The sequence below is a fragment of the Vulpes lagopus genome, chromosome 15 (assembly GCF_018345385.1).
Source record: "Vulpes lagopus strain Blue_001 chromosome 15, ASM1834538v1, whole genome shotgun sequence".
In the NCBI taxonomy this organism is placed as follows: domain Eukaryota; kingdom Metazoa; phylum Chordata; class Mammalia; order Carnivora; family Canidae; genus Vulpes; species Vulpes lagopus.
The window spans coordinates 22,606,826-22,678,742 of record NC_054838.1 but is presented as its reverse complement, the minus strand read 5'-3'; the positions used below and the strand labels follow the sequence as shown (position 1 = coordinate 22,678,742).

The window sequence follows — 71,917 nt, the reverse complement described above, 5'->3', positions numbered from 1 at the left end:
ACTTGGCCACAGAAAATTATTGCAAGTTACATCTATAAAGGCAATGGAAACAAATGCAAAAATGAAGTCTTGGGACTTGATCAGGATAAAAAGCTTCTGCACAGCAAAAACAGTCTACAAAACTAAAAGACAACCTACAGAATGGGAGAAGATAGTTGCAAATGACATGTCAGATAAGGGGCTAGTCTCCAAGATTTATGAAGAACTTATTAAACTCAACACTCAAACAATCCAATCATGAAATGGGCAGAAGACATGAACAGAAATTTCACAGAGGAAGACATAGACATGGCCAACAAGCACATGAGAAAATGCTCCGCATCACTTGCCATCAGGGAAATACAAATAAAAAACCACAATGAGATACCACCTCACATGAGTGAGAATGGTAAAAATTAACAAGACAGGAAGCATTTTGAAGAGGATGTGGAGAATAGGGAACTCTCTTGTACTGTTGTCGGGAATGCAAACTGGTGCAGCCAGTCTGGGAAACAGTGCAGAAGTTCAAGTAGTTAAAAATAGAGCTACCCTATGACCTGGCAATTGTGCTACTGGGTATTTACCCCAAAGATAGTGATGTAGTGAAATGCTTGGACACCTGTACCTCAATGTTCATAGCAGCAATGTTCACAATAGCCAAAATGTGGAAGGATCCTCGATGTCCTTTGACAGATGGATAAAGATGTAGTGTATATACACACAATGAAATATTACTCAGCCATCAGAAAGGACGAATACCCACCATTTGTTTTGACATGGATGGAACTGGAGGGTATTATGCTGAGTGAAATGAGTCAATCGGAGAAGGACAATCATAAAGTTTCACTCACATGGGGAGTATAATAAAGGGATTATAAGGGAAAGGAGGGAGACCGAGTGGGGGAAAAAGACAAACCATGAGAGACTCATAACTATGGGAAACAATGGGTTAGGGAAGGGGAGGTGGAGGGGGATAGGATAACTGGGTGATGGGCACTGAGGAGGCATTTGATGGGATGAGTACTGGGTGTTATATGTTGGCAAATTGACCTTCAACAAAAAATTTAGAAATTTTGACTAAATTCTCAGGAAATGCCTTAAATTGAGGCGTTATAAATGAAAATGAAAACTCAATATACACAAAGGACTTAAATAGCACTCCTATGTGGAATGTAAGAAACAAAACAGGATCATAGGGGAGGGTAGGAAAGAAACCAAACAAAAGGATATCAGAGAGAAAAACCATAAAAGTCTTAAATACAGGAAACAAACAGTGTTGTTGGGGGGGGGGAGGTGGGTAGGGGGATGGGGTAATTGTGTGAAGGGCATAAGGAGAGTACTTGATGTGATGAGCACTGGGTGTTATATGCAACTGATGAATTAATACATTCTAATTTAGACTAATAATTCACTATGTTAACTTGAATATAATTAAAAACTAGAAATAGTGGAAAATATTAGTGTGGAATAGGACCTACATTCCTTTAATGCCCTTTGAAAGACATGAGTAGAGATGAAAATTGTGATTATTAATACTAGTAATATTTACCTGGACTATGTTATTTAAATATATACTGCTCCTGACTGAGCCATATGGGTGATAGCTCAAACAGGTGGTCTCATGAGACTTATTGGGAGTCCAAATACAGGTAGGAGTGAGCCTCAAGAATTTCAGCTTGCTACTCGCTCACTGGTTAACTGCTATGCATCCTGACATGGGGGGTTCATTTTGGGAAATAAATGCTCATGCAATGAACTTTCATGTGGCATGAAACTTCAGAGCCTGCTCATCTCATGTTTACATGGTTAGATAGTCCTACAAACAGAAGTCTGACTTTCACAAGTAAAGCTAGTTGATCAAATAGTTAAGAAAATCCAGCTTTTTGTTCAGCCATCCTCTTTACTTGGGGTGTTTCACCTTGTGTGTGAATAACTCATTTGTTCACATCCTGGGGAGGGGCACTCATTGTTTTGGCTTTACAGCCCATCCATACTCCTTTTTCTGTCAGGACTCAGTTGTTAATTTAACAAACATTTACTGAGCATTTATTGAGAAGTGTGCTCAGTTCTGAATAGAGGGAAAATAAAGGTCCAGTCCCAGGCTTCATGAAGCTTTCATTCAAGAGGTAGAAACAGATATTTTCCAAGTAAAAACACATTTGAGATAATCAGACTGATAAGTACATCAGGACAATTAGAAAGGTGATTGGATACAATATAAGTGGATACTGTATATGAAGAACGAACCCTTTAGAAAAAACAGCTCAACGAGAAATATTCTTCTGTAGGAAAAGGTAGTTGGAGAACATTTTAGGCTAAGGGAATAGTCTGTACAAAATTTCAGTGTCAGAGGCATTGAGAATTTTCCAATATGGCTCCTGGGTTGCAAAGATCTACTTTGGGGACTCTTTCTTTTAACAACGTTGAAAATTTACTTAACCTTTCTAAGCCTCAGTATCCTTATCTTCATTGTAGAAGGATATATTTTAGTAGTGTTATGTAAGTTAGACAAAACACCTAGGTCTCTATCAAGTAACAGATGTTTAGTAAGTGATCTTTGATGGTCATAATCCCCATTAGAAAGAAAAAAATGGCAAGGAAAGAACCTATTTTACTACCACAAAAAGTTCACCTTTAGCCTGAAATATCCTTGACCAATGCCATTTCAGGAGGCAAGAAACCATACTTCTAATTTTCATCTGAGAATGTTCTTGTTTTAGGATTTCTTTAACAGGTTCAAAAACAAGATAGGAGATGGAAAATTCTCCAGCAGATTGCAAACCAAGTGCTCAACCCAAGGGTTTGGGTATTGCTCTGCCAGCTCCTAAGGTGGAGAGGTTTGCTGCCCATCAAAAAACCTGCTCAAAATGGCTTTGGGTACCTCACTAGGGGAAAAAAGTCACTACTAAGCAAGCATAAGCTTGTTGAATTTTCAGGTAAAATGACTACCAATAGAAGGACATTAAAGCAAATCCTGAAGGAATGCCAGTAGCATGCCTGAAAAGACTAAGGGACAGCAATGGAATTTCTGCTTCAGAAGTGTCTGGTATGGTTAATGTTGCCAAATGGACACAAATTGAAGCCTTATATCAGACTGATAAAAAGCTCTGGGACAAAGTGAGGTGGGGATCTGGAGATGGCTGGTTTCTGAAGGCAAGAGAGGCCAGGAGTAGTCACTTCTCACCTAAACCTATCCATGGTCCTACCATTAACCCTCTTGAAACACCATCTGCCTGTGGCTGTTTGTCCACTTGAGCTGAGGATATGGGAAAGGAGAAGGAAGGGGCTAGTTTATGGATATAGAAGGGGGGGCCTTCTATAGACCAAGGAGTTGATTACTTTGAGAATTGAATTGGGCAGAGTCCATATTTAGTCCTCTCTGAGGGGCTTCATAAGGCTCTATACTAAAAGACCAGAGACTGAGTCCCTAGCTTAAAGAGCACAAGTTTTATTATTTTTATTTTTCTTGACCCATAAAGGAGGTCATGGATTATTTATCTCTTCCCAGTCATACAAGGATTAATCTATTTGAGTCGGAATTCTGAGTATCAGTTTTGAATATTATTTCATGAAATAACATCAAGAATTCTGATTTGACTGGATTCAAGGAGACTGGGAAACTTGAAGTTTAAGGCCTAAGACACAAGAGATATTCAGATATCCCTTTAAGTGTAGTAGATACTGACATGCCACCCAGACTTTCCTTGTGAAGGACTTATTGCCCCAACTGCGATCAAACCGCATTTTGCTGCTGGCTATTCCAGGGATTATCTCAGCCTCAGAAACTCCAAGGCCACATCCCTTTTAGGGCAGCACAGTGACTGAGGGGATGAAACACTGAACTTAATGTGGCCCAATTTAGGCTAAAACTGAAAGGCCATTTTAGAAACAGCTCCTAGAGGAGTTGGTCAAGGCTACCATTGGATCTGCATTCTAGCTTGATTTTTCTTTCTCTGCAAACTTTTCACTCCCTTCCATGGGGGCACTCTTTAAATATCCTTTACAACCCTAGTGTTTGGTACAGGAGAGATTCAAGAAAGTACACACTAAGGGTAAGATGTTAGAGCTGTAACACGTGCTACCTGTCTGTAAATGAAAACCCCATCTCTATTGTAGGACAAGCACAGTTAACTGTTAGCAGTCTGATCATTAAGATTTTAGTGATGGTGTATTGGGATAATGTATTGGTGAATAGTAATACATTTATTGGCATGGTGTAGCAGGCACTTGTCAAAGTTAGTCTAATAACATGTGTTCCATATCAGCCTAGATTGAAGACCACAAGAGAACTACTCCATCTGTATGAAAAATCAAGATGGTCAGAAGGCTAAGGGCAGTTTACCCAATCAACACTCAATCCTTTGCCTGGTGTGGAGACATAGGATATACTGATTGACTACCTCCCCCTCCTGGGAGGGAAAAACTCAGCAGAGTCTTGGGAATGGTGCATGGTGAGGATTCCTCCAGTTGTCTCCCCTAAGGAACCTACACCATTTATTCAGATTATTGCCACTGGATAAAGGATAGCCATTAGAGAACGTTGGACATGAGTCCTAGGTAACCTTGATACCTAGAAACCCAAAGATGCATTGTAGCCCCTCTTGTCAGAGGGGAGGCATAGGAGAGCCAGATAATAAGTGGAGTCCTGAAAAAAAAAATAAGTGGATTCCTGGGCAGTATATCTAGCTTTAGTGGGTCCTCTGGTTTTGGGATGCCTCTTATGATCATTCAACTTACCTGAATGTATAGTCAGAAGGGATATACATATCTATCCAGGAGCTTGGCCTCGGAATCAAGAGGTAGAGTGGAGAAGGCTCAACAGAAGCCTTTGGAATCTACCCTTTTCTCTGGATCAGATAGTAAGTGACAATACTGTATACTTGAAGGGATGAAGTTAGTGACTATAAAATGACCTGAAGGATGCACGGGTGGTAGTTCCCATCACATCCTCATGTAGTGCATCACTTTGGCACCCGAAATAGCTAGATCCTGGAGAATAAGCCTGCAGACTCAAATATTAGCCCCAATTTAACCATGTCCTCTGCTAGAGCATATTACCACCCTCAGGTACATGGCACACAGCCCCTGATTTGGTGACTGCTTTTCTACAGCACTGGGAAAGGGGCTCAGATACAGTTTGTTTTCATCCACCTGAAATCAACAGTGGGCACATTTATAGTTTTGCCTGAAGGCCAACTTTCACTGTGTCACAATATAGTTCAGTCCTAAATCTGTGCTCTTCAGTGTTCTGTGATGGTGAATGGGATCAATAATCTATGCTGTTCAGTTTAGTATCCACTAGCCACACATGGCTTTTGAGTACTTGAAGTGTAGCTTGTCAGAGGCTTTAGATGACACACACTTTAGAGCATCGGAGATACTAAGAACATACTTAAGTTTGACTCCTAGATCTACTTGGTATTTCAAGCCAAAGATGGATGGCTCCTGCACAATCATGTCACTCAAAAGTAACCTTGAAAAGTGGAGAGGGTTAAGTCCTCCCATTGGGTAAAGCTACAGCCAATGCTCCTGGTTACCCATTTTATGTAAAGAGACGTCATTGTGAGGTTTAAATACATACAAATATACTAACAGGCAGTGGCAAATGGCTTGACTACTGGTCAGAGGCCTGGAAAGAAGAACTGAAGACAGGTTGGTATAGAATAGAGATAGGTGGATGGGCATATGGGAGTAGATCAAAGAGTTTTATAAAGCCCACTAACATCCATCAGAAAAGATAAAAAAAGACTGCTAGTCAAGTAGATACTATATGAAGGTCCTGCAATATTTAGCAGTTCTGAAATTGGCATCTCGTTTTATATCACTATAGGCCAAAAGAACAATGTTTCCAGAAAGGTTAAGATAGCTGCCACTTACATGAGACCTAAGGCCATATGAAGTCCATGACATTGCTGTTGTGTCTCCAAAGTTTGAGTCACAGAAGTCTATAGTAGGCCCAGCTAGAAAACAGGAGTGTAAAACTCTATAGATTTGAAGAAAAACCATAAATTAATATACAACTGCTAGGTTAACCAGAAAGACCATGATTGGCAGAATAAGCATTTCAAAGTTCGACATTCACTCATGATAAACTCCCAACAAAGTGGGTTGGGGCCGGTGGACATGCCTCTACATAATAAAGGCCATATATGAAGAACACAGCTAGCATCTTATTCAATAGTGAAAAACCGCTTGTCCTCTATGATCAGGAATGAGACAAGGAGGTCCACTTTTATCATTTAATCCACTTTGTATGCTCTCCAACAAGGACCAAGTGGGTGGGTAGGAAAATGGGATAATTCTGTTTTCTTAGTGGTAAGTTTATCTATACTTTCTCAAAGATGATAGGCAGCTTAATTTCATGCCTTTTCCACAATCACTCCATATATATATTATCCCAGTACTGGGTTTGTTCTTTGATTTCCAGTCGTTGATCTTCCTTGGACCCTGTAAATTCAAACTTAAATGAAGTTGCCAAGTTCAAGCATCCATAATGGAAAGAGTCTTCCTAACTTATCTCAGTCAAGAGGCTTCATCCAACAGAAGCCTCCACAATAGGGACACACTGCCCCTGAAGTAGTTCATTCCAAGCCTGGCAAGATTTAGCCAGCATCTCTAGTAATGTCTAGTAACCCTCTAAAGAAGGTTCCCATAGCATCTGTCACAGATAAAGGTGTGAGAAATGGTAGATTGGTACTGAATGATAAACACTGCCTGGGCACAAATGAGCAAACTACTGGTAGAGGTAAGTAGGGGTCTTATGGGAAACTCTGGGATTTAAAAACTTGAGGTTGGGACATACCTCAAAGCTGCAATTATATAATTCTAGGTTGGAAAACTGCACTGATCCATAATTAACTAGAAAACAGGATATCCTGGGTTTGTCCTCAGTAATCATCATGAAATAGATACTCAGTGACGTATTACAAGTGGTTTGGTTAACTTTGTGAGGGTTGAAGCTGAAGTATAAGAAATTATCCTTACCTTCCAAGGTAAGAAGAATCTGGAGGAAAAGAAAAGCATTTCCTGGGGTCAGGAACCCCCCTTCAGATGTAAGTATGGGCAGCCATACTTTCCTAGAGCTTTGAGTCCCACATGGGGAGTAGTAGCCTAGAAACTTCAATACAGGTGTCTTAAGGCATTGGCAGATGGCATTTTTGCTGACAGCTTAGTTTTCCTTGTTACTTCTAAGCCAGGATCACATTTTATGTTTAACCATTAAGAAGTTTTAGATGCATTCATCTTTTGATGGACACTGAGGCTCCTTCCACAGTTTGGCTATTGTGGACATTGTTGTTAAAAACATCGGGGTGCAGGGGTCCCAGCGTTTCATTGCATCTGTATCTTAGGATAAAGAAGATGTGGTTTATGTATACAATGGAATATTACTCAGCCATTAGAAACGACAAATACCCACCATTTGCTTCAACGTGGATGGAACTGGAGGGTATCATGCTGAGTGAAATAAGTCAATCAGAGAAGGACAAACATTATATGGTCTCATTCATTTGGGGAATATAAAAAATAGTGAAAGGAAATAAAGGGAAAAGGAGAAAAAATGAGTGGGAAATATCAGAAAGGGAGACAGAACATGAGAGACTCCTAACTCTGGGAAATGAACTAGGGGTGGTGGAAGGGGAGGAGGGCGGGCGGTGGGGGTGACTGGGTGACGGGCACTGAGGGGGGCACTTGACGGGATGAGCACTGGGTGTTATTCTGTATGTTGGCAAATTGAACACCAATAAAAAATAAATTTATCATTAAAAAAGTTTTAGATGATCTAAAAGTCCATGGTAGGACATTGGAGACTAGTAAGTTTATAGAGCTATGCACAAGTAGGTAGCATTATGTTAGTTGGTCCAAGTTATTTCCTGATTTGAGAAATTTTTAGGAACTAAAGGAATCAAACATTAGCCTGGATATGTAAAAAGTAACAATGGATGTTTAAGAAGTAGTTCTATAGGTCATGTTAGAAACAGGAGTAATTATTACCCAGCTGGGCTCCTCCCAAACGAACTAGCATGGAATTACAATTGATATTAAGCTCAACAGTTGAGAAAAATTCAGAGCTTTGGACAGGAGAGGAGGAGGAAATCCCTGTTCCCTGCCTTTCCTGCTTTCTTCCATGAGAATTTGTCTTATTTCCCAGAAATGAACATTTTTGGTTCTTGGACTTATTCCTTCCCAGGAAGAAAAAAATTTTGTGTATTAATAAAGCTGATGTTCCGTTCTGATCTGGTTCCTCATGCCTGTTCAATTGTTAATGACAATTTCAGGAATGGGAAGTTGTTTTGTGTTTTGGGAGGGCTGATAACATCTATTCCCAACTGTTTAGAGAAACAAGTTACTTACTCTGTGCAGCCCTCATGAAGACTGCTCAACTGTTTTCATTTCCTGTTCCTTTCAGGTTATGGAGCACAGTGAGCTTGGAGTAGCAAAGAGGAGACTATGCTTTGCTCCACTCTCAAGTGGCAGGAATCGCAGGATCCTAGGGTAGTCCTTATCAAGGGCCATCACAGCCTGTCTCAGAGGACTTCATTTGAGTTACACTGGATCCCAATCAACTTGCCAAAGGAAGGTAGCTGCAGGTGAGGACAGTCTAACTAGCCCCAGTAATGGGATTGTGGGGCTAGTTAGGGATTGTTGGTAGGCATTAGTGATTGTTGAGAGGTATTTGTGAGCTGTTTTATTTAAGGATGGAGTGGTTCTCTGATTTCCTACAAGATACAATTATGAATCTTTGTTTTGGAGTTTGAAGGTGATGACATGGGTAGACCCTCAAACATTCAGGAAGAATTTTTCATGTACCTCAAGGAAAAGTACTTGGGATTTTGTTGTTAAGTGAGAACCCATAAACATATGTGAAGTCTGAGGAGCAGGAGGCCAAAATTTAGGTGCATAAAATTCCTTAACTATTTCATTTCTCCTGACCCAACTTACTGTATCAATTTTATCTAATTAGATCAGTTCTATAAGGTGGCTGGGTTTTCCTACTAAGTGGACTGTAGAGTCACTACTACATTGTTGCTGTTATGATCTGAGTTGCTTCCTGAGGGAAGAAGTTCTTGGGAATATAGGCTTTTAAGATTTCACCACTGCAAACTCTGGACTGCAAGCATAGCCCTTTCCTCAAGGGATAGAGCAGCTATAGCTCAGCCTTTCCTGGGCCTTCCCTGCTAGTCCAAACTCTGTGCTGCCCAGATATCACATCAAATATGGATCATTCTTGACCTTCTAAATCTAGGTTCTCTCTCATTTCTGGTCTTTTGGTGAGACTCTCCTGCACTGGTTTTCACTTAGTCAAGATGTTGAAATATATTTTGCTAATATAATGTTCCAGCTATTGGTCATACAAAGGGGGGCATGTTCTCAATGTAAGTCTAGCAGAAGAAAGGGCCTCAAACATGGTTCAAACAGATTCCTCTGAAGGATAGCTCATAGCTAAGTGACATAGGATATAACTACGCTAAAAAATCTTCTAGACTAAAATTGGAAGTGTAAAGATATGGAGAACACAGCTTAGTATTTCCCAGGAAATAGAAACTTGGTGTGGTTCAACTGTTGAAGTGCTGGGGTTCAAGTGCATATTTCTTTCTCCTATAGGTAAACAATTAAGACCTGGGAGCCAAGTCAATATTTTAGTGCCTGCTATCAAATTAGCTAACTCTAAGCTCTTTATATTGGTTTACTCCCTTAGTTTTCATGACCACCTTGTGGTTTAAGTACTATTATCCTGATTTTCTAGGCACTGAGGAGCAAAGGTTAGTTTGTTTCAAAGGACATACAAATAAGTAGTAGAGCCATGAAACAAGTCCAGGTAGTCGAATATCAGAATCCAGGGTTTTGACAAATATACCCTATCGTCTCACCATTGAAGTATTTGTTTGACTTAAACTGGAGTACAGGACCAAGATCCAAAGCCATTCACTACTTGTCCACTTCTCAATCCAAGGGGATAGTTTGATTGGCTGAGCAGATATTAGCCTACTTCATAGAAGTCACTGGTCTTTCACCTACAGGCTACAGATGGCATAGATTAGAGACAACTACTTAGAACAATGCAGGTAATATTTGGCTTTTGTGATCTCTATGAAGCCAATGGATCAATAAACATCCCTTGTGAAAGGGCCAGTGGGAGATGAAGAGTTACAGGGGTTTCTTCCAATGCTGCTCCCTTCATGGGGAGTGTATTGGTCAGACTTCATGGACATGGATATTAAGTCCCACAAAATGGTCATCTTTTCATTGATCTAACAGGCAAGCAGGAATGGGATTCCTAGAGTATACCAGAGTTTTTGGATTCAGAAAATTAGAGACCGTTAAGCAAATTTCCAATTTCAGCAACCAAATCCAAAGTTCTAAAGGAACCTGGATAAGTCTGGAAATTATCTTTGTGGGTAAGGGTAAGAAGCCTTTTTGAACATTAGCCACCAGTGAGGAAGGTGACTGCTTACAAGAGGCACTGTCAGTAGGATGGATGTTTGTGGCTTATTATTTGACAATCAATTGAATACACATTAAATCATTGTGGGGGGAGATTACAAGTGTGGCCATGGACCAGCAGCTAGGAGGAAAAAAATCACGTACTACCTTTGTATTAACTATGTTCCAATTCACGACCCCACACTTCATGGCTGTTGATGCCACCAGCTCTATAGAAGCTTAGAGTAAGGCAGGCAATCATGTCTTATAGGAAAAAGGAGAATAGCTTGCATCATTTTTTTCTCTCCTATTCTAGTTAAATATAGTCAAAATTAATTGAAGGTGGTAGGAATAGGTTCACAGATCTGTGCAACTGCAATCATTAGTAAGGACAGGAAATTCAGGTATCCCTTTGCAGAAAGGCCTTTAGTGTAGCTTCGTAAGAGATTCTGGGCTTTCCTGTTCCCAAAAGGGATGCTTCCTATCCCCATCTACAAGTGAAATCTTGGTACACAGGCAATATATGCAAACCCTGGAGAAGGCTTTCATGGGGGCTTGAGATGGTCTGTGACAGAACACAACAATGAGGGCTTAAAATGCAGTCACCACAGCATGATCTTTTCTGAGAATGACCAATATCCCTGCTTTGACGGGGACTGCTTTCACAAAACCAAACAGCACAAGTGTAAGTCTGCTCTAAAGCATTCTAAATTGAACTCCACTCAGGAACCATCAGGGAAGAACTATAAACAAAGCTCCCAGGTGATCTTAATAGTCTTCAGCTGAAGACATCACTTAGGTACATAAATCTAGTAAGCCACCACTGAACCATCAACCTTCAGTTATTAAGGGACAAGCGTCCTATAATAAAACTAAAGTAATACTGTTAGCAAAACAGGAAATAGGGAGAACTCCATTGGGATGTAATATTAGGTCTTAAGTGCCAGCTGCTAAGACACAGGTTAGGTTGAGCAGCAACTCCTCCCATAGCAGTGCTGCATTTCCTCAAGGGAATCCCTGAGGCTACTCATAGTTATGATACACTACAAGGGGTACCTTCTCTTGGATCCAGCAGGTCTCAACTGTCCCCTGCCCTCATTTTCCCCGATGCAGACAACTTCAAAATTTATTCCAGGTTTTTACCACCTTCTCTCGCCCTAGAGGTCAGCTGCCACTTTCTATTACTCTAATTGGCATTTTTAGGAGGTGGTTGGTTTGCTGTATGACCTCTTTATCTAGATTTAAGGTTCTGTAAGAATTACTAAGAAACAGATCTTAAGATATCCCTATCATGAGGCACAAGACCTGAAGAGTTTTCATTTTACACTGGATCAACATAAGCACTCCAGAGGATGCAGCCACAGGTGAGGCTATCCAACTCTGCTGAGTTGTCTTGTAAGTGATGAAGAGCATCTGGGTTTCTGAGTTAAGGACACAGCTCATTCATACAGGAGTAACTGCTTATACACTTCAAGAAAAAAAAAAAGCCCTTAAATCCCCTTTAAGGGGTAGACAAAGGAGTCCACCTATAGGAAAGAGCACTTAGATTTCATCCCTTAATAGGTGCTCAAAGCATTTCATAGCATCATCTGCTTGTATCAGGATTCATTCCTTGAATATAGAAACATGATCATGAGAGAATAAGGAAAGTTTTGAGGATCAGCATCACAATCCCATCTACTGGTCCAACTCCATCCCATACAGAATTCCTACACATTCCAGGGATCTTGTCACTTAGATCAGTAGGTTACTCAAGTGGAGCAAGGTCTAAACAGAAAACCCTATGAGAAAGTGGGTTCTTAGCAGGGGTTCTTGAAAGAAAGCATCTTTAGGTTCAACATGAGGAAGTAGGAAAGGGAACTCTTGGGTCTAGGATCCCACAAAAAAGTTGAAGATTTGGGTATCCCCCAGTAAAAGCCATTACCTTAGAGCTTGCCTCTCAAGATCCAGCAAGACAAAATGAATCCAAACCTAAATGAACAAAGTATTTCTCAGATTTCAAGCTACCTGATTGAGAGGAAGGGAAGAATAAGAAGTGTTCAACTAAAAGCCCTGGGGTCTTGAAGAAAGGCTTTGTAAAAGATGAATCTCAGACAAAGCAAATATCCTATAAAGCAATCTAGATACTAGGAATCATGCCTCGAAGATTTGAATGAGTTGGAGGCAGAAAGTAGCTATAAAGTAAGCCTACTGAAGGCACCAGGAGGACAATGGGCTACAGACCTAGCTTCTGACATGGATTGAGTTCCAATAGGAAAGATAACAGCCTGTAACCCTATCAAGGATGGGTGCTGTTATCTTTAAGAAGAGATTATACCAAAGTTAGAACCAAGCTTGGGCCAACTAAAGAAAGTCCTTCCTGCAACTTTATATCATAAAAGACACCAAATCCACAAGCTAGAAATACCCTTCCTAATAAAAGAGTTAATTTACTCATCCCAACCAGTAGCTAGCACCATCTTGGAGAGTTCTTTGGGAGCTCTTCCCAGTCCTAGGTTTTCCAAAAAGCCCATAACGAAGTAAAGAAAGCCTAGGTAGGAAGAATGAGCTCCACCTGGACTAAGAGATAGTTTCTACTAGTTGGTCAGCTCAAAGCCTTTCTCTCAGCTCAGTACCAAGTTTTTCTCTTTTGTTAGTGAAAGGAAACAAAGTGGAGTTTACTGCCTAAGTCTCAACTAAATTTTGTGATATAGTGAGATAAAGGTAACTAAATCTAGGTGAAGAGGGAGAGGGTGTAAAGAGAGACAAGAATAGGTTTGATAGCTGCTCCTACTACACAACGCCAACCCTTGCTTTAGTCAGCAACATAATGCCCTAGTCCAGCACGAAGTCTCACTTAAATAGAAGGTGAGGGGACATGATTGGTCAGAGTTGGAAGCTGGATATGACTGGTCAGGCTGGAGCCAATGAGCTTTCTGGGCCTTTTAAACCATAAGTTAAGGGATCCCTGGGTGGCGCAGCGGTTTGGCGCCTGCCTTTGGCCCAGGGCGCGATCCTGGAGACCCGGGATCGAGTCCCACGTCGGGCTCCCGGTGCATGGAGCCTGCTTGTGTCTCTGCCTCTCTGTGTGTGTGTGTGACTATCATAAATTAAAAAAAAAACAAAAAAAACCCCCTATAAACCATAAGTTAAGTGGCAGCCCAGGAGTGCGGCTGATTTTCTTAAATTGGAGACCCCTGAGTGTGGACACCTCTATGATAATTAACTCTCCAGCATTTATTATCAGGATTCACAAGGGGAAAAAAGTTGCAACTGTCAGAAGTGGGCTATAATCTGAAGTTTGATAGTAAATAAAATAAACTCAGTACATAGTGATAGGACTCCATTCCCCATTCCTTTTTTTTAAAGGAAATATTCAATATTTTATTTTTTAATAAATTTATTTCTTATTGGTGTTCAATTTGCCAACCTATATAATAACACCCAGTACTCATCCCTTCAAGTGCCCATGTCAGTGCCCGTCAGCCAGTCACTCCCACCCCCCGCCCACCTCCCCTTCCACCACCCCTAGTTTGTTTCCCAGAGTTAGGAGTCTCTTATGTTCTGTCTCCCTTTCTGATATTTCCCACTCATTTTTTTCTCCTTTCTCCTTTATTCCCTTTCACTATTTTTTTATATTCCCCAAATAAATGAGACCATATAATGTTTGTCCTTTTCTGATTGACTTATTTCACTCAGCATAATACCCTCCAGTTCCATCCACGTCGAAGCAAATGGTGGGTATTTGTCGTTTCTAATGGCTGAGTAATATTCCATTGTATACATAGACCACATCTTCTTTATCCATTCATCTTTTGATGGACACCGAGGCTCCTTCCACAGTTTGGCTATTGTGGACATTGCTGCTAGAAACATTGGGGTGCAGGTATCCCGGCGTTTCATTGCATCTGTATCTTTGGGGTAAATCCCCAGCAGTGCAATTGCTGGGTCGTATGGCAGATCTATTTTTAACTCTTTGAGGAACCTCCACACCGTTTTCCAGAGTGGCTGCACCAGTTCACATTCCCACCAACAGTACAGGAGGGTTCCCCTTTCTCCACATCCTCTCCAACATTTGTGGTTTCCTGCCTTGTTAATTTTCCCCATTCTCACTGGTGTGAAGTGGTATCTCATTGTGTTTTTTTTAAATAAATGTATTTTTTATTGGTGTTCAATTTGTCAACATACAGAATAACACCCAATGCTCATCCCATCAAGTGCCCACCGCAGTGCCCGCCACCCAGTCACCCCCACCCCCCGCCCACCTCCCCTTCCACCACCCCTAGTTCGTTTCCCAGAGTTAGGAGTCTCTCATGTTCTGTCTCCCTTTCTGATATTTCCCACTCATTTTTTCTCCTTTCCCCTTTATTCCCTTTCACTATTTTTTATATTACCCAAATGAATGAGACCATATAATGTTTGTCCTTTTCTGATTGACTTATTTCACTCAGCATAATACCCTCCAGTTCCATCCACGTCGAAGCAAATGGTGGGTATTTGTCGTTTCTAATGGCTGAGTAATATTCCATTATATACATTGTGGTTTTGATTTGTATTTCCCTGATGGCAAGTGATGTGGAGCATTTCCTCCTGTGCTTGCTTGCCATGTCTATGTCTTCCTCTGTGAGATTTTAAATAATATTTCCACCTCCAGCTTCTTTCATTTCATTCTTTCTTTCATCCTTGAAAGACTATTTCCCTTCAATTATGTTACTAGGATTAACACAAAAGTAATATTTCTTTAAGTTATTTAACAAATATTTAACTATTACATGCTAGGAATTTCACTGGGGAAAAAGAGGGAAAACCAGAAAGACACAGTACCTGCCTATATAGAGTACTATTCTAGAGTAGAAGCTTAAGAAGTGTCTTTGCTGGGGTTCTTCTGGAAGGAGAGCCTGAGTCATAGCTTATTTACTAATGCTTTACTAAGGGTCATAATTTCAGAGACACAGGAGAGAGGAAAAGGGGAAATGATTTAGACAACATAGGCAAGTCAGTATAATAGTGTTTTACCAAGCTGGTCACCATTTTATAATAAGTGTGACTGAATGTTACCATCATGGCACCATCTTATCATTTTAGAAAACCAATTGAGAGTTGGGAGAGGAGGAGGAGAATTTATCTGCTAACTTCCATATCTTGTTAAAAAATAAAGGTTGGTTGCATTAGGAGTTAACTGGTCCTGCTTCTGGGTTGTCCCTGTATAAAGCACCAAGTAGATTCAACATGATCTTATGACTCGGTGTCAAAAAGAAAAACTAGAGGTGGGAAGTGAGAAATTAGCAGTTTGGGCATGAGGTGAAGGACTGTCTGGTAGTGCCCAAATGAACTTTTTCAGGCTTCATGCAGAGAAGCTGCCACAGCAGTGGTGGAATGAAACAAAGTTCCAGGGGACAGATGAAGATGAGAGGACCCAAAGTGGTATATATAAAGAGTTAGATATATTGCACTCCTTACACCATACATATCTACTCATGCCCCATTATATCTAGCTCCTTTACCACAAAACAGCCGTAATAGAAATTCTGAGAACAATTGGAGAAATTTGAAAATGAAGTGATCACTATGGTTATGTAGGAGAATGTCCTTATGTCTAGGAGATGCATATTAAAGTAAAGGTACACTGTCCTTATATGTGTATCAGGTGTATGTATAACACATGGTTTGTATATATAAATATATATACATACATATATACACTCATACATCTATCCATATGTGCATTTAAAACAAATATGGCAAAATGTTAATCATTTAATCTAGATGGTGGGTTTACAGATATTCATTGTACTGTTTCAATGTTAATGCATATTTAAAAGTTTTTATGGAGTTGAAAAAATTGTCCTACCACTCAGTCAACTTTGTTTTCATGATTTTTGTCTGAGAATGGATGACACTATCTTTAGAAAAATATGCCATTGAAGTCAATTTGTGAGGAAATCTGGTACTCAGTTTTCCACTGTTATCCTATCCCTGAAGTCATGTCCTTTATGTAGGATTCCAAACATACAATTCATCACTAGATTCTGGGGCTCTATGCTTAGCATTTGATTTGGAAAGGCTCAGGTTAATAGGGTCAAGGGAAAGTATACTATAAGAAGTATCAACCCTCTGTATTAGTTACCTATTGCTGTATAACAAATTACCCCACTTAAATTTAAGACTTTAAATTTACCCTGAATTAAGATCAGGATCCTCAAGAGATATCAGCTCCCTATATTCACTGCAGCAGTATTCACAATAGTAAAGATATAGAAACAACCCAAGTGTCCATCAACAGATGAATATACATAGAATGGAATATTATTCTACCTTAAAAAGAAGGAAATACTACCATTTTTGATACCATGGATCAACCTAGAGAACACTATGTTAAGTCAACTAAGAGAGGCACAGAAGGATAAATACTGTATGATTCCACTTACATGAGGTATCTAAAATAGGCAAATTCCTAGAAGCAGAGAATAGAATGTTGGTAGCCAGGGGCTAGGAGGAGGAGATATGGAAAGCTGGTACTGGCTGATATAAAGTTTCAGTTACACATGATGAAAAAGTTCTAGAAATCTGCTGTGCAATATAGTACTTATAGTTAACAACAAAGTACACTCCCTTTAAAGTATGTTAAGAAAACAGTTCTCATGTTAAGTATTCTTATCACACACACAGCATACAGGGAAATTTATCCATTTCTGCAGGTGATGGATATGTTCTTGCCACATGCACACAAACCTCACACATCTAGGAAATATATCCATTTCTGGAGGTGACGGATATGTTTAGTGTTTTGATTGTGGTGATGATATCACTGGTGTATGTACATGTTCAAACTCAACAAAATGTATACATTAAATATGTGTGAAATTCTGTGTATCAATTACAGCTCAATGAAGCTTTAAAAGGTAGGTTTAGTAGCTTTAAACAAACATTTCCATGTCACAGTTTCTGTGGTCACAAATACAGGCATGGCTGAAATGGATGCCTCTGTAGTCAAGATGTCGTTCAGGGTTTAGTCATCCCAAGGATCAATGAAGGGATGACCCATTTCCAAGCTCACTCACCTGGCTCAGCCTCAGGTCCTCTCTAGCTGCTCACTGGAGACATCAGTTTCTTGCCACATGGGCATCACCACAGGGCTTCTCACAACATGGAAGTTTGTCTTGATTCCTCAAAGAGAGAGTTCTAAGAGGGAGAAAGTAAGAAGGTCAGAAAGATGGAAATCAGTCTTTTGGTGACCTCATCTTGGAAGTGACATTTCAATGCTTTTGGCACATTATATTTGTTAGAAATAAGTCACTAGGTCCTCCCACTCTCAAGGGGAACTAATCACATGAGCATGAATACCAGGGAAGTAGGGCTCACGAGGGCCCATTTTAGAGGCTGCCTACCACATCTGTTTAAACCATGATCAGATCTAGAATCAACTCAGAATAAAGATACACAACTAATATTAGTTAACATTTTTTTAAGTAGGATCCAGGCCTAGCATGGAAACCAGTGCAGGGCTTGAACTCATGACCCTGAAATCAAGACCTGAGCTGAGATCAAGAGTCAGACCTTTAACCAGCTGAGCCATCCAGGCACCCTTATATTAGTTAGCTTTTAATTAACGTTTCCTACTACTAAAAATGTACCTTTTAATATAGCAAAAGAAGAAGAAAAGGGAAACATACAGCACCACATACTAAGAGCTCCTACTGGAATTGTGCTCAGGGCAGCTGAGAGAGCAGTTTTCTGGGGCCTTGTTTTCAGCCTGCCATCTTGTAATCCTGGTCAAGTCTACTTGCCATGGCTATTACTCAAGTGTCTTGGACTCTGTTTTCATGTAGAAATTTTATCATGGAATATAAAGGATGAACATCTGGTATGAATTGTGCAGAGGGAAAAGGTGAATTACAACAGTGTCATCAGACTTCTCAGCTGATCCTGTAAGGAACTCTGGAGTGGAGATGGCCCTGCACACTTCTCTTGAATTGAGCAAGGGGTACAAACCTTTATACCCAGGATCAACCAGACATTGGATACAGTCATTGCATTAAGAGGGTGCATAGTTTAGGGTGATGCAACATCCTCTGGCTGAAGGTAGTTCCTGGAAAGGATTGTAGCTATGAGCTCTCAGTGGTCAACACTCTCAGTTATTGAGTGAAATGCTTCAACCTTAAAGGGAGATCTGTGTGGTGCTATGCAGTCTACAGGTAAGGAATGTTAATAACTGATTGGTCTACCAAGGGGACTTGAGGTTGATAAGGAAATAAGCCCTCAAACTTTTCCTGGTTGGAGAATGGACTCTCCCACTGTTGCTCCGTGTTTAATATCATATTTATTCTTGGTTAAGAAATCATGAAACAGATATGATAAGAGTGAACATAATTTTTAAAGATAACATTAAGACCAAAGAAATAGATAAAAATCCCAGAGAAACAATGTAAACAGACATTTTAACAAAAATACATTCATCTCAATTTTGATTATTACTTTTCAGATACAAAATAAATAAATGAGATATAACTAATAGGATTAAAATATGAGAGACACATAAATTTGGAAAATAAAATTAAATACTTGCTTAATTTTTTTTGTATTTGTTGGTTAACTTTCTAGCAATGGAAACCTTGGGGAAGGATCCATGTAGGGAGTTGAAAATAATATATTCTCATAGCAGGAGCCAAAGACCTTTGGTATGTCTCTATCTGAACCCTGACCTTAAGAGACTTATTAAACTGATCCAACCCTAAGGAGGATTATTCTACTGTTTGGAAAATTCTGCTTCATTTTCTATACAGAGACACTTTTGTGAAGAAGCAACTGAATTCTTGTAGGTTCTTCATTAGGTGGTATTGTGACTGGTTATTCATGGAACAAAATGAAATTCTTCCCTTGGAAGACATACCAGGGTCCTAATTAATAGTATCTCAATCAAGCAAAAAGGCTGTGTGATTGAAATGGGATTGTGTATCCATGCTTATTTGCCTGCATACACATATGCACACAGAAACACTCATGCATATATATACATCTTTTGCATACTTATTTGCCCTTTTGCCTCAATTGCATGTTCAAATAAAGCTTTGGCCTAATGAATTATAGACAAAATTCCCTAGTTCCTCCAATATAACTTCTGAGGTTTCAATGCCTGCTGGCAGTGAAGATTTCCACTGCTGCCAAAAATCCACCACCTGTTAACTAAACCCTCTCTTCCTTTCAGTTCTGCTTTGTCTAATATGTGTCCTATACTAGTTAAGTGTCAGATTTCCATTTATAAAAAGACTGTGGAATAATATTCTATTGTATATATACCACATTCCTATCCATTCATCTACTGATGACACTTGGGCTGCTTCCTTAGTTTGGCTATTATAAATAATGGTATAATAAACATAGGATTTCCTTTATATTTTTGAATTAGTAATTTAATTTTCTTTAGTTAAATGTCCAGTTGTGATATTACTGGATAATATGGCAATTCTATTTTTAATTTATTTTTTATTTTTTTAATTAAAAAATTTTTTTAAAATTTTTTATTGGTGGTCAATTTGCCAACATATAGAATAGCACCCAGTGCTCATCCCGTCAAATGCCCACCTCAGTGCCCTTCACCCCACCTCCCCTTCCACCATCCCTAGTTCGTTTCCCAGAGTTAGGAGTCTCTCATGTTCTGTCTCCCTTTCTGATATTTCCCACTCATTTTTTTCTCCTTTCCCCTTTATTCCCTGTCACTATTTTTTATATTCCCCAAACGAATGAGACCATATAATGTTTGTCCTTTTCTGATTGACTTATTTCACTCAGCATAATACCCTCCAGTTCCATCCACGTCGAAGCAAATGGTGGGTATTTGTCGTTTCTAATGGCTGAGTAATATTCCATTGTATACATAGACCACATATTCTTTATCCATTCATCTTTTGATGGACACCGAGGCTCCTTCCACAGTTTGGCTATTGTGGACATTGCTGCTATAAACATCGGGGTGCAGGTGTCCCAGTGTTTCATTGCATTTGTATCTTTGGGGTAAATGTATTTTTAATTTTTTGAGGAACCTTCATACTGTTTTCCACAGTGGCTGTACCAGTTTGCACTTTCACCAACAGTGCATGAGTGTTCCTTTTTTCCCACACCCTTGCCAACACTTGCTATTTCTTGTGTTTTTGATTTTAGCCATTTTAAAAAGTTATCAGCTAGAGCATTAGCCTCTAAATTCTCCTTTCTGGCTGTACTCGGATTTAATGCCATACTCCTGGTGTGATTTTTTAAAAAGAAGTGGTCCATACTAGAGCTTCTCAAATGTTAATATGCATGTAAATCACCTGGGAGGTGTTGTTAAAATGCAGACTCTGATTAAATGAGTCTGAAGTGAAAGACGGAATTTTGCATTTTTAACAAGCTCCCAAGGTGATACTTGTACTACTGGTTTGAGGATCATACTTTGAGTAGCAACAATTTAATAGACCCCGATCATTTCATACAGTATATAGACTCTTCGATCTTGAAATTTTGAAACTCTTATTAAACAACTCTGGGTGAAAAGGAAGAACTAAACAAATGTTATATTTCAAAAAATGGTTTACACTGAAGATACTTCACATTAGAATATATATAATAAAAGCAGAAGTCAGAGAAAAAAAACCTTAATTTTTTTAAATTTCCATTTTCCTTAGACAAGAGAGAGGGAATGAGTCAGGAGGTAGGGGTCGAGGGAGAGGGAGAGCCTGATGCAAGGCTCAGTCTCATAACTCTGAGATCATGACCTGAGCTGAAATTCAGAGTCAGATGCTTAACCAACTGAGCCACCCAGATGCCCCAAATACCTATTTTAATAAAATAAGAAATAAAACTAAATTTAGAAAAAAAAACCCCCAAAAAAACCCAAACTAAACTAAATTTACAAGGTTAGAACAAATTAAGCTAAAATAAAGCAAAAAGGATGAGGATTAGTGAATAAGTAAATAACATATATAATTTAAAAACAACTAATAAATAAAAATTCTGGTTATTTAGTACAATAAACACAGCAGAATAAACTAGCTGAGATAGGGAGACTTAAGGACTCTATAAAAATCTTTTTGCTCCTTTTCCTATTTCTGTTCTTGCTAGGACTTGCACCCCTACTCTATACATATGAGTAATGTATGTCCTTCTTGTAAGGGACAAAGAATTAATAATTTATTTGGAATTTTTCAGCACAATAGATAATATCTAAGGAATGATCATCATATGCATATTCCAGACCAGTGGCACTAGACATCATGATGTCTAGATCCCCTGGCTCCAAGGAATAAATAACTTATGAAAGACACTTGGACCTTTCTCCTTGTTCTAACTGATTTATGGATGTCTGAGAAGACACATACAGTAGCAGGCCACCATCCTCAATAAAAACCCCAAGCTCCAAGCAAAGACAAGCTCCCTTTTTCCTTTCTGAGTCTGTATTTGTTTCATTTCTGTCTGTGTCTACACCCTCTCACCTCATATCTTCAGTAAACTGCTCTCACTCCTTCTGGGCTCATGTTTGGTTTCCATCCTCTGTATAGACAAGTATTCTCTCAGCTGGTTCTGTACCCCTCTGGGTACTTGGACCCAGCATTCCTACATCATAGCTAATCTAACCAAGGATAAAAGGGATAGCCCAAATAAAAAAAATTTAAAAATGACAAGAGGAAATAACCACTGAAGCTGGTTAAATAAAAATGACTAGAGATCACTTTGCACAAGTCTATGCAAATAAATTAGAAAACCTAAATGAAATTGATACTGCACAATGCAATACGTTCTACCAAAATTGATCTCAGTAGAAAGCACAAATTTGCACTTAAAAAATAAAGTTAAGAATTACTTCTGATACCAAACTGAGCCTTTGGGGTCTATAAACAATAGAAATTGGTAGGAGGCCAAATGGGAGTTTCAGGCAAGGCTTTATTGGGTTTATGCTAGCACACAAGGGAGGCAGCATAAAGGAAAGAATCTCAGGCAGATTTCCCAAGGAGAGGTCAGGGAGAGTTTTTTAAAGAACTCTCTGCACAGCAAAAGAAACAGTCAACAAAACTAAAAGACAACCCACAGAATGGGAGAAGATATTTGCAAATAATATATCTGATAAAGGGCTAGTATCCAATATCCATAAAGAACTTCTTGAACTCAACAGCAAAGAAGCAAAAAATACAGTCATGAAATGGGCAAAATACATGAACAGAAATCTCACAGAGGGAGACATAGACATGGCCAAAAAGCACATGAGAAAATGCTCCACATCACTGGCCATCAGGGAAATACAAATCAAAACCACAATGATATACCACCTCACACCACTGAGAATGGGGAAAATTAACAAGACAGGAAACAACAAATATTGCACTGTTGGTGGGAATGTGAACTGGTGCAGCCACTCTGGAAAACTGTGTGGAGGTTCCTCAAAGAGTTAAAAATAGACCTGCCCTACGACCCAGCAATTGCACTGCTGGGGATTTACCCCAAAGATTCAGATGCAATAAAACGCCGGGACACCTGCACCCCGATGTTTCTAGCAGCAATGTCCACAATAGCCAAACTGTGGAAGGAGCCTCGTTGTCCATCGAAAGATGAATGGATAGAGGGGGAGGGGCAAGATGGCGGAAGAGTAGGGTCCCCAAGTCACCTGTCCTCACCAAATTACCTAGATAACCTTAAAACCATCCTGAAAATCTACGAATTTGGACTGAGATTTAAAGAGACCAGCTGGAATGCTACAGAGAGAAGAGTTCTTGCTTCTATCAAGGTAGGAAGACGGGGTGGGGTGGGGGGGGGAAGAAATAAAGAAACAAAAGGCATCCAAGGGGGAGGGGCCCCGCGAGGAGCCGGGCTAAGGCCGGGGCGAGTGTCCCCAGGACAGGAAAGCACCATCCCGGAGAAGCAGGAGTTAGAGCAGGACCCCAGGAGGGCGGGGATGCCCTCGGGCTCCCTGGGACACTAACAGACACCTGCGCCCCAGGGAGAGTGCGCCGAGCTCCCTAAGGGCTGCAGCGCGCACGGCGGGACCCAGGAGCAGCTCGGAGGGGCTCGGGTGGAGGCTCCACAGAGAGGGGGCTGCGCCACCGGGAGCACGAATCCAACAGCGCAGGCCCGGGAGCACAGGGCTAAGGGAAACAGCCCAGGATCCGGCCTCCCCCCGGGACAGGCAGAGGCCAGGAGGGCCCAGGACAGCAAGGACGCTCCTGCCCCGAGCTGAGCAGATCAGCGGTCCCGCCCCGGAACCTCCAGGCCCCTGCAGACTGAGAGCTCTGTAGTTACTGCGGAAGCTGAATCCAGGGCTCCAGAGCTGGCCTCTGCCACTGTGGTTGTTCCTCCTGGGGCCTCAGGGGGGTAAACATCCTCCACTGAGCCTCACAGTGGCCTCACTGGATAAACAGGATAAACATTACTCACTGAGCCCTACACCAGGCAGGGGGCAGAGCAGCTCCCCCAAGTGCTAACACCTGAAAATCAGCACATCAGGCCCCTCCTCCAGAAGACCAGTTAGACAGGGGAAAAACAAATTATTGACCAAGCAGCACTGGAAAGTTCCAGGGGAAGTCAAGGGACTTACAGTATACAGAATCAGAGGATACTCCCCCGTGCTTTTTTTTTTTCTTTTTCTTTTTGATTTCTGTTTGCTTCCCCGACCCCCTTTTCCCCTTTCTTTCTTTTTCTTTCTCTTTTTCTTCTCTTTTTTCTTTTTTTCTTCCTTTTATCTTTTTTCTTTTTCTCTTTTCTTTCCTTCTCTCCTCTCTTTTTCTCCTTTTCCCAATACAACTTGTTTTTGGCCACTCTGCACTGAGCAAAATGACTAGAAGGAAAACCTCACCTCAAAAGAAAGAATCAGAAACAGTCTTCTCTCCCACAGAGTTACAAAATCTGGATTACAATTCAATGTCAGAAAGCCAATTCAGAAGCAATATTATACAGCTACTGGTGGCTCTAGAAAAAAGCATAAAGGACTCAAGAGACTTCATGACTGCAGAATTTAGATATAATCAGGCAGAAGTTAAAAATCAATTGAATGAGATGCAATCCAAACTAGAAGTCCTAAGGAGGAGGGTTAAGAAGGTGGAAGAACGAGTGAGTGACATAGAAGACAAGTTGATGGCAAAGAGGGAAACTGAGGAAAAAAGAGACAAACAAAAGACCGTGAGGATAGATTAAGGGAAATAAATGACAGACTCAGGAAGAAAACCTACGTTTAATTGGGGTTCCCGAGAGCGCCGAAAGGGACAGAGGTCCAGAATATTTATTTGAACAAATCATAGCTGAAAACTTTCCTAATCTGGGAAGGGAAACAGGCATTCTAGATCCAGGAAATAGAGAGATCCCCCCTTAAAATCAATACAAATCGTTCAACACCTCGAGATTTAATAGTTAAGCTTGCAAATTCCAAAGATAAAGAGAAGATCCTTAAAGCAGCAAGAGACAAGAAATCCCTGACTTTTATGGGGAGGAGTATTAGGGTAATAGCAGACCTCTCCACAGAGACCTGGCAGGCCAGAAAGGGCTGGCAGGATATATTCAGGGTCCTAAATGAGAAGAACATGCAACCAAGAATACTTTATCCAGCAAGGCTCTCATTCAGAATGGAAGGATAGATAAAGAGCTCCCAAGATAGGCAGGAACTGAAAGAATATGTGACCTCCAAACCAGCTCTGCAAGAAATTTTAAGGAGGACTCTTAAAATTCCCCTTTAAGAAGAAGTTCAATGGAACAATCCACAAAACCAAGGACTGAATAGATACCATGATGACACTAAACTCATATCTGTCAATAGTAACTCTGAACGTGAACGGGCTTAATGACCCCATCAAATGGCGCAGGGTGTCAGACTGGATAAAAAAGCAGGACCCATCTATTTGCTGTCTACAAGAGACTCATTTTATTTAGACAGAAGGACACCTACAGCCTGAAAATAAAAGGTTGGAGAACCATTTACCATTCCAATGGTCCTCAAAAGAAAGCAGGTGTAGCCATCCTTATATCAGATAAACTAAAATTTACCCCGAAGACTGCAGTGAGAGATGAAGAGGGACACTATATCATACTTAAAGGATCTATCCAACAAGAGGACTTAACAAACATCAATACATATGCCCCGAATGTGGGAGCTGCCAAATATATCAATCAATTAATAACCAAAATTAAGACATACTTAGATAATAATACACTTATACTTGGTGACTTCAATCTAGTGCTTTCTACACTCGATAGGTCTTCTAAACACATCTCCAAAGAAATAAGAGCTTTAAATGATACACTGGACCAGATGGATTTCACAGATATATACAGAACTTTACATTGAAACTCAACTGAATACACATTCTTCTCAAGTGCACATGGAATTTTCTCCAGAATAGACCACATACTGGGTCACAAATTGGGTCTTAACCGACTAACAGAGAGGGGAGAGAGAGAGAGAGACAGAGAGAGAGAATTGTAGAGAAAGAAAATTCTTATTTTTTCTTATTTTTCCTTACAAACGATTACATTGATGGCAATACCTGATAAAAAATGTACAAAAAAGGAAAACTAAAAACGAATTTCCTCGTATCGATATAAAATTGTTTTTTAAGATTTTATTTATTTATTTATTCATGACAGACACAGAGAAAGAGAGAAGGAGAGACACAGGCAGAGGGAGAAGCAGGCTCCATGCAGGGAGCCCGACGTGGGACTCGATCCTGTGTCTCCAGGATCAGGCCCTGGGTCGAAGGCTACACTAAACCACTGAACCACCCAGGCTGCCCATCGATATAAAATTCTAATTAAATGATCATCAACACAGAATTCTTCTACCACATGAGTTCTTCTGCTTTGTTTATTCCTTTTCAGGCTATGTATGACAGCTTTGTTCAATAATTAATTTCACGAAGTGCTGGGTGTTCTTCCATATAATGTAGTCTATGACATTCTGAAAGTAGGGAAAAAAAGATGCCGAAAACTCTTGCTTCTATACAGAACACCTTTCCTTTATCATATTCCATTACCTTGGGGCTTTGCCTTTTGGGGAGTGCTTATTCTCCTTCTTGGAACTCTTCTGCGTGGGACTGGGTACGATGAGCTGAAGGCCACCCCTTGTTTGTGGATCCACTACTGCCACTGATGCCTCAGCAGGAGCCATGGTGAATCCCCAGGAAAAGCAGTCCATCTGTCCCCATTGGCACTGTTGCAGCTTGGCTGCCTCATCTCATGTTGGGGCTACTTGCATTAGCATCCCTTCTGAAATGCTTCCTGCATTTCACTGCCCGTCCATTTTTCCTACCTATATTCCATATTGCTTTTTAGATTTACATTCTCGCCTGTTCTCTGACTTATCCTGTAGAAAATGGGGACCCACAGGTTTTAGAGTTTAAACTTTTTTTTTTAATTTTTATTTATTTATGACAGTCACAGAGAGAGAGAGAGGCAGAGACACAGGCAGAGGGAGAAGCAGGCTCCATGCACCGGGAGCCCGACGTGGGATTCGATCCCGGGTCTCCAGGATCGCGCCCTGGGCCAAAGGCAGGCGCCAAACCGCTGCGCCACCCAGGGATCCCAGAGTCTAAACTTTTAAGCAGAGCAGACTAGTTCTCTTGCTAGTGTGAAGACTGGACCTTCTAATAGATGCTAAACCTAGTAAATTGAACTTAAACCACCCTGCGTCAACATTAGGAATATGCTGGGTCAGGCTGAGGAAGGCATAAAGCACCTTTTTCCACTGTCAAAGGCAACAGAATGCCTCTCACCATTCACATTACTGAGAACTCTGTCTCTGATGAGGAATTGGGGAGCTGGGAGCATGTATCATTGTCTCTTGATTTTTTGTATTTCCATATATCTCTGTATCCTTTGCCATTAAAAAAAGAGAAAAATTATAACTTGTGCCTCTTGGCATCTCTTTTTCTTTATTGGCTTCTTTCTTCTCCATCCTGCCTCACGACGATGCCTAGGCAGAAGTCATGGCCTTTAAAACACGGCCCGTTCAGCCATCTAGCTTCATTTATTTTCATTCTCTTTCAAGTACCCTGCACTCTATCTTCTCTGGTTTTTTATCTGTTTGGAGAATATTTTGTCTTTTCCTATTTTTGTGCTAAGATCCATGCCCTTCCCCTAGTTTGAAAAGCTTATCTTCCTTGGTCTACTTTATATTCTTTCCCTTCTCTTTTTAAATAAAACTTTATAACACAGTGACATGAGATATATTTAGCCAGTGAAGCCCACCCCAAGACCCCAGGCAGAACTGAGAAACAGTGAAAGGGACTTTAAAAGATTAAGTATTCTATAGCATGAAGAATTCTACAACAAAGTAAAATGAATTATGACTGCTAGAATTTGAATCCTGATCCTCTGGTTTACAAGCTTTATGACCTTCTATGCACTTCAGTGTCATCTATAAAATGTAGATGTGATGATGGCGCTGCTTTAGAGGATTGTGTAAATGGAACAAGACCATCTTTCTAAGTTTTAAGAAGAGCACTTGGCACAAAGCAGGCTTTCACAAATCTAACTCATTGTGGGCCTTTTGTTTTCTTTTCAGGATTCACTCTGTATTCTCTTAGATATCCTCTGAGCACTTGAAACAAAGACTCTTCATCCACTAAGCATCTGCTTCCTTCTATAATCTGGAAAGCCCCAGAGACCAGAACACAGAGAAAAGAAAAAAAAAAGAGTCCCTGGAGGAGTCTCAGTATTTGGCTGTTGGCAGAGGCTAAGGGAAGCTGGGGTGTCCAGGGGAAAAGCAGGATGATAGAGAATCTAAAGGGGAAAAGAAGACTCCAGTGGGAGGTCTTTGAAAGTGACAACATTTCTCATCGTGACTCTATGTTGTTCATCTTTGTTTTGCTCTTCCTGCTCTACCTGAAGGGTACTGAATAAATCTCCTTTATTTTGAGTGAAAGAAATGTGGACACATCAGAGGAAGCTGAATAGAGAATGCAACAAGAATGTGGGTAACTGACCATGCGTTGGGCTGATGGAGTCTCAAGGCCAGGGTCATCCTAGAAAGGAGGATGTAAGTCCTTCATCATACTGTAAAGGGCTTGCCAGGTCTGATGGGTAGTGCTGATAAGATCACCTCTTGGAAATGATGAGAGGACAGAGGGAGAAAGAGGGAACAAAGAACTTCAAAGCTGAGAAAGGAAGAAGTAAGTAAGTCTTACCTTTTGATAGAGGAGAGACAGTTTTCAGGGTCCAAAGTGAATTTTGAGAAAAGAAACTGAGCAGTAGGACTGATTTGGAGCAGGTTTATTTGGTTGTAGAGGGGAGGCATAGGATTATCATAAACACAAAGCATCATTCAAATAAATAAGGTATGCATTACTGCTTTTACCTTTAAGACAATTTCAATTTGAGTTGTGTATTTCCCACTCTTTAAATAGGAATAAAAAATCCTCACATATCCTCTGATTTAGTTATTAAAGTTGACTTGTGTAAACTTCTTTAGTGATTGGCTTCCATATATTCATTTAAATGTTTGCAGGATTGAAGGAAGAGATAGATTCTGGGCTGGAAATGTCTTAGGAGAGCTTGACCAGAGCTTTCTGAATAGTGCATCTCAACAATCAGGAAGCAATTGTGTCTGTATATTGCTCTGGGTAGTGGCTATGTGGGTGTGTCCATGTGCTAACTTTATAAAAATGTATCAAGATGTATACTTGAATCTATGCATTTTACAATATGTATGTTATACTTCAATAAAAAAGTTAGCAAATGAGGAGCATCTGCTTCCTTCTATAATCTGGAAAGTCCCAGAGACCAGAACACAGAGAAAAGAAAAAAAAAAAAGAGTCTCATCTCAAATGAGGAGCAGGTAGTTATGTTAAATGTTTTAGATAGGGCAAGTAAAATAAGAAGGAAAAATCACTGGATTGGCTACACATGATTGATGGGGACCATTGTTGATCTTAGCAAGAAAATTTTCAGTAGCAATAAAAAGTGAAATAAAAGTGAAAAAAGATGACTAAACCTGTCCTTTGAAATACTAATAAAATATATAAACTTCCAACTATGCTAATTAAGAAAAAGATATGTAGTAAAACCCTCAAAGGAATGAAGGGTATGACCAGCTACAAGTTATGATGGCTGGACAGAGGAGAGATGAGCAGGGTACCAGCTAAGGTTGCCCTCAGAAGAAAGGTGCATTTAAATAGGGCATTGTGCTAGGAGAGGAGGATCCTGGATTAGAGGTGAGTGGCATGATAGGAGAAGGCATTCTGGTTCCCCAGGCTCTTCTTTGGCTCTTTAAGCAATGAGTTTGTGGCATCCAGAAAAAACATGATAATCTTAAGGATATGCTGAACTATTAATTTTTCCCATTATTTGCTACCATTCTACTTCAAAAAGCTTCCCATTGTCTTCTCATTAGACAACAAAGATGACCTACCCAGTGGCTATACAGAGCAAAGTTCTTTTAATCTGACCATGAAGCAGAGCTCAGCACTTTATTCAATCTGTTCCATTACAAGACATTTCTATGTTTAGGGATTTTTGCTGTTGGTGGTGGTGATGATAGTTTGTCTGTTTCAATAAAGACTAGATAGCAATCATCCCAGAAACCTGGATTTTCAGAAAACTTCTGAAGACTCCCATCAAGCTGCTATTGGTGCCTGGGTGTGAAGTCAATTAGTGCTAGATTCTCCAGGGCAGGTAAATGGAAGGAGCAAATGTATGTTCTATGGTTAGGACTGGGAATCAGGTAAGTGTCTACTGCTTGGTTAATAGAGATTATGTCTACTACAGTCTGGGATTCTGGAGCCAGTACTCTCCATCAATCTGACATACCCAATTATTTAGGGGTACATCCCTGATGAGAAATTAAAGGGGAAGGTAGAGATCATAAATATTTCCAGTTTATTATCTCCTATGGAAAGTGGTAATACTGTTCTCTCATGGTAAATGGTGATCTCTAAGTGGTAATATTGTTCTGCTTTTTTCCCCGAATCCATCAATCTATTTCTTTAAGGATGCTTCATTTATCTATTGTCAAGGCACTATACTGAGGACACAAAATGTGACATGTGCAATCTTAAGTTCATTGTCTCATTCAATAATTATTAAGTATCAGGAAGTGAACATACAAAGAAGACAAACTCCTCTGTTTTCTCATTCATTCTATGGAAACTGTTTGCTATGAGTACACATATCTTCCTTTAATGGACCTGTGCACTCTAGCTATGGGTCACACACTTGGTATAAGGCCATGAACAAGACAACATAGTTGACTGCATACAATGAAGTCATAGGTAGAATATTAGGATTGTCAGTTAGGTCTTTCAGAGGTCAACATGGGAGATTCCATGAAAGCTCAGAAAAAAAAAAAGATACCTAATTTAGTCTCAGCCTGTGATGGGGAAGGAGGAAGAGAAGACTCCAGAGACAGGCAGGCCATGAGCTGATACTTTAATAGTAAACAGAAATTAATAAGGCAAAGAATACTGAGGAATATGGAAAGTGGAACAGGATAAATTTGACAGATGTCAGTTTCCTGATCCACTGAGCTGAAAATGCCACCAGGTGTCCCTAGCACTATACAGTTGGGAATAAGTCTTATGGGATTGCATACATTTCTTACGTCATTTTGTGTGTTAACAGGAATGCAGTCTCATCTGTAATGTTGGGGATACCTTACAACCACACAATGGAAACCCCTGCCACCTTCTTCCTTGTGGGTATCCCAGGTTTGCAGTCTTCACATCTTTGGCTGGCTATTTCACTGAGTGCAACGTATATCATATCTCTGTTAGGAAACACACTCATAATGACTGTTATCTGGATGGATTTCACTCTACAAGAGCCCATGTATTGCTTTCTGTATGTTTTGGCTGCTGTTGACATTGTTATGGCCTCCTCTGTTGTACCCAAGATGGTGAGCATCTTCTTCTCAGGAGATGGCTCCATCAGCTTTAATGCTTGTTTCACTCAGATGTATTTTGTCCATGCAGCCACATCTGTGGAGACGGGGCTACTGCTAGCCATGGCTTTTGACCGCTATATAGCCATCTGTAAGCCCCTACACTACAAGAGAATTCTCACACCTAAATTGATGCTGGTAATGAGTGTGGCCATCACCATCAGAGCTGTCATATTCATGACTCCATTGAGTTGGATGTTAAGTCATCTGCCTTTTTGTGGCTCCAATGTGGTTCTCCATTCCTACTGTGAACACATAGCTGTGGCCAAGCTGGCATGTGCTGACCCCATGCCCAGTAGTCTCTACAGTGTAATTGGATCCTCCATTATTGTGGGCTCTGATGTAGCCCTCATTGCTGCCTCTTATCACCTAATTCTCCGGGCAGTATGTGGTCTGGCCTCAAAGAATGCTCAGCTGAAAGCATTAAGCACATGTGGCTCTCATGTGGGGGTTATGGCTCTGTACTATCTACCTGGGATGGCATCAATCTATGTGGCCTGGCTAGGGAGGGATACAGTGCCTCTGCATACTCAAGTACTGTTAGCTGATTTGTATCTGATTATTCCACCCACCTTAAACCCTATCATTTATGGTCTGAGGACCAAACAAATACGGAAGCGAACATGGAACTTGCTGATGAACTGCCTCTTTGACCACTCCAAGCTGGGTTCATAAACACACATTCTATTCGGATCTTGAGCAATCAAGATGACTCAAGATCAAGCATTCAGAGATGCCTTAGATATCTGTAGAGCTGGTTTGGTTTGCCTAGCACCGTAAAGAGTTCTAAGATGAAATTGTAGTATTCTTGTCGAATTTTCCAAATTCTAGCAAAATACATATTAAATGATTTTCTGATAGTATTTTAATGATTTCAATCAACTAATATCTGTATAAGAAGTAAGTCTTGGCAGAGAATATAGATTTGGGGATTTTCTTTCCTTGGCTTCTGAATTTTATTTTCAACTTAGTACCTGATCCCCTGCCCCCACTCCGCAGAAGAAATCAATTTTTTTGTCCCCCAGCTGACACCTGGCTGCTTTTCTCAGAATTATTCATTTACTCATGTGATTATTATGGAAGGAACTATTCTTATCTAACCCTGCCTTCTGGCCCAGTGATGAATCCACTCAACTTGGGTCATGTGCTTATACCCAGACCAAAGTTCTTCTCTAGCCAAATTGGATCCCAGTTTATCTGAGGAGATATAAACTTGGGATCATTGTCTGTGGCCATTTTCTAACACATGAATTTATAATGAAATCTGTTCCACAGCGAGTTAACCAGATTAGCAAGATGGGATAAAGAAATAGAGTCTCTGGTTTTATGATTCCAGTTCATTTTGGACACCCAGGTGCATCCCTACTATTAAGTTCTGTAAGATACCTTTATGTCCTTTTAATTTATTCCCTATTGTTAAGCTAGTTGGAGGCAGTGTACTCATAATCACCAGCCTTTTTGCTTTAAGCAATAGAAGCTAAGGCAATGTGAGTTTCATTGTGGACATCTTTCTCTTTGCTTCCATTCTGTTCTGCATAATTTAACTGTAAGGCATAAAAGAAAGGGATCAAATATAACATAGGTCTCTGTCTGGACACCACCATGGAACTGTGCTCTAGAATGGGAAAGTTAATAAAAAACAGTATCAATAATGAAGCTGCAATGTCCCTATTCTTCTCTAGTTCACCAGATATGTATTTTGTACTTGCTTTTATTTTCCCTTCAGAAAATCTTAAACTGAATAACCAGTATATGTTAAAAGAGAAAATTTCAAATGTAAAAGATACATATTTATTACATTTGAAATTCTTAATAAAAGATAATTTCCTAATAGTGTTCTTAACAAGTTATCATATCAGAGTCTTACTATTTCCTTGCTACTACTGATGGAGGATACAATGTTAATTCATAGAGGATATTAAAGAAAATAATGAATCGAAACCACATAACACAACATCTGACATAGTCTGTGCTTAAAAATATCCCTCTCAAATTTCTAATTCCATACTTTAAAGGAGTTCTAGGCACTACTGAAAATGTATTCCTGTGTAGGTCAACATTCATGTGATAGCTGTTCAAAACAGTAGGTTAGCAACTTGGCATCCATACCTTTTGCTAGTACGAACATTATTTACCTACCTAGTATGTATTCTATTTCCAAATACAAATGAAGTAGGAATCAGTTTCAAAAAATCTAATAGTGATGCACTGAGTTCCCAATGAGTAGGAAAAAGAAATCAAGATCGAAAGACTTCTAACTCTGGGAAACGAACTAGGGGTGGTGGAAGGGGAGGTGGGCAGGGGGTGGGGGTGACTGGGCGGCGGGCACCGAGGTGGGCTCTTGACAGGATGAGCACTGGGTGTTATTCCGTATGTTGACAAATTGAACACCAATAAAAAATAAATTTATTTAAAAAAAAAGAAATCAAGATCATGAGATTTGGTTAAGTCCATTTAGTAAGATTTCCATTTTGGGAAGTCACACTATCATTTCCCTATAAGCAACCCAAATAATTGACTATGTTCATCAAATACAAGAATATTAGATGTATTGAAGAATCTGATGTAAAGTGACAAAGGCATAATTCACCCTGCACTCAAAACAGAAATTCCTTCCCAGTATTTCCCTCAGAAATCTGCTCTGCTTTGTGTTTCATTTACACTGGTATTCCCTGAAACTAGCTGGAACCCACTGTTAGCACTCAGATATCGAATTACATACTTCCAAAGTGGACTAGTTTCCTGCCATGGCTATTCCAAGACAGAAAATCCTGTGCCTCTCCCAATAGATCAGATACCACCCCAGTCCTATTACACTAAGTAATATATCCCAGAGTCTGGGACTCACACAGATTCTCAGTGTTTGGATTTTAGATTAAAATCAATTTTGTTTGAAAAATGGGAGACTGGATTTCCTATGGAGAGTCCAAGGATTTTCCCTGTCTTTCTGCAGGACCTATTTATTTCCTCCTTTCACAGTCTTTCACGTCACAGCTCAGGCATTGCACACCTTGTTTTTCTGCTAGTGAAATAAGGATGGGCAAAGCTCATGCCTGCCTTGTAGTAAGTGATCTCACCAAGATGGAGGAGATACCCTAAGTATTCCAGGGAGTGGTGCAGACATTCTACCCTCTGCATGACCACCTGCTTCCTCCCTTTCTGGAACACTTTTGTAATTACCCATTGAATCAGTATTTTATTTTTATTTTTTAAAGATTTTATTTATTTATCCATGAGACACACACACACACACAGAGGCAGACACAGGCAGAGGGAGAAGCAGGTTTCACGCAGGGAGCCCGATGTGGGACTGGATCCCGGGTTTCCAGGATTACGCCCTGGGGCTGAAGGCAGGTGCTAAACAGCTGAGCCACCTGGGCTGCCCCTGAATCATTTTTTTAAACAAAAATATAATTAAGTACCATCCAGTTGTTCATGTCCCTATGAGACAGGAAGAGCTTATTTTTGTTTTGATTCTAGGCATGAGAATGAAAGGTCCCTCACTTAAATATTTATACACACCAGACAAATAAGGTTCCTAAAAAGGAAGTATAAGCAACTATTCTAGAGAAATGGATTTCATATACTTAAGAACTTCAAGATTGTTGCCTGGTCCTAAAAATCAGGCAATATGAAATAAACAACATGTTTAACCTTGTACTTCTCACAAGTAATCATAGCACCATCAGCTTATAAATGTAAAAAACAAAAACAAAAACAAAAAACAAAAAACCCTCCCTAAAAACCTAATAATCCTTTTTCTAAGAGATTCCAGGATTTGTCCTAGTAAAACCATACTAAACACTGATTTGGTCCCTAGCCTCTTCCGCTAAGTGTCCATGGACATAACTGGGAGAACTTCATAAAAGTTGGATTTCTCAGGGCACCTGGGTGGCTCAGTGGCTGAGTGTCTGCCTTTGGCTCAGGTCATCATCCCAGGGTCCTGGGATTTAGTCTCACATCAGGTTCCCCACAGGTAGCCTACTTCTCCCTCTGCCTATGTGTCTGCCTCTCTCTAAGCATCTCTCATGAATAAATAAAATCTTTAAAAAAATCGATTTCTCAAGTCTATAAATAATTCCCCAGGGTGTCTCCCTATACAGAGTGGTCCTTTTAATGTAGGTTAGCTCAACCCTTTGCCAAGACCAGGTCTGTGACTTACCAGTTCATTCCTCTTGAAGCAGAAAATGGAAACTTCTCCCCTTTTGTTAATGCTTGAGGAGCAACTTGGAAGGATGGTGGGCAGAATGAGTTTATTTCTTCATTTTAGCCTGTTTTATTTCCTCCAAACATGAACAACCAATACAATTAAAGTAGAAAGACAATTTCTGCTATTCTTTATTACCAGAATTACTTTGCTTCTGCCTGTAGCTGACCTAGTATCTATTTTGCTGCTCAAACTTGACTCAACAGTCACTACCTTCAAGCTTAAACCACATCAGAAGTTGTGTTCCACAGCATCATGATGACAACACGTGATGTACCCATCATAGCCCCTCGCAACAGGCAAGGCCACTGGTTTCCACATGTTTGCCTTGCAATTTGTCTCTAGGCACAAGCATTCTGACATCATACTCTTAAAAAATCCTGTAATGAATTATTTTTGGCACACATAACTGTCACTCTTAAGGCCAACAGCCCAGATATAGTTTTAATTCCCTTTCATTATAACATATGGCTCCCAAGCTGGATTTTTGTGCCTTGTTCTTCTTCTGTCATAGATTTAGAAAAGAGAAAGGCAGAATATTATATAGATACCAGAGCCATGAAGATTTCCTTGGTGACAAAAAGATCCAAAGTTTAGTCCAACTAGCTTGTGGATGAGCCTTCTTTCCAGTGCATCTGTTTTACATTTTCCTTTTTATTATTTCCATTATCTAGCCTGATGTCACAGTCCTCATTCTAATCTAAACACAGACACATATAACAGATGTACAACATATCACTGTGGCCCAGAGCCTACCACTGGCATGGACACCTTTCTCTCTAAATGGCTGAGACTGTCCACAGAAGTTCTAAGAAACAAAGGCACTGCTCTAAATATGCTAGCTCTAAGGCGAGGCAGGAAGGCTACCGCAGGTGAAATCCATGGCCTACCTTCCTCCATCCCTGAGAACGGGACGAAAGTACAGGATGGATCTGAGATCTTCACAATAACCTGTGAGGTAGGAGAGTCTGCAATTACTATACCCATTTTCCCACTGAGGACACCTAAAACCCTTCCAGCATGTGGGATGTTTCAGACCCAACCACAATGAATGATACGCAGACAGGTGACCTGAGAAGCAAGTTTGTCCATCTTGTTTCATTTGAATCTTCTTTCAACAGTTTTGTGAGAAGTAACTTACTGCACTAAGGCCACCTCAGTTTCTTCATCCGTAAAATGAACACAACAATAAGACTCATGGGTTTTCTGATCCTGACACTTGGAGAAAAGGGCAGGACCAGAACACAGATTTCCTAGAGTCTGAGAGAGAGTGATTTTCCCAGCTTATGTTCAGAGAGAAGATGCACACTGAGGTGGCCTAGGCAATGTTGCAAGGCATTTCTCTAGTTAAGGGGATCAGAGTTGGGTTCAAAAAGGGTTGCTCAGTAGCAGCAAACCTCAGGCAGAGCATCCTCTATTGGTATCAGGACAGCAGCCAGCTCTGGACATGAACAGTTCTATCTTTTGGCTTTTTGGTAAGCCTTATGCAAAGGGTCTCCTGTAGGCTGGATCTACTACAATCGTCCTCACTGACGTCATCATGGCACCCAACAAGGACTGGGCTTAGAGGAGCATGAGCTACAGAAAGGACAGAGTCCTGACTCTTACACCAACATGTTATCTTACCACTGCTCTGATCCTTGCTCTCAGCCCCATTGTGCTTCCCTCCCAGGGGTGCCATGCTCATCTGACTGAGCCTCAGCTTCTTCACATGAGTAATTTAGCGAGAGATCTTGGCCCAGTAGCAGTAGACTACGGGGTCAGGCAGAGGACGCCCTGAATCCTAGACTCAGCTCAGTTCAAGGGGATCCTTATTGGTGGCAGGGCCCTCCAAGGCCCTAGTGGGCCAGGCAAAACTTTCATGGCCTCTAGCTAGGATGGTGTCCCTCTTAGTCCTCCCCATCCAGGGGGCAGATGGCCAGAGGAGCCATGTTGTTTGCTCCAATGCTGTAGCAAGGACTAAAGTAGGGCAGGAGACGTCCAGGGAAGGGATAGTGAGGGAAAGTGAAAATGTGGGAGCCGTTGTCAGTCACATTGTAGAAGGAGATATCATGGGCCTCATAATCCAAGAAGACCCCCACCCGGCGGGGAGGGACTGGCAAGGACAGGAGAGGGTATTCATCGGTGCCTGCTCGGTACTCATTTCCCTTCCGCAGCCTGATCACCCAGAATCCGTAGTGGGGAGATAAATAGACCACCTCCTTCCGGTCTACATTTTCCTTACACACTCCCAGGCCCCATTCTGACCTGTCTCCCACTTCCACCTCCCAGTAGTGCCGGCCTGAGGAGATGCACTGGCTGCCCAGGACGATATTGTAGCGGTAAAATCTCTCAGGATTGTCTGGTAGATTCTGCTTGGTGTCTCCATAGTGCACACATTTTCTGTCCTCAGACACAACGAGGCGAGAATAGGCGGTGTCTGGATCCAGGCGCACATCAGCTAGGGAAAAAGACCCCGGTTGGTGATACTGACACACAGCAGAGGGCATGAGTGTGTCTTTCTGGTAAACACAGCCACAGGTTTCTCATAGATGAGCAGGACTAGGGAGAGCTGGGGCATCTAAAGGGCACCGAACCATTTTCATTCTCTAGAAGAGGTCCCTCCCACTGCCCACCATAACCTTTCCTAGCTTTCATTACCTGCATATGTCTTCAAAATCTCTCTTAGCCCCAGCACTCGGCAGTCTGTCTTCAGCTCCAGGGAGATTGGTTCTGGCCTCTGCAGACTCCAAGACTTGCTCCTGGCAGAGAAGGGGTAACGTCTTGGGGCCAGAAATCCTGGTTCTGCCACATGGACCTTCCCTTACTATAGGAATGTCAAGGTTGGCCAGAGAGATAGTTAATGGGGTGCCCATCCCTAGCAACACCAGGTAAAGCAGAGATGTGATGACCATCTGACTGTGCCTGAATGGTGTGTGGCACAGCGAGAACACTCACATTCCTGTGCTGAGGGAGAGTCAGATGTGCATTTGGCAATGGGAGAGGAAATAGTGTGCTGCAAAGAAGGCAGGCCATACTCAGCTAGAGCAGGAATGGAAACACCTGTGGCCTTTTCTCCCTTTCTTGGGCAATCTACTTGAGACTGCACGTTTTATAACTTTACCTGAAATTTTTATGAGTGATACTTGAAATGAATTTGACCAAATACAAAGAAGGAAAAAGATTCATGAACATAGCATCTTTAGCAAATACAATGAAAGATGATGCTTATCCATCAGTAGCCACTCTTCTGTGGGTACTGGGTTTATGTTCCCTCCCCATTTCTACCTCTGGCCAGGCCCTGCTATTCCTTATAGGGGTGCTTAGGGGCTCTAAGGATGGGAACATACCTGTTTAAGACTTCCTCAATACCCTGGAAGGAGAACAACAACAAAAAGCAGCACATGAGTATTTACCATTCGTCAGAGGGACCAGACAACACTGAGCTCTGGGAAGGGGTTTCTCTGAGGGAAAGAGAGGCACAGAGCAAGGCTGGACTGCTTGACTTCAGGCTTCAGCCTGACTCCCAGGCCAGAGGGGAGGGACTGGTCTTATGCCAGAGCTGCCCGAGTGCCATCTCATCTACATAAGGCTACAAAAGGCCATGCCAAGGATAGAGCAAATAGAGCAAGGGGCAGTATATGGGATCCATTATCTGGTGGGCAGAGTGTTGACAGACCCCACCAAAGACTAGCTAATCCTCTCCTGAAGTCCCATACCACCTTCAGCTCTCATCCAAGAGTTCTCAGAAAAACACACCATCTACCTGTAGCATCCAGCGGACAGGCCTCTGAGATCTCTCTTCCAGCTCTGCAATCATCTTCCACAGCACCTGGCTCTGCTGGATGAGCTCATTGTGATTCTGCTCTAGTTTCTGCAAGGTCTCCCCCTCTTCCTGCTCCAGGCTGGCCAAAGCTGCAGCTGCTTCTACCTCCAGTCGCCGACCTGGTGGCTGTTTTTTCTTTAGTAATCTCCGGTATTTCTCAAACTCCCATATAATACTCTGCTTTCGGATTTCTACCTGTATCTGTAGAGCCAGGGCCAGAAGTCAGCACTGACAATGTACTTGTAAGAGCCACCCAGGACTGAGTACACTGGCACTTGCTTACACACACACACTCTGGAATGTTTTGGTACCAATCGTGTATCCAGCACCACAGAAGCCAAGAAAAAGATACTGTTTTGCCTACCTCTGTTCCCAGAGCTCCAGTACATACTTCTGGGTCCCTATCACTACTCTTAATGACCCTAGTATGGCCCAGGATAGTATCTTGGTACTATATGCTCTAGATTATTTTCTATTTTCAGAATCATATATTCTATTGTTAGAACAATGACCAGAAGGATGACACTTAAGCCTCTAAGGCAATGTAACTTAAGTACACTGTGAGTTTTGTTCCTTACTGATATCATATCAATTCAATATGCTTAATTAGACTGGTTCAATGTTATCTTCTATGGATCAAAAAGTCTGATGGCTTGGCAGTTATGGTCCTGAAATTTATTACAGAGTTGATTTTCCAGTATTTTAATAACTTAACTTTTAGTAAAAATGATCCACCTGGGGAAAGTGAAACAGAAACCACGCTTTACTAAGCATTACCTAAGTGTTACCACTGTGAGCTAATGTATACCTGAATCACATAGTTCTCCTTTCTCATATATGGGGACATAAACCTAGAGGTTATCCCTTTATCATTAAAAAGCAGCTGGAACTGAGAGGGCACATAGCTTCCTAAGGCCATGCACTTGATAGAGAATACTGGCTGGAGAACCTTGGGCTCTCTGACTTCAACACCACATTCTGCCTTACAGAGACAAAGAAGAGGAAGCTACCACGGGCCAGCTCCAGGAGAACACAGGGACCATATAGCCTCCCTCCCCCAGGTGGCAACCTGCCTTCCAGCTGGCAGTTCGTTTCCTCTCATCAACTTCCAGCTTCCAGGCCTCATCTTGCTCTTTCCTCAGATGTTCCAGAGCCTCGTGGAGTTTCCACTGAAATAAATAAACACCTTATGAGGACATTTTAGTCAGTCCAGGTTGATGATGAGGCTTCCTAGTGTTGGCAGGCGATGGGAAAACAAGTGTCCCTTGGGCAATGGGTCAGAATGAATGCTGGAAGAAAAAGGAGTGCCACAGAGGAGAGTGATTTCTGCCCAGATGACATCCAGGGCGGCTCTCCACAATCATTTCAACTTCTACAGTTTCTAAGTTTCTGTAAAGTAGAAGAAAAGGTCCATTTCCAATCTTAGATATTCCCATCCATGTTTATTATTATTATTTTTTAAAAATTTATTTATTCATGAGACACACGGCGGGGAGAGGGAGGGAGGGAAAGAGAGAGAGAGAGAGAGAGAGAGGCAGAGACACAGGCAGAGGGAGAAGCAAGCTCCATGCAGGGAGCCTGACGTGGGACTCGATCCCTGGTCTCTAGGATCAGGCCCTGGGCTGAAGGCCGCACTAAACCACTGAGCCACCCGGGCTGCCCCTCCACATTTATTTTTATCCTTACCTGCCCTGTTATCTCATGGCCTCTTAAAACCTTGTTATTCAAAGTGTGGTCCAAGTGAGTGAACAGCATACATATTACCAAAGAGCTTGCTAGAAACGCAGAACCCCAGCCTCACCCTAGACCTACTGAATGAGAGCCTGAACTTAGCGAGACATTCCAGTGGTCCACACACGTATTAAAGAAGCACTATCCTAGAATACTACAAGAGTTTATCGCTGGAAAGCATAAAGTGTTCTGATAAAAATGTTAACTATTTCATTAAAGAATTACCAGGTGCCACACATAGCTTTAGCACTAAACTACTACATTTAGTGCTCACAATCCCTTGAGTATTATCCCTATCTTATAGATAAGGAAACTGAGGCTTAGTGAGTGAACTACCCAGTCATTCAGCTAGTTAATGGTTGGACTGGGATTTAACCCAGCTCTCTAACTGCTATACCTATATTTCACTGCCTCCCTATTTTAAAACTTGAAATAAAATAATACATCTAAATGTTTAAACATTACTCTTGCATAGGAAAACACCTAATTCAGAGAATTTGTCTTACACTCTGACCTTCTATTCTCAACTATGAGAAAGAGAATTAAGACCAGTAAGTACTAGATCAGGGGATCACAGAATCACTGGGATAATGAATCTGATAAAGATATTCAGTATGGACATCTGAGAAAAGAGCAAGCTGGAAGCTGATGAGGGTAGCCTGAACTCATCCATGGCACTAAGAACCCCAGCTAAACCAAGTTGGTTTCCTTCAAATTCTCAATATGGAAAGCGTGTTTGGATTATACATTAAGCCATCCTGGGATTAGGGAAGGGGTGTGAAGTGGGAAAGAAGAAAATGCAAGGAGAGGTGTGGCTCACTGCATCAGGTCCCCAGGGTCTGTGGGTATGAGGAGCCAAAGGAATCAGCTCTCATTTATAGTCCCTGGGGTTCCTGGTCAAGTCCTTGATTTAGAGATAGCCAAGAACGGGGCAGGGGAGAGACTGGGGTGGCTGGCCTCCATCTCCCACCTTATATTCCCAGGTGACATCCTCCATGGGCACAACACTGTGGGCCTCATGCTCAGAGGACTGGCTGCAGGTCTCACAGATGATCAGGCCATCCTCTTTGCAGAACATCTTCAGCTGTTCCCCGTGGAGCTCACACACATCGCCCTTCAGCCCCATTCCTGGGTGCAGCCCCAACAGATGAATTTTTTCTACAACATTGGCCAACTGCCAATTAGGCCGCAGGTTCCTTGGCTGGACAGGAGCCCGGCAGAGGGGACAGGTATAACCCCAGTTCTGGGATTCTCCTGGGACCTCCCATAGTCCAGAGAGACAGCTGTGGCAGAAGCTGTGGCCACAGTCGATGCTCACAGGCTCCCTTAGAAAGGTCATGCAGATGGGACAGGCCACTTCTTCCACAATGGCTTCCACCAATGCTGCAGGATCCATGGCTCCTTCTTACTCCCTCCTCAAAACATGAATAAAGCCAGGCAGAAGTAGTCAAGGCTGAGAAGAAAACAAAAACAAAAACAAGTAAGATAAAAATGTTCTTCTGTTGAAGAGCAAAGGAATAATTAGTGACCGAAAAAAGCAACTTTCTCCTTTGGATCTTTTACTGACTCTGTTTAATATATGTGTTTGGGATACATGGGTGGCTCAGTGGTTGAGCGTCTACCTTTGGCTCAGGTCATGATCCCTGGGTCCTAAGATTGAGTCCTGTATGGGGCTCCCTGTGGGGAGCCTGCCTCTCCCTCTCCCTATGTCTCTGCCTGTCTTCCTGTATCTCTTATGAATAAATAAATAAAATCTTAAAAAAAAAAGAACTTTAGTTGGGAAGGCCAGCACTTATGTATATATATTTTGAAGATTTTGTTTATTTATTCATGAGAGACATAGGGAGAGAGAGAGGCAGGTTCCCCACAGGGAGCCCCATACAGGACTCAATCCTAGGACCCCAAGGATCATGACCTGAGCCAAAGGTATCTGCTCAACCATGAGCCACCCAGGTGGCCCCCCAGCTGAAGTTCTGACTGGGTCATATTATTCATACCATTGTAGAGACATCTGGGGATGCTTATATGAGTGGATATTAGGAGTTTTCAGTTTTCATCAATTAGGTCATCTCTGACTGTCCTGAGTTTGCTTACCAGACCATTCCCATGCTACTTCAATTACACTCTCCAAATCAGCATTGTTTCTCTTGAGCTTGGGAAAGGTCTCACAAAATGCGGTGCTTCAGTATCCAAAATAAGGCCAGGAATACCCCTAGCATTACTCTCTAGTATGCTTATATGTTTATATACTTTAAGGTTCAGAAAAGGTAATATGCCAGAAGTCCATTGCTCATATACTGTTTGTTTTCTTGTGTTGCACACTTAAGTGTATAGTATAAGGGAACTAGCAATACTTCCTCCACATGCTCTAAACCCCTGCCCATTTCCTGGCACTAACATTCACTAAGATGCCAAGACACTCTCCTCAGCCTTCAGTGATATATTCAAAAGCAGAGATGACATAACACCCATTGGAAAATAAAAACACAGGTCAACTGATCACAGTCAAACCCACATTTATGAAGTCATTACCCCAGCAAGAAACCTGAGATTTTTGCCAGGGACAGACATAATGTGGAACTTGAATGATCAATGGCAGACTCTTGGCTCAGTAGACAATATTTCTTTGTTCACTTTCCAAGTTTGTGTTAAATTGCTAGAATCTATAAAGGGAAGAGCCATATTGGTCTTGGTCACAGAGGCATCCTCTGCACCTAAGCAGTGCCTGTCACGCTGTTGTCGAATATCTGTTGAATGAATAAACCACCTAGACATAGGAAATAGCTTCTAGACCTAAAATGCTTTTAAAACTTGTTAGGTAACTGACCGCATATTATACAGTAATAACAACAATAGCAAAGATTCCTTAAGCGCTTACATTGTGCGGCAGGCACTATTCTGCGGCCTTAACATAGATTAACTCAGTTTATTTCACAACCCTCAATGGAAACCATTATTGTATTGTTTTCATTTTACAGATTCTTGGTCCTGGGCTTTACCCTTGTATCTTGGGCAAATTACTTAACCTCTCTAGCTTCAAGGTAGAATAAAAATTCAAGAGAGAGAAATCACTGTGATTTAGGGTAGTCCAATAGGCTTCCTGAAGAAACTGGAGTAGTATGAAGATTTTGCAGGGCTCTGTTACAGGCCAGCAGCAGGTCATGCCTTCTCACTGGCCTATCCCCTGATTTTCCACCTCTCACTATCACTGCCAAACTGTGGGATCCAGTATCCTAAAAAGTAGTTTTGTGAAATGCCTAACCTACTGAGGGCCTCACCTGGTTCCTCGCCATCAGTCCAATAGGGAAGCTCTCTCTCTTCAATCCTAAAACAGCAACTGTGCCCAGTTAGGCAAGGAGAGAAACTTCCACACTTTCTTGCAGACCCCACGTCCATTTATTCTACTCCAACCGGGTTCCTGCTGTTGTCACAGGTTGAAATGACTTCTCCGTGATCCTGGTGATCCTGCTCTTAACATCATTTGAGGCACACACGTTTATTATCTCACTTCCCACTCTGGAAGCTTCATGATAAGGCTATTCTCTTACTTTGTTCACTACTATATCCCTAACATCAAAATTCCTTTAGCATTTTTTTTGAATATGAAAGAATTAAGCATAAACGTTGAGGTCTGATAGCAGGTTAGTACAGCAGGGCACCAAGAGCTACCACATAAAGTCGACATGAGAGAAGTTGATATCCGTGATTTAAAGCTACAAATATCAATAAGGGAATGTGACTAGAAACCGAAAACTGTGAAGACGCTGATAGTAGGGAGGTGAGGTAAAGAAACATTAAAATGACAAATCAAGAAATGCAGCAAAAGCGTATTTTTAGGTTTCAGAGGCAAAGGTTCAAACATGAAAAAGTTCAAAGTGGTGGCCTCTGCCAGAAGAACTTAGGGGCTGGTAGCTACTATTGCTATTCCATATAAGACCAGCTTTACTGATTTACTATTATTATACATAAATTACTTTGACAAAACCGTAATTATTAAACGTTTAATTGCTTCGATCTTGCCTTTGCCAGGGTGGGGAGCTCGTCTGGAAAAGACACCTGACGCAGGAGACGGCGTGGGGAAAAGCCTCGAGAGGAGAGACCGCCGTGGAGAGAGGGGCGAGGGAGGCGGTGGCCCCGGGGGTGCGGAGCGCAGGGGGATGGTAACCTCCCCGCCACACGACGCGGAGCGGAAGAGAGTGAGCCTGCACGACCTCCGGCTTCAGGACGCGCTTCCCGCCTCAGCGGCGGAAACCGAAAGTGGGGACGCCGGGTCCCCCCGCCGAGCGCCCCCGGCGGCACAGGCGCCCGGCCTAAACCCCGCAGCGCTTACCGTCCGCCGGAAGGCGAGGGCTCCACCGCGGCCGGCTCTTCCGCCTCTCCCTCAGGCCTCCCAGGCCTCGCCCACATGACCGGAGCCAATGAGCAGCGGGCAGGGCGGGGCACTGGCATCGCCCGCCGGCGTCTCTGAGGGAGCAGCCAATCACAGACAGGGATCAAGACAACCCTAGCCAATCGGAGACTGGCTCTCGGCGTGCCAATACCTTTTCTCTGCTCCGTTGGTTTTTCTGGCTCCTTCTCCGGCTCCGAGTCCCTTAAGCGGTGAAGGGTCCCGGGACGTAGTCCCACGACAGACGGAAGCGTTTCGGCTCCCCGATGAGCGCTCGAGTCCTGCATTAGGAGAGGCCCTGCTGACTCTTGACCCAAGGGACGCCCTCGGTCTCAGGCTTCCGCTCTGGCTGTCTAAAGACTCTGCAGAGCGAGCCTTGTTCCTTCCAGGGAATAGCCCCGGACCTAATGGCTGTTCCTTTGACGGTTTTCTGTGTTAAACTCAGCAGCCTGTGAGGTCAGCCGCGTTTGGTTCTGCGACCCAGTGCAGCCGCGGGCCTGGGCACACATGCAGTTTCTGTAAGATGAGTGACCTCTCGGCTTCAGGCTGCACGTACTGGGCTCTTAGGGAAAAAACTCTCCTGCATTTTCCTGGCAAGCTCTTATCCTTTAATACTTAAGCAGGCAGCTTCTCATCACTTATTGCCACAATCCACTTTAAAATTAGAAACAGAAGGGGTCCCTGGGTGGCTCAGCGGTTTAGCGCCTACCTTCAGCCCAGGGCGTGATCCTGGGGACCTGGGATTGAGTCCCACATAGGGATCCCCGCATGGGGCCTGCTTCTCCCTCTGCCTGCATCTCTGCCTCTATCTGTGTCTCTCATGAATGAATAAATAAAAATCTTTAAAAAAAAATTAGAAACAGTGCACTTTTCCTGAAGAGCACAGGGTGTTGTATGGAAGGGTTGAATCACTATGTTGTGCACTTGAAATAATAACACTGTTAACTAGCTGGAAGTAAAATAAAAACTTTTCAAAAAAGTTAGAAACAGATCCTGAGATCTGATGGAGTGGAAGTGGACTGCCTGGTCACAAACTGTCATTAAATACGTATTTTTAAATTTTTAAATGACTGGTACCCCTCCCTAGCCTAAAGACACACGCTTAGTCTTGTGCACACACAAACTGCTACTTAAGGTAGTGATTTGGGTTTTTCTTTGCATTCACAGCACCTTGTGCTTTTTCTAATACTTAGGTGTTTACTGAATAAGCAAAGGCATATCCTATCCATGTGGAGAAAAACCAGGAAATGCTCCAATTGAAGCCCAGTTCCGAACGATTTCATTGTTGGGACTGATAACTCTGGATCCTCATGCTAATGTCAGGGCTCAGTCCCTAGTTGAAATTCTGAAGAGTGAGGACCAGAAAATTCTTGCAACAAATGGGACAGTGAGCAAAGAAAGAAGAAAAGAGGTAACTGCTGTCTCAGTTGGATCAGCTTCTCACCTTGATCAGGGGAAATGGCTGCTGCAACAGAAGAGGGCTAAATGAAAGAAGGCATTTTAAACATTATTTTTGTTGGAATTACAACTATGAGCCGTTTGTTCAGTCTCTGCTCGCAAGAACTCAAGATGAAGTTGGTTGTATTCTGGAGCTTCTGTGAAATTAAAATAGTTAATGAGGAGATCATTTTCATTTGTAACTTCCAATTGTCTGTGACCATGAGTGACTCTCAAGGGCCCAGACAAAGGAGCAGCTCAGAGTTGCTGGGGAAGAGGGCTCGTGTTCACCAAGGGAAGGCTAGCCAGAAAGCTTTTGAAGGCCTATCAGCCCATCACCTCTGCAGAGAAGCTGTCCTTCCCAGCCTCACGTATGGCGCCTTGTTTGCTGTGAAATGCAGACATGTGTGTGCAGGCGAGGCTCTGTTTTGGAGACATTCCAGGGCAGTAACTGCAGATCACAACCCTCTACCTGAATCCAAGACAGACCAGGACAATGAGGTGAGTGGCTAGCTGTGAGATGATATCTGTGCTGTGGGTGAGGAATGTTACCATAAGAGAAGTAAAGACTGAGAACTGATTAGGGGAGCAGGGAAGAAGGTGAGGGCATAGAAGAAGTAAGCCCAAGGAATGGGTAGGAAGTTGGTACAAACCCTGGGGCCTCACTAAGCTTCATACAAACTTAGGCTTAAACTTTAGAGGGTAGGAGAGAGTTGCCCATGGTAATGGGATAGCAGTTGGAAGAAAAATTTGCAAGGCGTGGAGGCTAGGAGGAGTGCAGCTCAGACAATGGGTAGTTACTCCCTCTACCTCAAAGGTCTCTTTACAGACCTTTTATGATAGAATAAGACCTCCTGTTCTTCCAGTATTCTAGATGGTCTTCAGTTTCCAGAAAGCAAGGCTGATATTTCCTCAGAGTCCAAGTAGGGGAAGTTAGGGCATCCCTCCCCCATCCGCTCAATGTTAGCCCAGACTAAGAGGGAAGAAATCTCAGCATAGAACAGCAAAGCCACAGGCCTTTGTTAATTCTCTCACTTAGGCAGGGAAAGAGAGTCAGGGATAGAGGAGCATGGGGAGCCTAGAAGCTAAAACCTAGAATTCTGTCTAGAGGACGTGGAGAGACTTTTTGGAAGTGCTCCTATGTCACTGGAGGCAAGTGAAAGTGACTGGGGAGTCACTGTCCCAAGAGACTGAGAACAGGGAGTAGAGAGAAGGGAGCAAGTTTAGAAGGTAAGAAAGGAGCAGTAGTAGGAAGAAGATGTACTTCAATGTGGCTTCAGTATGAAATGCCATGGATGGGAATATAGCAGTATGTATACATGGGTGAGATATTTTCTAAACTAAATAAATATATAGTATATTATTTTTATTTATAGTTACCAAGATATGTTTATATCTTTGTGTATTTATATATGAGAATCTAACTATATGTGACAATAGCAAATGTTAATAGTTATATAACTATAACTACATAAATAGTTATATGTTAACAGAAGGGTATCTGGATGGTTGGGTGAGGAACTGTGCCAGATAAATACTGTTAATTGGTTTTGATATTAAGTGTTATGTTGGATTAAAAAAATAAGAAATAGCTTTACAGTTCATTGTATTGATAGCTATTTCGATTTCTTTCAACTTTTAACCTCTTTCAGTAAGTTATTATCCTCAGAATGTCAATGTTTCTATGATTTATGAAAGTATAAGTATGCAAAGTTGTAAAATTGTGATTTATAATAAGAAATATATATATTTGGCCTTCTTTCCTGTGTTTGGCACAGAGCTCCTGAAACCCTTGGAATTTCCTATGTGGTGAGAGCTGTGAGGGTGTCTTTTGTTGTGTTTATGAGATGACTTTTGGGCCTCACCTAAGGATGGGAGCTTATGGCCAGGAGAACCCATATTATGATTAGAGGGTTGTAAGTTTCAGTCATACTCTCCCCCTGCCTCTGATATCCAGGGGAGGAGAGATGGGCTGGAGATTGGATCAGTCCCCAATGGCCAGTGATTTAGTCAGTCATGCCTATGTAATGAAACCTCCATAGAAACCCAAGAGGACAGGGTTGGGAAAGCTCTGGATTAGAAACTGTGTGGAGGTGCTGGGAGAGTGGTACACCTAGAGAGGGCATGGAAGCTCTGCACTCCTTCCTGTACCTCACCCTAAGTATCTTTCATAGGGCTGTTCCTGAGTTGTATGCTTTAATAATAAACCAGTAATCTAGTAAGTATGATGTTCCCCTGAGTTTTGTGAGCCCCTCTAGCAAATTAAATGAATCCAAAGAGGAACCTCTGGTTTATAGCCAGTAGGTAGAAGTATAGGTAGCAACCTTTGGGTGTGTGTGTGGAGGGGGGTGTGTGGGGGGGCTGGAGATCAGGGGGCAGCAGTCTTGTAGGACTGAATGCTTAACCTGTGGATCTGATGCAATTTTGGGGTAAATAGTGTCAGAATTGAGTTGAATTCTCACTCTGCTAATGTCTGAGAATGCTTAACCTGTGGATCTGATGCAATTTTGGGGTAAATAGTGTCAGAATCGAGTTGAATTCTCACTCTGCTAATGTCTGAGAATTGTTCACTCTGCTAATGTCTGAGAACCACCCCCACTCCTTCACAGGATAAATTGGGTCCAGCAACCCAAATTAAAAGTATAACTTATTTTTCTCCATTTCTAGGCCTTTTCTTGATTGTGATCTCTAATATGTGTTTACCACTATTTTTTTTTCTGAGAGATTTATCTTTATTGCCAAAGGTACTTATTGTTCTATTCAAGGAATCTGTTAATTTATGATTATTTTAACTTGCTTCCCCCCACCCCCCCGATTTTATCCTCACTGCATTTTTCTTTATTTTACTTTTGGTCATTCTCTTTTTTCCCTTGTTTCTTGCATTACTTTTCAGTTTATTTATTGAGGAGTGTAAAGTTTTCTCTAAATTTATGTCAGGCTATATTCTGTACATTGTAATGGTACTCTTATTGTATTATTATTATTTTTTTTAATGATTTTATTTATTTATTTATTTATTTATTTATTTATTTATTTTTTAATTAACTTTTATTGGTGTTTAATTTACCAACATACAGAAAAACACCCAGTGCTCATCCCGTCAAGTGTCCACCTCAGTGCCCGTCACCCATTCCCCTCCAACACCCGCCCTCCTCCCCTTCCACCACCCCTAGTTCGTTTCCCCGAGTTAGGAGTCTTTATGTTCTGTCTCCCTTCCTGATATTTCCCAACATTTCTTTTCCCTTCCTTTATATTCCCTTTCACTATTATTCATATTCCCCAAATGAATGAGAACATACACTGTTTGTCCTTCTCCGATTGACTTATTTCACTCAGCATAATACCCTCCAGTTCCATCCACGTTGAAGCAAATGGTGGGTATTTGTCGTTTCTAATTGCTGAGTAATATTCCATTGTATACATAAACCACATCTTCTTTATCCATTCATCTTTCGATGGACACCGAGGCTCCTTCCACAGTTTGGCTATTGTGGCCATTGCTGCTAGAAACATCGGGGTGCAGGTGTCCCGACGTTTCATTGCATCTGAATCTTTGGGGTAAATCCCCAACAGTGCAATTGCTGGGTCGTAGGGCAGGTCTATTTTTAACTCTTTGAGGAACCTCCACACAGTTTTCCAGAGTGGCTGCACCAGTTCACATTCCCACCAACAGTGTAAGAGGGTTCCCTTTTCTCCGCATCCTCTCCAACATTTGTTGTTTCCTGCCTTGTTAATTTTCCCCATTCTCACTGGTGTGAGGTGGTATCTCATTGTGGTTTTGATTTGTATTTCCCTGATGGCAAGTGATGCAGAGCATTTTCTCATGTGCATGTTGGCCATGTCCATGTCTTCCTCTGTGAGATTTCTCTTCATGTCTTTTGCCCATTTCATGATTGGATTGTTTGTTTCTTTGGTGTTGAGTTTAATAAGTTCTTTATAGATTTTGGAAACTAGCCCTTTATCTGATATGTCATTTGCAAATATCTTCTCCCATTCTGTAGGTTGTCTTTTAGTTTTGTTGACTGTATCCTTTGCTGTGCAAAAGCTTCTTATCTTGATGAAGTCCCAATAGTTCATTTTTGCTTTTGTTTCTTTTGCCTTCGTGGATGTATCTTGCAAGAAGTTACTGTGGCCAAGTTCAAAAAGGGTGTTGCCTGTGTTCTCCTCTAGGATTTTGATGGAATCTTGTCTCACATTTAGATCTCTCATCCATTTTGAGTTTATCTTTGTGTATGGTGAAAGAGAGTGGTCCAGTTTCATTCTTCTGCATGTGGATGTCCAATTTTCCCAGCACCATTTATTGAAGAGACTGTCTTTCTTCCAATGGATAGTCTTTCCTCCTTTATCGAATATTAGATGGCCGTACATTTCAGGGTCCACTTCTGGGTTCTCTATTCTGTTCCATTGATCTATGTGTCTTATTGTATTAAATAAGCTGTTTTGAACTTAGTTTTCTCCAGAAATTGTCGGGTTAGGTTTTTTTTTTGTTTGTTTGTTTTGTTTTTTTTTATGGAGCATAGTTGACACACAATGTTACATTAGTTTCAGGTATATAACATAGTGATTCCACAAGTCTATATGTTATGCCATAGTTACCACAAGTGAAGTTTTAAATATATAAGTACAGGAGACCTTGAACAACACAGATTTGAACTATGCAGGTCCACTTATACACAGACTTTTTTAGAGTACACTATTATAAATGTATTTTCTTTTCCTTATGATTTACTTAATAATCTTTTCTTTAGCTTACTTTATTGTAAGTACAGTATTTAATACATATACAAGACACGGGTTGACTGTTTATCAGTAAGGCTTCTGGGTAACAGTAGGGTGTTAGTAGTTAAATTTGAGGGGAGTCGAAAGTTAAATGTGGAATTTTGACTGTGCAGGTTGCATACAACAACCCTAGAGGGTGGCTAGTGCCCTTAATGCTTACATTGTTAAAGGGTCAACTGTAATTTTTTTAAGGCTTGCTATTATTTTATGACCACAATGCATAAAAATTTATTTTTAAAATACAATTACAATCTTGCTTTGGGAAAATATTTTGTGCTAACTATATAATTATAGGATTATTCAGTAGGTGATGGAAAAAGGTATATTTCTAGAAAAGATTAAATTAGTATAGTCTCTTTATCAAAGCATGATAGAGTTTAGACATATTTGGCCAAATTTAGTGCCTTGGACGTGGGTAGCAGAAGACTGAGTCAGGTGCCAGACAGCCAAAATAATAAGAGTTGAAAATCATAGAGTTGAGATAAGGTATAGAAAAAAGATAAGAAATAATAATAAGAGTTGAAAATTCTGGAAACTTAGTTTAGTCAGAAAAAGGACTTATTAAGGAATATTAGGTAGCTCATGGATGATGCAGGCAGGAACATCATCAAATTACTCTGTAGGTTCATTTTGGTAGAGATATCACTGCTCCCTCCACTGAGCATGGTCAACTCGGATCTTACTCTCAAACAAGGGCACTAGAAGCTATCACTAGAATCTCTATCTCTACTTTCTCTAGAAGATGGACTCTTCTATTAATGATTTTCACCAGTATGATTCAATGTGGCATCTGGTTTTTTTTTTTATGTTATTAGCTTCTGAGTCTTCTTCTTACTGGTTTACCTTATTGATTGCATTTAGATCACATACTTTCACCCATGGTAGTAGATTGGATTATTGTTTCCATCTATTTTCTTGTAAAGGCAATGTCCAGCCTCATCCATGGCCTATGACTCATAGTGCCTCCCTATAGGTGGAGGATATGTCCCTAGGCCATTAACAGACTTGGCTATGTGACTGCCTTGAATCATCAGAATGGGAGCTAAGGAAGTGTTTCAGTTCCCTACAGAAGATTTATGAGATGTGCTTGCACCACTTCTTTATATTTTCCCTCTTCCACAGTAAAAACAGATTAGAAAGAGGAGCTCCTCCTTAAGCTAGTGTCCTAGGTGAGAAGACCTGTGGATAAGAGTCACAGCAGTATACCTGCAGCTAAGAACATGATGTATAAATGAAAAATGTTTGTGGAAAGCCCCTATGATTTTGGAGTTTTTATTAGTGGAAAAACTGATCAGTTAGCCAGGAACTTGAGTTTATGGCTTCTATCTTGGGGAGATGTAGGATCATAAGGAGGGAAGTTACTCAAACAAGAAGATCAATCCAAATGCTGAATGGCTGCAGTGAATGACAAATACCCACCACATACACTAACTCTATATTCATAAAATTTAGAAAACACACATAAGCTCTCAGAACAAAGTGTGGCTACCACACTGTACAATAGCGTTTCCCTTGTCGAAAAGAAGTTCAAATGCACATTGCCATCACAGGCCATAGTTCTTAAACAGAAATATAATGTCATCTTTGGAGGGGTAAGGAAGGAAAAACAAGGATTGATGGTTTCAAGTTTTTGAAATTGAAAATTTTCTTTGTTAGTTTGTACCCATTATTTGTTGTCTAGAGCCAGACTCAAGAGTGTCTCTAAGAAGTTAGGAGTGATGCTATGATTCCTACACCATGTGAGAAAACAAACAAACACAAAACTTATTTATATAAACATTTTTTTTGAGAATGGTTTATGAAAGACTTGTTTTCTCAATTTGGAAATTTCCAATATCCCATTCTTCCCCTAAGTATTATTATGCGTATTATAAAACCTCTACATTTTCCTTTCCATCTCCTCTTTGTCCCCATACTTTCCAATCATCCCAAATGCAGCATGGAGAGTATACTTTTTCTGAGGATACAACATCTACTTTCTTTCGAGCAGGATGTATAATATTCAACAAAAACAAATTTCAGTCATAGGTTAGGGCTAAACATTTTCCACATTCCTTATTACCTGTTTTTTTTTTCTTTGTGTTTCTCTGTATCTACTGTGGGATTACAAGGACTCCCACTCTTGCCAAAGTGGCTATCACAGCTACTTACTGTGCTGGACTTCCTTATATCTGTGAATCTGTTCTTCTTGTGAGGTTTACCATTGTTTTTTTATATTCATGTGCTAGAAAAATCATGATCAGCTCATTCTTGAACCGGATGCTGTTTTATTCCAGAGCTTAAGTCTTCAGGGACCCAGAGTGGCCTATCCTGGTCTAGCTTCATTTTCCTATATTCTTGCTTCTTCTCGTTGAGCTTTTAAATTTTCTGGAACTTCTATAAATATTGTCATCTTTTCTTGCTTAGTAAGATATGACTCTAACTGACTTTACTATTGCATTTCCTTCTTTCTTTTCCTGTCAGTTCAAGGAGGTACAGCATTTTTAAAAAGCTTCTAACATTAGTTCCATATTTTTTCTACCACTTGTAGAAGCAATACACTTACTGGGTCAGAATGTTTTCCAGTGCTCCCTCACTTGCTTTTTCAACTCAACTCCTGAGGCCTCTTTTCCTTCAATTTCTGACATACCCTTAGTTTGTTTATTATTACTTTCTCTTTTTTTGTTTATTATTACTTCTAAAGTTCATAGGTATCTCTCTATATTGTCATGAATACAAACCATAATAATTTTACCTGGTAAGATGAACATACAACTGCCACTGTTGTTTCTATGCAGGGGAAAAAAGAAGGCCATTTTGAAATAATGCTAAGGAAAGGTCAAGATTCAACATTGCACTCAGGAGCATTTTGGGAAGTTGGCAACTTAACTTTGATTTCTGCTTTCTAATTTTGTGTGTCCAAAAATTCAACTAAGAAGATAAAATTTATCAAGAATGTATAATCCTGTCACATAAAAGAGAGCAAAATTTATTAAAGTTTGGAATTAATGTGAATCTTTTGAGAATAAGGTAGAGGGAAAGCTCTTATGAGACCATGTAGGAAGGCCCTCACTTCAAAGCCTCCAGTATTTGGCACCTGTGGAAAGAGCTCTGCCTCATGTCTCTATAGGTCTTAGAGTAGGGGCTGGCCAGCTCATATGCACTATTCCTCATAACCCTTCTAGGAAGCCCAATCGACAATTCATTGAAAAGGCAGAACATTATGAGAACCTAAGTCAGCTAAGAAGAGTAATTTGTCAAACCATAATTCATAACCATGAACAGATCAAAGGAACCTAATAATGTTCTGAAAAATATCAGAGCTTAAAAAAAGAACAAATATGAGAAATCAAATCAAATGGCCCAGTAAAAAACAGGGAACAAGTGAGAGAACCTTCAAAAACAAATGCATAACATTAGTTAGACTGAAAAAATCCTGTTGTCTTAAAACAAGAAGATGACTACAGAAGAAAAGCAATGTGCAAACAATTAGAAATAATAATAAACATAAAGCATAGTGTGCAAATTTTGTGGGCAAAGTTTGGTTGTTTGGAACGAAGAGGGAGAAGAGATAGGAATATTTTCTTGAATCCCTAAAACTCTGAGGTGTAAATTAAAAAAAAAGAGAGAGAAACTAAATAGGAACAGAGTAGCCATTGTCTTTTACCACAGTGTTCTGGGAAAATCTCTCAAGTTGATCATGCATATAGTTCTTTTTTTTTTTCAGCAAATACATAGACTTGAGCAAAAAAAAAAAGACACGTTGGAGGGCAAATATAGACATTCCAGAAGAAAGAAAAAGAGGGGTTGGAGTAGATGGAATGAAATCAATAATCAAGGAAATAACTGGGAAAAATTTCCATAAAGACTCAAATCTTAAGATACTCTCTCATTCATAAAATGAAAGTCCTATACTTAATTTCAGATAAAATTTCTGAACTCTAAGAAAAGTAGACTATTTGGCATACATCTAGACAGATATACCTACAAAGTAATGCAAAATCAGAGTAAGTAGTGTTTAAGCTCCACAAAAGCATTTATCTTTTCTGTTCACTGATGTATTTCCATCATTTAGATGAGCTCCTGTCACATATAAATAAATATTCATGAATGAATTGGCTGGCATTAAGAAATCAATCTTTACCTGATGTCATGAAAATATTCTTTTATATTACTTTGAAAAGTTGAATTGCTTTGCCTTTTATAATTCTATTTATAATCTATGAAGAATTGATACCCGTGAGTGGTATAAGTTGAGGGTTCAAATTTAATTTTTTATATGACTATTCAGCAATTCCAGTATCATTTATTAAAAATACCATTTCCTCATTGTTCTGTTGTACTACCATTGTCCTGTAACAACTGGTCCTTGGGGTGCCTGGGTCGCGCTGTTGGTTAAGGGTCTGATTCTTGGTTTTGGCTCAAGTCATCATCTCAGGGTTATGAGATTGAGCTCTGTGTTGGGCTCTACACTCAGTGCAGAGTCTGCTTGAGATTTTCCCTCTTCTTCTGCCTCTCCTACTTGTGGGGTTGCACATGCTCTCTATCTCTTTCAAATAAATAAATTGTAGAAGACAAAAATGAAAACAGAAAAACCCAACTTGTAAATGAGTAGGTGTGCTTCTGGGCTTTTATTTCTGTTCATTGGCCCAATTGTCTACTCTGCACTAGTATCAAACTTTCAAAATTACTATAGCTTTAAAGTAAGTCTTGCTATTTGATATATCAAGTTTTCCCATTTGGTTGCATTCTTCAAGAGAGTTGTGGCTATTTTCAGCCATTTATATTTTGCAATAAATTTGTAATTAATCTTAACAAATCTTACAAAATGAGCTGTTTAAATATTATTACGATTGCATTGGATATGTAGAAAAATTTTTGGAGATAATTACATTATTGAATTTTCCTATAAAAGAACATAGTTTTTTTTTCTTCCATTTATTCTTCAGTTTCTCTTAAATGCCTTCTGGTTTTCTGTGTAGAAGGTCCTCTGTATCCTTTGCTAGATTTATTCTTAGATATGTGATTTTTCTATACCATTGTACATGTTTTAAAAAATCATGTGTATTGTATAAAGAAATATAGTGGAATTTTATACATTGACTTTGGATTCAGTAACCTTTATATATTATTAATTCAAATTATCAGTGTTCAGCAACCTTTATATACTTTTTTATTAATTTAAATTACTTGTCGATGGATTCTTTGGATTTTTATACATATACAACCACTAATCCATAAATAATGATTAATATTTTTTCCTAAATCTCAGCATATATTTCTTTTTTCTTGCCTGATTATTGGTTGTTAATGCAAGAAATCATTTTTTTTGTTTTTGTTTTTTTTTTGTTTTTTGTTTTAAATTAACTTTTATTGGTGTTCAATTTACCAACATACAGAAAAACACCCAGTGCTCATCCCGTCAAGTGTCCACCTCAGTGCCCGTCACCCATTCCCCTCCAACACCCGCCCTCCTCCCCTTCCACCACCCCTAGTTCGTTTCCCCGAGTTAGGAGTCTTCATGTTCTGTCTCCCTTCCTGATATTTCCCAACATTTCTTTTCCCTTCCTTTATATTCCCTTTCACTATTATTCATATTCCCCAAATGAATGAGAACATACACTGTTTGTCCTTCTCTGATTGACTTGTTTCACTCAGCATAATACCCTCCAGTTCCATCCACGTTGAAGCAAATGATGGGTATTTGTCGTTTCTAATTGCTGAGTAATATTCCATTGTATACATAAACCACATCTTCTTTATCCATTCATCTTTCGATGGACACCGAGGCTCCTTCCACAGTTTGGCTATTGTGGCCATTGCTGCTAGAAACATCGGGGTGCAGGTGTCCCGACGTTTCATTGCATCTGAATCATTGGGGTAAATCCCCAACAGTGCAATTGCTGGGTCGTAGGGCAGGTCTATTTTTAACTCTTTGAGGAACCTCCACACAGTTTTCCAGAGTGGCTGCACCAGTTCACATTCCCACCAACAGTGTAAGAGGGTTCCCTTTTCTCCGCATCCTCTCCAACATTTGTTGTTTCCTGCCTTGTTAATTTTCCCCATTCTCACTGGTGTGAGGTGGTATCTCATTGTGGTTTTGATTTGTATTTCCCTGATGGCAAGTGATGCAGAGCATTTTCTCATGTGCTTGTTGGCCATGTCCATGTCTTCCTCTGTGAGATTTCTCTTCATGTCTTTTGCCCATTTCATGATTGGATTGTTTGTTTCATTGGTGTTGAGTTTAATAAGTTCTTTATAGATTTTGGAAACTAGCCCTTTATCTGATATGTCATTTGCAAATATCTTCTCCCATTCTGTAGGTTGTCTTTTAGTTTTGTTGACTGTATCCTTTGCTGTGCAAAAGCTTCTTATCTTGATGAAGTCCCAATAGTTCATTTTTGCTTTTGTTTCTTTTGCCTTTGTGGATGTATCTTGCAAGAAGTTACTGTGGCCGAGTTCAAAAAGGGTGTTGCCTGTGTTCTCCTCTAGGATTTTGATGGAATCTTGTCTCACATTTAGATCTCTCATCCATTTTGAGTTTATCTTTGTGTATGGTGAAAGAGAGTGGTCCAGTTTCATTCTTCTGCATGTGGATGTCCAATTTTCCCAGCACCATTTATTGAAGAGACTGTCTTTCTTCCAATGGATAGTCTTTCCTCCTTTATCGAATATTAGATGACCGTACATTTCAGGGTCCACTTCTGGGTTCTCTATTCTGTTCCATTGATCTATGTGTCTGTTTTTGTGCCAGTACCACACTGTCTTGATGACCACAGCTTTGTAATACAACCTGAAATCTGGCATTGTGATGCCCCCAGCTAAGGTTTTCTTTTTTAAAATTCCCCTGGCTATTCGGGGTCTTTTCTGATTCCACACAAATCTTAAAATAATTTGTTCTAACTCTCTGAAGAAAGTCCATGGTATTTTGATAGGGATTGCATTAAACGTATAAATTGCCCTGGGTAACATTGACATTTTTACAATATTAATTCTGCCAATCCATGAGCATGGAATATTTTTCCATCTCTTTGTGTCTTCCTCAATTTCTTTCAGAAGTGTTCTATAGTTTTTAGGGTATAGATCTTTTACCTCTTTGGTTAGGTTTATTCCTAGGTATCTTATGCTTTTGGGTGCAATTGTAAATGGGATTGACTCCTTAATTTCTCTTTCTTCAGTCTCATTGTTAGTGTATAGAAATGCCATTGATTTCTGGGCATTGATTTTGTATCCTGCCACGCTACCAAATTGCTGTATGAGTTCTAGCAATCTGGGGGTGGAGGCTTTTGGGTTTTCTATGTAGAGTATCATGTCATCGGTGAAGAGGGAGAGTTTGACTTCTTCTTTGCCAATTTGAATGCCTTTAATGTCTTTTTGTTGTCTGATTGCTGAGGCGAGGACTTCCAGTACTATGTTGAACAGCAGTGGTGAGAGTGGACATCCCTGTCTTGTTCCTGATCTTAGGGGAAAGGCTCCCAGTGCTTCCCCATTGAGAATGATATTTGCTGTGGGCTTTTCGTAGATGGCTTTTAAGATGTCGAGGAAAGTTCCCTCTATCCCAACACTCTGAAGGGTTTTGATCAGGAATGGATGCTGTATTTTGTCAAATGCTTTCTCTGCATCTAATGAGAGTATCATATGGTTCTTGGTTTTTCTCTTGCTGATATGATGAATCACATTGATGGTTTTACAAGTGTTGAACCAGCCTTGTGTCCCGGGGATAAATCCTACTTGGTCATGGTGAATAATTTTCTTGATGTGTTGTTGGATCCTATTGGCTAGTATCTTGTTGAGAATTTTTGCATCCATGTTCATCAGGGATATTGGTCTGTAATTCTCCTTCTTGGTGGGGTCTTTGTCTGGTTTCGGAATTAAGGTGATGCTGGCCTCATAGAACGAATTTGGAAGTACTCCATCTCTTTCTATCTTTCCAAACAGCTTTAGTAGAATAGGTATGATTTCTTCTTTAAACGTTTGATAGAATTCCCCTGGGAAGCCATCTGGCCCTGGACTCTTGTGTCTTGGGAGGTTTTTGATGACTGCTTCAATTTCCTCCCGGGTTATTGGCCTGTTCAGGTTTTCTATTTCTTCCTGCTCCAGTTTTGGTAGTTTGTGGCTTTCCAGGAATGCGTCCATTTCTTCTAGATTTCCTAATTTATTGGCGTACAGCTGTTCATAATATGTTTTTAAAATCGTTTGTATTTCCTTGGTGTTGGTAGTGATGTCCCCTTTCTCATTTATGATTTTATTAATTTGAGTCTTCTCTCTCTTCTTTTTAATAAGGTTGGCTAATGGTTTATCTATCTTATTAATTCTTTCAAAGAACCAACTCCTGGTTCTATTGATCTGTTCCACAGTTCTTTTGGTCTCGATATCATTGAGTTCTGCTCGAATTTTAATTAACTCTCTTCTTCTGCTGGGGGTGGGGTCTATTTGTTGCGTTTTCTCTAGTTCCTTTATGTGTAAGGTGAGCTTTTGAATTTGAGATCTTTCCAGTTTTTGAATGTATGCTTGTATTGCGATGTATTTCCCCCTCAGGACTGCTTTTGCTGCATCCCAAAGATTTTGAACGGTTGTATCTTCATTTTCATTAGTTTCCATGAATCTTTTTAATTCTTCCTTAATTTCCTGGTTGACCTTTTCATCTTTTAGCAGGATGGTCCTTAACCTCCACGTGTTTGTGGTCCTTCCATACTTCTTGTTGTGATTAAGTTCTAATTTCAAGGCATTATGGTCTGAGAATATACAGGGGACTATCCTGATCTTTTGGTATCGGTTCAGACCCGATTTGTGACCCAGTATGTGGTCTATTCTGGAGAAAGTTCCATGTGCACTTGAGAAGAATGTGTATTCAGTTGAGTTTGGATGTAAAGTTCTGTAGATATCTGTGAAATCCATCTGGTCCATTGTATCATTTAAAGCTCTCGTTTCTTTGGAGATGTTGTGCTTAGAAGACCTATCCAGGGTAGAAAGAGCTAGATTGAAGTCACCAAGTATAAGTGTATTATTATCAAGGTATTTCTTGAGTTTGGTTATTAATTGGTTTAAATATTTGGCAGCTCCCACATTCGGGGCATATATATTGAGGAGTGTTAAGTCCTCTTGTTGGATAGATCCTTTGAGTATGAGATAGTGTCCCTCTTCATCTCTCACTATAGTCTTCGGGGTAAATTTTAATTTATCTGATATAAGGATGGCAACCCCTGCTTTCTTTTGAGGACCATTTGAATGGTAAATGGTTCTCCAACCTTTTATTTTCAGGTTGTAGGTGTCCTTCTGTCTAAAATGAGTCTCTTGTAGACAGCAAATAGATGGGTCCTGCTTTTTTATCCAGTCTGAAACCCTGCGCCTTTTGATGGGGTCATTAAGCCCGTTCACATTCAGAGTTACTATTGATAGATATGAGTTTAGTGTCATCATATCTATTCAGTCCTTGTTTTTGTGGATTGTTCCACTGAACTTCTTCTTAAAGGGGAATTTTAAGAGTCCCCCTTAAAATTTCTTGCAGAGCTGGTTTGGAGGTTACATATTCTTTCAGTTCCTGCCTGTCTTGGAAGCTCTTTATCTCTCCTTCCATTTTGAATGAAAGCCTTGCTGGGTAAAGTATTCTTGGTTGCATGTTCTTTTCATTTAGGACCCTGAATATATCCTGCCAGCCCTTTCTGGCCAGCCAGGTCTCTGTGGAGAGGTCTGCTGTTACCCTAATATTCCTCCCCATAAAAGTCAGGGACTTTTTTTCTCTTGCTGCTTTAAGGATCTTCTCCTCATCTTTGGAATTTGCAAGCTTCACTATTAAATGTCGAGGTGTTGAACGGTTTTTGTTGATTTTAGGGGGGGATCTCTCTATCTCTATTTCCTGGATCTGAATGCCTGTTTCCCTTCCCAGATTCGGAAAGTTTTCAGCTAGGATTTGTTCAAATACATATTCTGGCCCTCTGTCCCTTTCCGCGCCCTCAGGAACCCCAATTAAACGTAGGTTTTTCTTCCTCAGGCTATCATTTATTTCCCTTAATCTATCCTCATGGTCTTTTAATTGCCTGTCTCTTTTTTCCTCAGTTTCCCTCTTTGCCATCAACTTGTCTTCTATGTCACTCACTCGTTCTTCCACCTCGTCAAGCCTCGTCGTTAGGACTTCTACCTTGGATTGCATCTCATTTAATTGATTTTTAATTTCTGCCTGATTGGATCTAAATTCTGCAGTCATGAAGTCTCTTGAGTCCTTTATGGTTTTTTCTAGAGCCACCAGTAGCTGTAAAATAGTGCTTCTGAATTGGCTTTCTGACATTGAATTGTAATCCATATTTTGTAACTCTGTGGGAGAGTGGGCTGTTTCTGATTCTTTTTTTTGAGGTGAGGTTTTCCTTCTAGTCATTTTGCTCAGTGCAGAGTGGCCAAAAACAAGTTGTATTGGGAAAAGGAGAAAAAGAGAGAGAAGGAAAGAAAAGAGAAAAAGAAAAAAGAGAAAGAAGAAAAAAATAGGGGAAAAAGAGAAGAAAAAGAAAGAAAGGAGAAAAAAGAAAAAAAAAGGGGGGGTGGGGGAAGCAATCAGAAATCAAGAAGAAAGAGAGAGAGAAAAAAAAGCACAAAACAAAACAAAAAAAAAACAAAAACAAAAACAAATAAATAAAAAACAAAAAAAACCACGGGGGAGTATCTTCCAATTCTGTGTAGTTTAAGTCCCTTGACTTCCCTTGGACCTGGTCCATCTCGCTGGTCTTCTGGGGGAGGGGCCTGCTGTGCTGATTCTCAGGTGTTAGCACTTGGGGGAGCTGCTCTGCTCCTGCCTGGTGCAGGGCTCAGTGGGGTTGTTCACCCCGTGAGGCCCCGGGAGGAAGCCACAGTGGCGGGGGCAGCTCTGGGACCCTGGAGTCAGCCCCCGCAGTAGCTCCGGGGCTCTCCGTCTGCAGGGCCTGGGGGCTCCGGGGCGGGGCCGCTGATTTGCTCAGTTCCAGGCAGGAGCGTCCTTGCTGTCCTGGGCCCTCCCGGCCTCTGCCTGTCCCGGGGGAGGCCGGATCCTGGGCTGTGTCCCGGCGCCCTGTGCTCCGGGGCCTGCGCTGTTGGATTCGCGCTCCCGGCGGTGCAGCCCCCTCCGCGGAGCCGCCGCCCGATCCCCTCCGAGCTGTTCCCGGAGCCGCGCAGCCCCCTCCGCGCGGAGCTTCTTCCTCCGCCCGAGCCGCCGCCGCCGAGCTGTTCCCGGAGCCGCGCAGCCCCCTCCGCGGAGCCGCCGCCCGAGCCCCTCCGAGCTGCTCCGGGTCCCGCCGAGCGCTGCAGCCCTTAGGGAGCTCGGCGCACTCTCCGGGGCGCAGTTCCTCTGTTACTGTCCCAGGGAGCCCGAGGGCATCCCCGCCTTTCTGGGGATCCTGCTCCAATCCCCGGGGAGCCCCTTTCCGCGGGGAAGGTTGGTGCAGCTCCTGCTCCTCCGGGCCGGGGCTCTCCTGTCCTGGGGACACTCGCCCCGGCCTCAGCCCGGCTCCTCGCGGGGCCCCTCCCCCTTGGAGGCCTTTTGTTCCTTTATTTCTTTTTCCCCGTCTTCCTACCTTGATAGAAGCGCGAACTCTTCTCACTGGAGCGTTCCAGCTGGTCTCTCTTTAAATCTCAGGCCGAATTCGTAGGTTTTCAGGATGATTGGATGGTTTTCTAGGTAATTTGCTGAGGACCAGGTGACCTGGAGACCCTACTCTGCCGCCATCTTGCCCCTCCCCAAGAAATCATTTTTATATTCAGGTAAAATCATGCTCTCCTTTCATGGTGAGTATTTGTAGCTTTGTATCAACACATCCATCAGTATCTTTTAAGAAAAATGAATGGCATTATTCATCTACAAATGGAATTTGGATACCCTTGGAAGTAAGAGTACATTTTCTTTTTTTTTTAAAGATTTTTTTAAAGTTTTATTTATTTTATGATAGTCACGGAGAGAGAGAGAGAGAGGCAGAGACATAGGCAGAGGGAGAAGCAGGCTCCATGCACCGGGAGCCCGACGTGGGATTCGATCCCAGGTCTCCAGGATCGCGCCCTGGGCCAAAGGCAGGCGCTAAACCACTGCGCCACCCAGGGATCCTAAGAGTACATTTTCTTAAGGAGAGATTTCCTTGTAGAAGCATCACCTAAAATGTAATGGTTGCTACTGAAAATGATTAGTATATAGAGGAGAGAAACAAAGGGATTGACCTTCCAGACAAAGCTAGACTTTGAGCGAATGCTTGATAATGGGTGTAAGGAAAGAGAAGTTGCATTTGAGGAACTGAAAGAACGAGAATGCCAGTGCCGGTCCATATTTATGGACAGTTAGAGTGTTATGAGATGGGACTGGGGAAATATTATTGGTGAGTTCCTATCATTTAGGACCTCCTAGGCCAAGAATTTGAGTACTCCTTGGCCAGAGTTCTCCACTATTGGATGGATCTTTTAACACTGTTTTCATTAAATGATTTTTTCTTTATTTCTTGTGAAAAATATAGAAAAAATACAGGGATATGCTATCATTTTAAAAGTCATACCATGGCCCACCTTACTAGAAAGATACTATTCTTATTACTGTAACGAGTGAAAAAATGTTTGAAAAGTTCCTGTGAAAAATCTCTATTCTAAAATTGTGCTGGCTTGTTCCTTGATGTTTGTTACCAAAAATTAAAGGGGTCTTGCCCATTAAACATGCCTCAGTTGAAGTATAGAGTTGAGAGTTATTAATGAACATCAAGAAGAGGACCAGTATTACAAGTGAATGAAGAATGACTAAATATTTTCTTAAACATGTGCATCAGTATCCATCCCCCTACAAATAAAAGGATGATAAGATCTACTCATAAGTATGAAAATAATCTGGTAATGCTAAATGCTTTAAGTAAAACAAAGAGAAAAGAGTAAAGTAGTCTCACCAAGGTTAGGGGTCAATAAAAATCTTCCTAAGAAAGGAAGATCTGAAGGCTAATAGTTCATCAGAACAGGGAGTGGTGTGAGTATTCTTACCATGGGAAAAAAAACACATGAAAGCTGAAGGATGAGAAAAAGCATGGGACATTGGAGTGATGACATAATTTCAGTGCATCTGGGACTTGGTAGGCAAAAAAATGGAGATAGAGTAGTTGGAGATGGAGATGGTGAGGTGCACTGAGAGGGCATGGTGGCATTATGAACTTCATCTTTGCATTCTAATCTCAATGGAAAGGCGCTACAGAGTGATTCATGTTTGGAAGATCATGCTAGCCACAGTGTGGACAGTAATTGATAGGAAAGATCTTAAGTGGAGCTGGTCAGTGAAAGTTATTCTGATCATCAAGGTGAGAGATTATCATGGCTTGAACTGGACTGAAGGCAAAGGAGATGGAGAAAGATCATCTGTTTCATAAGCTCTCCTGAAAGTAAAATGAGGACTTGGTAAATGACTGTATGTGGTTAGAGAGGGAGGTATGAGTGTGTGTGTGTGTGTGTGTGTGTGTGTGTGTGAGAGAGAGAGAGAGAGAGAGAGAAGCAAGGAGAGGGAGGGAGAAAGAGATTATGACTTCTAGGTCTTTGGCTTGGGTAACAGTTATTTTGTGACAGGCAACCGGAAACAGATTGGGAGCATAGACTGGGGATCAGAGATGATGAGCTTAGCTTGATGCATTGAGTTTGTAGTGCCTAGGGAGCATCAAAATAGTGATTTCCAATAGACATTACCATGTCTGCAGTACAGAATATTGGTTCTGGCCTGTTTTGGAAATAGAAACTAAGAACAGGCAAGATTTCTCATGGTTACTAAATAGAGGCTGAAGGGTCATAGCCTTGAAGACCCCCACCAGGAATGTGGGGAGAACAGGGAGATTCTCTATTAACTCCGTCACATATACTTGTGTTCAATCTCTTGTAGCTCCAAAAAACACACTTAAGAACTCCTGAAAGCTATCAGTTCTTCACATATTACCCATGTCACTTCTCTTCACAAGCAAACTTTTTTTTTAAATCAAGTTATTCATTTTTTTTAAAGTTTTTATTTATTTATGATAGTCACAGAGAGAGAGAGAGAGGCAGAGACATAGGCAGAGGGAGAAGCAGGCTCCATGCACCGGGAGCCCGACGTGGGATTCGATCCCGGGTCTCCAGGATTGTACCCTGGGCCAAAGGCAGGCGCTAAACTGCTGCGCCACCCAGGGATCCCTTCACAAGCAAACTTATTCGGAGTAATCTACATCCACTTTCTCCCTTTCTTCCCAACATGCTGACTCACTTGCTGCATTCAAGATTTTCTTCCCACAAGCCTTTCTCTAGGTAGCAAGTAATCTTTTCTTTTCAGTTCCTGTAGTGCTTGATCCCTCAGCAGCCTCCTGCACTGCTGTCTGCTTTTCCTTCCCAATGTATTTTCTCCCTCTGGCTGCTGTAGCACTATCTCAACTGGATTTCCTATTTCTTTGGATCTTCCAGTTCTTTCAAGTAATAAAAATGAACACATTCACTGGAGAATTGCTAATATCATATTAAATTGAGGCTGAGGGTGGTCATATGATGAGCAAGTGTTTGGACTTCAATTTGGAGACCTCTGTTTCTGACAGAGCCCCACATCTAAATAACCACTGTACACTGTCCCATTTCTGGTACTGCAACAGCCTTGGGATTAACGGCCCAAGGAAGAAAGAGCTGGCTTGAAAGGGAAGAAGAGCTAAGGGGCAGTATACTGCAATGGAAGGAGTTCAAATTCAAGACCATGGAGTTAGGTCCAGGAAGAGACAGTCTCAGAGCTAAGGCCCCATTAGCCATGAGACTGCAGTTTCCCAACATGACCACAAGGGGACAATGTAAAAAAAAAAGAGGCTGTTATTTTTATTTTTTTAAGATTTTATTTATTTATTCATGACAGAGAGAGAGAGAGAGAGAGAGAGAGGCAGAGATACAGGCAGAGGGAGAAGCAGGCCCCATGCAGGGAGCATGATGTGGGACTTGATCCCGGGTCTCCAGGATCACGCCCTGGGCTGAATGTAGGTGCTAAACTGCTGAGCCACCCGGGGATCCCAAAAGAGGCTATTATTGAGCACAGTCTTGGATCCCCTTGGATAGCGCTGTTGGGGAGTGTGAGCATAAGTATCCTTGGCTGTGCATGTCCAAGCCTTTCTTCCAGTGCAGGTAATCCCTCTTCTCTCTGCCTCATGGCATTCACCTTTCCTCTAGTCTCCTGAACCTTAGATTAGTGTGGAGGCGGAGAAAAGACCATCCCACCTCAAGTTTAGCATTAGCACAAGTACAGCCATCTTAGGCCCCTGTGAATAAAACCTGAACTTTACAAGAAAAACTGCAGAATGTCCTTGACAGGGTATCCCATATCAGAAAGACAACAGAGCTTAGAATGCCCTTGGCAGAGAATCCCATATCAGATCTTAAGAAACTCCCCCACCCTTTCCCCCATATTGGAATGGAAAAAATTCCTCCACCCCTTCTGAAAATCCCCTAGACCAGCCCATAAAAAACCCAGCTGTAACCCACTTCGGGGTCCAAGCCCTTGCTCTGCTGTGTGGAGTATACTTGGACCCAAGCTCGAGCTTGTAAATAAACCCTCATGTGTTTGCATCTGTGTCGGCTCCTTGGTGGTTTCTCTGATATGTAATCTTGGACACAACAATAGTAGTAACAGAGAACAGCCACTTTGGGTAGGGTCAGGGCTCAGCCTTTCTTGGACACTTGAGTGGAGTGTGGCTACCAGGGAGCTCAGACTAATTTTTTTTTAAATAATAAATTTATTTTTTATTGGTGTTCAATTTGCCAACATACAGAATAACACCCAGTGCTCATCCCGTCAAGTGCCCCCCCTCAGTGCCTGTCACCCATTCACCCCCACCCGCCGCCCTCCTCCCCTTTCATCACCCCTAGTTCGTTTCCCAGAGTTAGGAGTCTTCATGTTCTGTCTCCCTTTCTGATATTTCCTACCCATTTCTTCTCCCTTCCCTTGTATTCCCTTTCACTAGCTCAGACTAATTTATTCTTCATCATCCCTCACACTCCCTAGGGCCCGGGAGAAGCTATAAACAGGTGGGGACCTAGGTCAGAGGCACTATTGTTGAGTGAGCCAGGCTCAGCCCAGGGAGGGGAGGGGACAGGACGGGAGGGGAGGGGAGGGGAGGGGAGAAGAGGTGTGGCTGGGAGGCTTGCCCCCAGATCCAGCCAGGAATCACTGCAGGAGAAGCCCAGCTTCTGTTCAGCTCACTGGATTGCTTGGAGAGGTCTGTCTGCAGCACACGTCCCAGATTACAGCGGCCTGGATCCCAGACCTTGTTCAGCCATCTACCAAAGTGGAGTTTCTTCAAACATTGTGAGGCCCATTCCAAACTATGTCTTAGAGCCAATAAGGATTCCTCAGTTCCAGCCTCCTACCCTTCACCTAAGAAACAAGGCAAGGGGAATGAATTTATCCAGGGAAATTACACATGTGGGACAAATACATGTCCGGTGGTGGTAGTGGTGGTGGTGATCGATAATGAAAAAGGAGACTGAGAAACATGTCTGGTTTTGCTGTTGGAAAAGTAAAATCCCAGTGTGGACTTAAAAGAGCAGAAAAGTCAAGATGAGACTAGCTGCCCTGACCTGGATAACCTGGGTGAATGGGTGGTACCATTTAGAAGGGGTTTTGTTTGGGGCAAGATGAGTGTGAGGTCTATAAGCTATCCAAGTAGAAATATGAAGAGGCAATAGATTATAAGGTTGGATCTCAGAACAGAAACCTAGAACAGAGTGGTATGTGAGACAAAGGAATTTGAGCCTGGTGGTTATGTGATCACTGGGGAGAGTAGTGAGTGGCAGAGGGGGGCGATGCCTTGTGGATACCACACAGCACCAGCAACAGCATAGACTGCTTTTCTTTCCATGTCTCAGCTGTATCTCCTTTCCATGTCATACCCCAGCCATGCACAATCTGGGACTCTCATGTGGCTCTCCAGAGATCCTGATGAAAAATGCTGTATATTGAGGGCTGGAAACGATCATTTTTCTTCACCCCCATCTCCCCACCTCTCAGAACACCAGAACTGCTTTTCACAAATTTCCCTGATTAAAAACAAAAATCACCTGGGGAGAGGGGAATTACTGTTTTTTAATTAGGTTCCTGGACCCTCTGCCCTGGAAATTCTGATACTGTGGGCATGGAGTCAGACCTTAGGGATAGTGTTTTCAGTAACTGCTTCAGATGAATCTATCAGGGAAATTTGGGAATGTTCCTCAGGCCTAAACACAAACCTGTCTCTTGAAAACTAATACCAGACCAAACCCCTGCTTTCTGCCCTAAATCAGATTAGAGTGGGTCTTAAAGGCAATCACAGTCAGAGTCTTATACTCTGGTCCCAAACCAACTTTGAACTCTGGGGTCAGTGTGAAACGTTCTGGGCAGGTCCACTGTATTGAAGAAGAAGTTAAGAGCAATGCCCTGATCCACAGCTTCAGTTCTGGAAAAGCAGAGCTATTGTCATACACTGAGATTAATGGGACCTCTAGGAAGTGTGTATAAGGAGAATCAGAGCACAGAGAGGCTGAAGTTCAGAATCACAAGTACTTAATTTTCTATTTGCTACTGTCATCATGACTCCAGTGCCTTTTCCTTGTAAGTCCTTTCTCTCTTCTGAGCTGTGACTAAATGGTGTTTCTCCTTTTCCCCTTCATAGACCCTGGACTTGGCATGCAGAAGCCTCAGCTCATGGTTCCTGTCATGGCCACTCCAAATGGAACTCTGGTCCACCCAGCATATTTCCTGCTGGTGGGCATTCCTGGCCTGGGGCCTAACATACACTTTTGGCTGGCTTTTCCGCTGTGTTTTATGTATGCCTTGGCCACCCTGGGGAACCTGGCCATTGTCCTTATCATCCGTGTAGAAAGGCGCCTGCATGAGCCCATGTACCTCTTCTTGGCCATGCTTTCTACCATTGACCTAGTTCTGTCTTCTGTCACTATGCCCAAGATGGCCAGCCTCTTCCTGACTGGCATCCAGGAGATAGGATTCAATGTTTGTCTGGCTCAGATGTTCCTTATCCATGCTCTGTCAGCCATGGAGTCAGCAGTCCTGCTGGCCATGGCTTTTGACCGCTTTGTGGCCATCTGCCATCCACTGCGGCATGCTTCTGTGCTCACAGGGCCTACTGTGGCCAAGATTGGACTAGCTGCCCTTACCAGGGGATTTGTTTTCTTCTTCCCACTGCCCTTCATCCTGAAGCGGTTGTCATATTGCCAAACACATACTGTCACACACTCCTTCTGTTTGCATCAAGATATTATGAAGTTGTCCTGTACTGATACCATGGTTAATGTAGTATATGGACTCTTCATTATCCTCTCAGTGATGGGTGTGGACTCCCTCTTTATTGGCCTCTCCTACATCCTCATACTGAAGACTGTATTGGATCTGTCTTCTCGGGGGGCAGCACTCAAGGCTTTTAACACATGCGTCTCCCATCTCTGTGCTGTCCTGGTCTTCTATGTGCCCCTCATTGGGCTCTCAGTGGTGCACAGGCTGGGGGGTCCTACCTCCATGCTCCATGTGGTTATGGCTAATATCTATCTTCTGCTACCACCTGTGGTCAATCCTGTTGTCTATGGAGCCAAGACCAAGGAGATCCGTTCACGGGTCCTCCATATCTTCTCACAGGGTGGTAGGTGAACAGAATAATGTCCCCAGTGCCTTCAGTCCCTGCCAGAGCTGAGAGGATTAGGATCTTGTTCAATGTCTTAGTGATTGGAGCATCCAACCCACTGGACTGTTTCCAGATATCTAAATAGATCTTGGATTCCTCTTTCCAGGAATGTGTTAATACAGAAGTATGGTTCTGAGAAGGTTTTGGCCAGGCCAAAGAAGCAGGCCCAAGCAAAAATTTCTCATCAGAAGACTCCTACATTGGCAGGAGTGGGTCAGTACTGTCATTAGCAGGGGAGGGGGAGTAGCCTGGGCAAGTGTGGCCTTCCTGCTAATATGGTGGTAGAGCCAGAGAAGCAGCAGCTGGCACTGTCCATCAGCTGCGCTCCCAGCAGCAGGCTCTTGTGAAGGAGATGAACATCACACCTCCATGGCTGCTACAGCATCCGACCTTAGACATTTCAACCACTTAAGACCTGTGGAATGGGGACTTAGGTATTTTCAGGTATTTTCTGCCTTCAGCCCCTGGGTGTATTTAGTTTAATCTTTAATAGTTTACTGATGTATAATTGACATACAACAAAGGGCACACAATTGAAGTGTAGAGTTTGGTAAGTTTTGACATGTACATAACCATAAAATCACATCACAATCAAGATATGAACATATTCATCACCCCTAAAAGTTTCCTTATACCCTTTTACAATCTCTCACTTCTCTCTCTCCTGGTCACCCCCCCCCCCGGCTCCAGTCCCCAGACAACCACTGAAATGCTTTTTGCTACATGAGTTTGCATTTTCTAGAATTTCAAATAAATATAATCATACAATATGTACTCCTTTTCTTGTCTGGCTTATTTTACTCAGCACAATTATTTTGAGATTCATCCATGCTGTAGCATATATAAGTAATTTAATTCTTTTTATTGCTAGATAGCATTCTATTTGTAATTATATCACAATTTGTCTATCTGTCTGTTAATGGACATTTAGGAGGTTTCCGATTTGACTGTTACAAATAAAGCTGCTATGAACATGTAAGTCTTTGTTGGACGTGTGTGTGTGTGTGTGTGTGTGTGTGTGTTTTCCTGCTGTGTAAATACTTATGAATGACATGACTGGATCATACTGGAGGTATGTGTTTAACTTTTTAACTGCCAAACTGTTTTCCACAGTGGTTGTACCATTTTCCAAAGTGGTTGTACTATCTTACATTTCCACTGATAGTATATGAGAGTTACAATTTTTTGGCATCTTAGCCTACATTTGGTTGTAGTCTATATTTTTAATTTTAGCCATTTTAATAGGTCTATAGTAGTATCTCATTGTACTTTCAAAATGTACCTAAGTCACATCTGTTCATGTGCTTATTTGCCTGTAAGTCTTTGTCACTTTTCTATTGTTTTTTGTTATTATTGAGTTTGAATTAAAAAAATATGTTGCATATAACCACTTTATCAGATATATACTTTACATTTCCCACCAGTCTGTGACTTGTCTTTTGCTCCTCTTAATGGTCTTAAAAAAATAAAACATTCTTAATTGATAAAGTCCAGTTTATCAAGTTGTTATTTCATAGCACATGCTGTGTAAGAACTCATCACCACAATCACACACACATAAAAAATCCATGTTTTTTTTCTTCCCCTAGAAGCATTATAGTTTTGGGTTTTACATTTAGCTCTGTGATCTATTTTGTGTTAGTTTTTGTATCTAGCACAAGGTATGGATCAAAGTTAATTTATTTTC

General features: G+C 41.4%; 3 protein-coding genes across 6 annotated transcripts; 2 read left to right on the top strand and 1 right to left on the bottom strand.

The window, feature by feature from the left end:
- The first annotated feature begins 30,632 nt into the window (after window positions 1–30,632).
- Window positions 30,633–33,462, top strand: LOC121476394 (olfactory receptor 52I2-like). Its single transcript, XM_041730386.1, has one exon. It carries the CDS (start codon window positions 30,965–30,967, stop codon window positions 31,937–31,939), a length of 975 nt encoding a protein of 324 aa, XP_041586320.1. The 5' UTR covers window positions 30,633–30,964; the 3' UTR covers window positions 31,940–33,462.
- A 190-nt stretch (window positions 33,463–33,652) lies between these two features.
- TRIM68 (tripartite motif containing 68) lies at window positions 33,653–45,421 on the bottom strand. Of its 4 annotated transcripts, none has more exons than XM_041730530.1 (8): window positions 45,338–45,387; window positions 44,286–44,472; window positions 41,978–42,460; window positions 40,350–40,445; window positions 39,217–39,477; window positions 38,801–38,823; window positions 38,112–38,212; window positions 33,653–37,911 (listed from the first exon to the last, which is right to left on the bottom strand). In XM_041730530.1, the coding sequence occupies exons 3-8, from the start codon at window positions 42,401–42,403 to the stop codon at window positions 37,361–37,363; spliced, it is 1,458 nt and encodes a 485-aa protein (XP_041586464.1). In that variant the 5' UTR covers window positions 42,404–42,460; window positions 44,286–44,472; window positions 45,338–45,387; the 3' UTR covers window positions 33,653–37,360. The 4 variants fall into 4 exon arrangements, with proteins under 4 accessions (XP_041586464.1, XP_041586465.1, XP_041586466.1 ...); XM_041730531.1 differs by having other exon boundaries at window positions 44,286–44,477; window positions 45,338–45,359; XM_041730532.1 differs by lacking the exon at window positions 44,286–44,472 and having other exon boundaries at window positions 45,338–45,421.
- A 23,800-nt stretch (window positions 45,422–69,221) lies between these two features.
- On the top strand, window positions 69,222–70,196 carry LOC121475926 (olfactory receptor 51D1). Its single transcript, XM_041729594.1, has one exon. The coding sequence runs from the start codon at window positions 69,222–69,224 to the stop codon at window positions 70,194–70,196; it is 975 nt and encodes a 324-aa protein (XP_041585528.1).
- The last annotated feature ends 1,721 nt before the right edge of the window (window positions 70,197–71,917 follow it).

Bases quoted from the DNA above. Each gene is read 5' to 3' on its own strand.
- LOC121476394 (XM_041730386.1), top strand. From the start codon at position 30,965: ATGTTGGGGATACCTTACAACCACACAATGGAAACCCCTGCCACCTTC.
- TRIM68 (XM_041730532.1), bottom strand. From the start codon at position 42,403: ATGGATCCTGCAGCATTGGTGGAAGCCATTGTGGAAGAAGTGGCCTGT. The intron at 38,824-39,216 runs GTAGATGGTGTG...TTCTCCTTCCAG, and splicing joins CTGTCCGCTGGATGCTACAG to GGTATTGAGGAAGTCTTAAA. The intron at 37,912-38,111 runs GTAATGAAAGCT...CTTTTTCCCTAG, and splicing joins GATTTTGAAGACATATGCAG to CTGATGTGCGCCTGGATCCA.
- LOC121475926 (XM_041729594.1), top strand. From the start codon at position 69,222: ATGCAGAAGCCTCAGCTCATGGTTCCTGTCATGGCCACTCCAAATGGA.